We start from the raw sequence: 72,089 nt of genomic DNA on the forward strand, positions 1-72,089 counted from the left end.
AACAGAATAGGAAAGGTGTATGTGCCACATTACCCACATCCTGATGTGTGTATCACCCTAACCCCCTTACACTGCATTCTCGGGCCTATTCCAACCCATCAATCCTCACACCAGCTTGCCTTGCAGGCACACCTATCCCTCTCTGACTATGTACTTACTCACATCCCCATCTATTAATCCACCACTGACACTCACACAATGTTATGCAATGTCATGCCTATCCCTTATAGTCACGCTAAATGTCATCCTTGAGAAATGCTCTCCATCCATCCTTGTCATTATTGTCACTCATAGGTCACTTCTTTCCTCCCTTCAGGAAAAAAGGCCAGAGAAAAACAGGGAGGGGCAGAGCACCATTTATCAGTTAAATAAGGAAGGCAGGGGAGACAAAGGGGATCACAGGAATCTTAGTGTGCCTGGTTTTCAGAAATGAGGAGATGGGGCCCTGCCAGCTACCTCATGACAGAGTTAAATACTAGCCAGCTACATGGCATACAAAACACAGCCATGTTGACTTGATGTCAATAGTCACTGGAATATGCTCACATGCATAATGATGACTTCAAACACTCTTACCTTCACAGCACTCATTCATATCTTTTATTCGACCAAAGGGCTTTCATGCATTCAGCAGGAGGTAGCCCAGGTTGCCCATGACGATGATAACTCCTCAGAAGAGCTCACTCCCCTGGGCAGCTTAGAGAGATAGCTGGGGTTTCACATGGTGACTGACATTCACAAGTGAGCAAGATGGTGGAGTCAGGGACAGCAATGGAGTCTCCACATAGATGATACTGGACTCTCTAATCTCTGCTCAACAGGATGCAGACGCTGTACCTTTGGGGCGATTGACGAGCAGGATGCTTCTGGAACAGCAGCAGTGAATGTACTATGTACTGGCAGGTATTCCAGCTATACTCTGCATCATTGAGAGAGATTGGAGGAATCCATTTCAAGCATAAGTGGAATGATGTCACAGGCCTTTGTGATGATGTCATGCATGGAAAGAGTGACCAATTGCAAGGAGCATCAGGTGAGCAATGACACAAGTGGATGCAGGCTTTCACCAGTGACATCCTCATTATGAATGCCACCTTAAATCAGATGAATGATACCCAAGCTTTGGCTTTTCATTGCCTTGATTCTCCAATTCACTACTAGCAAGGAGATGTGGCTGGGCCTTGAGAAGGAGGATGGTGAAAGAGAACAGAGAAGTGAGGACGGATCCATCCCATCTCCCCCCCACCCCCACACAGTTAGTAGCCCACATGCAACCACGTGTGTCAGTGACTGAGTGTGCCCTTGCAGATGGACCAATCATAGGCATGGGCCCTCTTGGACTACAGACCCAGAGGTAATCAGCCAAGAACATTTCAGCAATCAGAGCAGGGGTCTGAGCAGACTGTCAACCCTATCTCAAGTGCTCATGTGCAAACATAAAAGTGAAGAGGAAGAGTAATGAATCTTACTTGCACAAGGGTAGGCACATGGATGTTTTAGGGACTGTTAGAATGTTAAGTTGCTGTTTTATATTTGAGCCACATAAATGTTATTCTTTTACACCATTTTCCCATTTTGCCCTGTTTTGGTTAAGGCTGACAAATGGCCTTTTCAGTTGTGTGATGACGCTGTGAGTTGACACTGAGCAATGGGGTCTGAGAAAGAGAGCACTGGTGGAACCTAGAAGAACAATAATAGGGGCCTCCCAGGAAACAATGTGTACCACTAGTGGTGCATTGCCCACATCACCTTCCATCGCCTCCCCCTCCTTCTCCTCAGCCTCCCTCCCCAGAATTCCCTAATGGGGATCTATGTGTTGTGCCTTGTTCTTCCTGCAGGTCCAAAACTCACTGCCATGTGACATTATTCAGGATGCAGCACACCAAGATCATTCTGAAAATCCTGGTTGGTGAGTACTGAAGGGCACCTCCAGACCTATCCAGACACCTGAAGCCAATGGCTTATTCAATAACACATATGATGGTCATGTCTGGCCAGAATTGACTGGGAGATGAGCCTAGCAGGAAAGACAGTGGAACAGCAATGGCAGGAGTTTCTGGGAGTAATCTGGGAGACACAGCAATAATTCATCCCTAGGAAGAAGAAGCATACTAAAGGGAGGACGAGGCAACCATGGCTGACAAGGGAAGTCAGGGACAGCATAAAAGCTAAAGAGAAAGCATACAATGCAGCGAAGAGCAGTGCGAAGCCAGGGGATTGGGAAGCCTACAAAGACCAACAGAGGACAACTAAAAAAGAAATAAGGAGGGAGAAGGTTATAAATGAGGGTAAACTAGCCAGTAATATAAAAGAAGATTGCAAGAGTTTTTTTAGATATATAAAAGGTAAGAGAGAGGCAAAAGTGGACATTGGGCCGCTGGAAAATGACGCTGGCGAAGTAGTAGTGGGGAACAAAGAAATGGCGGAGGAACTGAATAGGTACTTTGCGTCAGTCTTCACAGTGGAAGACATGAGTGACATCCCCAAAGTTCAAGAGAGTCGGGGGGCAGAGGTGAATATGGTGGCCATTACCAAGGAGAAGGTGCTAAGAAAACTGAAAGGCCTGAAGGTGGATAAATCACCTGGACCAGATGGATTACACCCCAGAGTTCTGAAGGAGATAGCTGAAGAGATAGTGGAGGCGTTAGTGGTGATCTTTCAGGAATCACTGGAGGCAGGGAGGGTCCCAGAGGACTGGAAAATCGTTAATGTAACCCCCCTGTTTAAGAAGGGAGTGAGACAAAAGACGGGAAATTACAGGCCGATTAGCCTGACCTCGGTCATTGGTAAGATTTTAGAGTCCATTATTAAGGATGAGATTTCAGAATACTTGGAAGTGCATGATAAAATCGAGCAAAGTCAGCATGGTTTCATCAAGGGGAGGTCATGCCTGACAAATCTGTTAGAATTCTTTGAGGAGGTAACGAGTAGGTTAGACAAAGGGGAGCCAATGGATATTATCTACTTGGACTTCCAGAAGGCCTTTGACAAGGTGACGCACAGGAGGCTGCTCAGTAAAATAAGAGCCCATGGTGTTAGAGGCAAGGTACTAGCATGGATAGAAGATTGGCTGTCTGGCAGGAGGCAGAGAGAGGGGATAAGGGGGTCCTTCTCAGGATGGCAGCCGGTGACTAGTGGAGTTCCACAGGGGTCAGTGTTGGGACCACAACTTTTCACTTTATACATTAATGATCTAGATGAAGGAACTGAAGGCATCCTGGCTAAGTTTGCAGATGATACAAAGATAGGTGAAGGGACAGGTAGTATTGAGGAGGCGGGGAGGCTGCAGAAGGACTTGGACAGGTTAGGAGAATGGGCAAAGAAGTGGCAGATGGAATACAACGTGGGCAAGTGTGAGGTAATGCACTTTGGTAGAAAGAATAGAGGCATAGACTATTTTCTAAATGGGGAGAGAATTCAGAAATCTGGAGTGCAAAGGGACTTGGGAGTCCTAGTCCAGGATTCTCTTAAGTTTAACTTGCAGGTTGAGTTGGTAGTTAGGAAAGCAAATGCAATGTTGGCATTTATTTCGAGAGGACTAGAATATAAAAGCAGGGATGTGCTGCTGAGGCTTTATAAGGCTCTGGTAAGACCACATTTAGAATATTGTGAGCAATTTTGGGCCCCGTATCTCAGGAAGGATGTGCTGGCCCTGGAGAGGGTCCAGAGGAGGTTCACGAGAATGATCCCTGGAATGAAAGGCTTAACATATGAGGAACGTTTGAGGACTCTGGGTCTATACTCGATGGAGTTTAGAAGGATGAGGGGGGATCTGATTGAAACTTACAGAATACTGAGAGGCCTGGATAGAGTGGATGTGGGGAAGATGTTTCCATTAGTAGGAGAGACTAGGACCCGAGGGCACAGCCTCAGAGTAAAGGGAAGACTTATTAGAACAGAGATGAGGAGAAACTTCTTTAGCCAGAGAGTGGAGAATCTATGGAATTCATTGCCACAGAAGGCTGTGGAGGCCAGGTCATTGAGTGTATTTAAGACTGAGATAGATAGGTTCTTGATTGGTAAGGGGATCAAAGGTTACGGGGAGAAGGCGGGAGAATGGGATTGAGAAACTTATCAGCCATGATTGAATGGCGGGGCAGACTTGATGGGCCGAATGGCCTAATTTCTGCTCCTATGTCCTATGTCTTCACCCCCTCTGGATAATGTTATGCCCTACATGAACCAAAAAGAATGCTATTCCCTCGGTGTCCAGCTAGTATGCAATCATCAATGAAGGACTTTCCCAGGACCTCTCTGATGCCTTCACATTAAGCCAATTGTCTCCTCAATGAAGGGAGGTCAAGGCTAATTTCTGTAGCCATGTCTCATCACAACTCACCCGAACACCAAAAAACAATCAGAAGCAAAAAGCAGTGGGATCTTGATGGAGAGCATCAGATATTCCAATCAAAGACATCTTAAAATAAAAGCCACGAGGTTACTCCACACAGTGGTCTCACCATGGCAGTTGAAGGACAGGATAGCAAAGGTGTAGCAGAAAACTGAAAATGATCACAAAAGATATCTGCCAAACCATTGATTTACTACTTACTAATTCAAGCTGAAATTCATGCACCGGATTTTCATCTTGGAGATGGGTAGCTCGAGTCAGGAAATTTTCCATCCTGGCACATCTGGCTCAGGAATAAGTGCCCTGTACAACATGATTTTTGTTCTGGTGGGGGAGGAGCGAGTGCAGTATAGAGTCAGGCCTGCCACTCCCAGACACAGGTCGGAGGTGACAACAGGGGCTGCCGAACGCTGAGGCAGGTTAGTTAGAAAGCCTGCCTCAATTTTCCGGGACTTCATCCTAGTTGTTTTGTTAAATTTGGGCCCTCTAGCCCTCTCCCCTCACCCTCCCACACACTCCCCATGCCCCATCAGGCTAACTCATGTCGAACCATGCCCCCCAACCACCCCCAATAGCCTCTCATACCCTCCATGCACCTCATGCCTCCCACCTACTCCTAATGGTCCTCATATCCTCTATGCCAACTCATAGCACTTTCATGCCCATTCACCCAGTATACACTCTGTATAGAACCAATAAGCCCTATAATAACAATTACATAGCTGGAACTGTTTAAAAAAAGCCATGCATAACTTTTATTTAAAAATGCTGTTACTACAACCCTATAAATGTGTTAATTACCCAGCAGTATCAATAACAGAAACTATATGCACTTAATGCATCTTTATCTTGTGCAAATAAACATTGAGCCACTGACAAAATAGATCTAAGCAAAAAAACACTTTAGCTATCAGACAATGTTTTCTCTTGTGTGCACCTGTTTCAACAGACTAATAGAAGTCTGGACTCTCAGGCAAGCCTGCATAATTGATTCTGTACAGAGTGTCTGCTGAGTGAATTGACATAGAAGTGCTAAGTTGGCAAGAATGGTATGAGGGGCCATTGGGGTTGGTGAGGGCATGTGTTGGCATGGAGGATGTGAGGGGCCATTGGAGGTGGGTAGGGGCATGAGTTGGCATGGGGGGACATGGATAAGATCTTTGGAAGTTATCTTTCAAAAGGTTCCCACATCCAGACTATGGCTCATGACACATCTGAGAGTCCATGAACCACAAGTCGTGGAGAAGCTGGCCTGACTTCATGAAACTAGGAGGTGCCTACACCCGCAATGAAGCCAGGCAGGTCGGGAATGTAGTGAGCCCGCACTCTTATCCCATGCCGCTGAAATTGGGGCTGCCAGGAATGGGGGTGGGAATCCCGGAATTGATCCCATCTGCCTTTTTTAAAGCTCTGTGTAGTCTCACCAACATGTTGAAAATCCAGCCCCATATCTGCGAAGGTACCATGCCCAAACCACCATCCTCAACATTTCCTGTGCAGTTCTTTAATTTAGGTTCTCACCCCAGTGATAGCGGTCTTGTCACTAAGTTAGAAATTCATGGGTTGAATCCCCTTTCCAGACATGTGAGCACATAGCCTAGACTCATACTTCAGTGTAGTGTTGTGAGAGTGCTGCTCTGTTGAGGAAGCTGTATTTCAGGAATGCTGATAAATTGAGGTTGTCCATCTGATGGATGTAAGAGATCCTTTAGCACCATTTGAAGAAGAAGTAAGGTTTCCAATGTCTTTGTCAACAATAATCCCTCAGTCAACATTCCTATATCCCACTGGTGACAACACTTCAAAGGTAAATTGGTGCCTGGGATGAACTTTGTGACCTATTTAGGATGTGAAAGGCAAGATATAAAAGGAATTTTTTTTTTCTAACAAGGGACAAGCACACAAGAACTCTGAAAAATGTCCAAGTCAAATGTGGTGCATTTATTTCATAGGATTACATAGAATTTACGGCATAAGAACTGGCCAATTTGTTCCAACCAGTCCATGCCAGCCTTTATGCTGTAATAGATTCTCCCCCCAGCTTCCCTTAGCTAACTCTATCAGCATTACCTTTTATTCCCTTTTCCTTCACTTGCTCATCCAGACAACCTCCCCTGCCCACCACCTTAAATGCATCGACACTATTTGCCTTATTCACTCCCATTGGAAGCGAGTTCCACATTTTCATCACTTTCTGGGTAAAGAAGTTTCTTCTGAATTCCCTAAATTTCATGTATTGTGTGGTGTGTAAATGTGGTTTATTTCAGATGTGTGATATGGAACATTTTCGAAGTGATTCCTTTCTAAATCACCATTCCTACACAGTAGATTGCAGTAAGCACAACCATTCGTCCACAACTGCATTGATTCAGCTGGTGATTTTCTTTACGCTCGTCTTCGTATCTTGAAAGACATTTGACATTGAAAAAAATGACTTTTACAGACAATCCTCCTTCGATGTGGTCCATGGTTGTATGAAGACCTTGGCTGCTCCGAATTCTGAGGTGTTACAGAAGAGGTCAGAACCATGCAGCTCAAGGTAACTGGCTTTCTACAGCCACCACCAGTTGCTCCTCCTCACCCATGCACTGTCCTTCATCCTGTACTATCTTCTTAACCTGCGAGGTCTGCATAGACATGCTGGTACCTGTCAGAGGTAGAGGGCCAGATTTTCAAAGTGTGATTGGGAATCTATACCCGGTTGAATTCCACATCCCTACCCTGTCCGTGCACTACGCCGTTCTCGCAATGCTATTTTTAAATTCAAATGTCCCAATTTGACATTGGGCAGGAGACCAGGGCCAGAATTTTTCCCTCATCGAGCAAGTTCGGTGGGAGCGGACAGGGACGGTCGGGAAGCCAACTGCCTCCCGCGATTGTCTCTGTTCTGTGATTTCACACGGGAGGGCCAATTAAGGCCCGCCCTGTGTGGATCGCGAGCGGCAGCACTCAGCGCTACCTATGCGGGTGGGGGGAGGAGGGAGAGCGGGCCTGGCGCGCAGTTCGCATACGCACACAAAAGAGCGCTTCAGGGAGCTGCTTCAGGGAGATTGAAGCACTTTTTTAAAAAATTAATAAAGACAATAAAAATTTAATAAAACATGTCCCCTCATGTGACTGTGACATATGAGATGGGCCATGTTTTTAATTTCAAAATAAAGTTTTTATTTAATGTGTATTAGTTTCAGCAAACCTCATCCGGCTGGTGGATGAGGTTTCCTAAAAAATGTAAAGGCCGCTTGGCCTTTTCGCCTGCCCGCTAACCGTGAGGTTGGATGGGCAGTGCAAATTTCAAGTTAATTTCTTTGTTAATGGCCTTAATGGGCCTTTCAATTATCAGCGGGTGTGCAGCCGAATCCGGAGCATGCCCGCTGAACGAGATATCATGCGAGTGCGCGATGACATCGGGATGCGCGCCCAACGTCATCGCGCATCATGTTATGCTCGGGCGTGTCAGGCGCGCGCCCACACGCCGAACGTAAAATTCTGGCCCAGGTCAGCGTCGATTTAGAGGCATCAAGCACCTCCAAGAGGTGTGACCTGTCTGCCTGGCACCAGTGGCAAAGGCAGGCGACAGTCATGTTAGGAATTGCCACTGCCTTGCTGAAGAGAGCAAGTAGCTCCTTAGAGAGTCAGCACCATCGATGGGGATGAAAGTTGCCATGCAGGCTAGATGCAGGTACTGGGCTCGAACTGCAGCAACTCACCAAGGCTCCTTCGACAGCACCTTCTAAACCCTTGACCTCTACCACCCAGAAGGACAAGGGCAGCAGATGCATGGGAACACCACCACCTGTAAGTTCCCCTCCAAGCTGCACACTATCCTGACTTGGAACTGTATCACCGTTCCTTCACTGTCGCTGGGTCAAAATCCTAGAACTCCCTTCCTAATAACATTGTGGGCGTTCCTACTCCACATGGACTGCAGGGTTCAAGAAGGCAGCTCAGCACCACCTTCTCAAAGGCAATTAGGGATGGGCAATAAACTAGCCAGCGACACCCACGTCCCGTGAGCCAATCAATAAGAACCGGTGCCAGTTGGCCCATCAAAATTCAATCCTGCACATGTTCAAAGTAACTTTCCCATGTTCCTGCAACGAATCCATAGCTGGGCACTAACATACACTAAACTGTTCGGGTTCACTGAAATAAAGATTTAAAATAGCATTCTCCATCAGACAGGCCCCTTAACAAGCTTTTAAGGAACTTTATGAGCTGTTAATTGCGGCAAGGGGTTTTCCCCATTTCCACCCACCGCCCCCACCCCCTCACCCTGCGTGCCAGCCTGTTGAAATTTACGAACTGTCCTGGAGCCCACGCCTGGTCCCAACCCCAAAGACCTTTGAAAATCCAGCCGAGGGATTGGCACAGGATGCTATTAGATGTTGTAACATTGACTGTGGCAGTTGTCTATTCTTCCATTCACGAGAGAGGAATAAAGAAAATATCAAGTTACTGCCTTAAGTAATCAACCTGAATCATTGTTTACATTTCCTGAGTCCCTGTGATACTACTCCATGCGAATGTGTATCTGTGGAACAGTCTCTTAATAAGACAACATTGCAAGACATAAAGAATATTCATATCACCAAGTTAAATGTAATATTTGAATAAATCTAGACATGAAGCGACCAACTATTTCAAGAATTAAGCTAAAGATAAAAAGCATTAATTAATTAAGACGTGGCAGTGCAAGCAGAACACAAAGGGGGAAATAACTACAAAAAGCAGAGAGACGATTAACAAATAAAAACAATTGAAATTGTTTGCACAAAAATGTCCCGAGTATGAATGACCTGGAGGCAATAATTTGTAAAGAGGATCAAAACACAGCAGGGATAATAGGTAACTGAATAACGATGTAGAAAACAGGGCTCACAATTGAATATTGCCAGATATAACATATTTAGGATGGAAAGGGAAGGAAGGAGGGGAGGTGAAGTAACTGTTCTGGTTAAAGATAACACAATGGTAGCAGAAAAAATATATAACTAACAGTAATCCATATGGATTAAGTTAAAAGAAGGGATCCATCACCATAATGGTAGAAGGAAATTGGAAGAAAAAATATAAATCCACAGGTGAGTAGCAGATGTAGAAAATCTTGAAAAACAAAGAGACAGAAAAGTAATGGGAAATCCTTAAAAATTAAACAATGGAGTTCAAGAGAAGTGTATTTCACTAAAAGTCAAAAACAAACCAACTGATTAAGGGGCACCATGGGTGAATAAAGAACGAAATGAAAATTGAATCTAAATAAATATAGGAAGCACTTTGATACTAAAAGGAAAGAGGACCTAAGGGAACATGAGCAACATAGGAGAGAAGTTAGAAAACATCAAGGAGGCAATGAGAAACTGCAAAATCAAGTTATCATGTAATATAAAGAGAAATGATTGAATTTTCAATAGACAAATACATGATAGTAGGAAAATTAAAGCAGAGATAGAGACATTAAAGGATGAGTAAGATAAATTCACAGGTAACAAGAGAGAAATTGCAGTAATATGGAATAATTTCTTTGCCTCTGCTTTTACTAAGCAAAAGATGGCAAAATATTAATTTCACTAGAAAATGAACTGAAAGGCAATATTAATACAGTTGGGATAGAAAGAGAGAAAATAATTGACAAACCAACAAAACTAAAAGAGGATAATAAAATCCCAGGTCCAGATGTTATGCATCCATGCATACTCAAGGAAACTAGGGGGCAGATAACAGAGGCAAAATTTATATATATGAAAGTTCCATAGAAGAGGGACTAGTGCCAGAGGACTGACAGACAGTTGATGTTGTTCCTCTATCCAAAAAGGACATAGAATAAAACATGGGAAATATAAACTAGTCACCTTAAGCTTGTGATAGGAAAAAATTGAAATCTATGTGTAAAGAAGTGTTAGAAGAGCCAGACACAGACAAAAAAATATGAAAAAATAGTCAGCACAGATTGCAAAAGGCTAAATCATGCTTAACTAAGCTGATAGAATTATTTGAAGAGGTAATGGAAAGAATAGACAAGGGTAATGTAACAGGTGTCATATATCAGGCTGATATATGGTTGAAAGGTTGAAAAGAGAAAGCTAAGAGGTGACTGTAGTAATTATGGTTTTGTTTTGTGTGTAATGTACCTTTAAGAATAATACTTGTAAAGAAGATCACATGAGCTGTAGTAACCAATAGGAGAGTAGCATGAACTACCTCAACATTTTGTGTGGAGATAGAGTTGGAATTGAAAGCACACGTGTAAGTTGCTGCTGAGCACATTGTAAATAAACTTAATGTTTCCACCCAAGAAGTTTCTGCAGATCAACTCTATCATCAATAGTAGCAACTCGGCCACCCTACAACAAACTGGTGATGAAGATAAAACAGGAGTGAACAGAAAGAAATCTAGTTAGAAAGAAATCGGCAGTAACAAGCTCTGTTAGAATTGAAGAAGTTATCCTCTCTCAAAATTCCGCAGTTTGGGAGAATTGATCCTTTTGAACCAGCCACAGTTGATTGGTCTCATCACATAGAATGCCTCATGTTCTTTTTTTCAAGCGAAAGAGATTATGGGGCAAAAAAAGAGGCAAGCAATCCTCTTGAGTACTTGTGGGAGCAAAACCTACAGTCTGATTCAAAGTTTGATGGCACCCAATGCCCCATATTTGAAAAATTTCAATGAATTGGTGGACCTCATGAAGAGTCATTTTCAACCAAAGCCCTCAGTCACGATGCAGAGGTTCAAGTTTAATTCTTGAAATACAGATGAGACAATTGCACATTACATGGCAAATTTAAAGCAGCTAATGGAACAGTGTGAGTTCGATGCGACTAAGCGACATGCTCAGTGATCGTTTAGTGTGTGGTATGAATGAGGACAGTATTTAGAAAAAATTATTGTCCGAAGTGAATTTGGTCATGGAAAGTGCAGTAAGAGATTCAAAATCAATACAAAGTGCGCAAAATGGTGTCGTCCTCCACATCAGGCAGGAAACCCCAGCCGAAAAGGGTGTGAAAATGCAAGATTCTGCCGAGAAGCGGGTAACAGACTCACTAGCTGAAGAATAAAGAAAAATAACTTAGCAGTGAAATTGAAGAATAATTTTAATAGAGGTGGAAACAAGCAGTCCTTTAGTGATTGGCAGTTTAAAAAAATCAAATGCTATTATTCTCACAGAAATGGACATATGACGAGGCAATGCAAGGAAAGATTCAAGCAGGCTTGTAAACAAAAGAAGAAGCCCAATGAAACCTACAATGTAGAAGAGCCTGAAACAACAAATTCAGACGCTTACTCGTTGTTTAATCTGAAAGTTGGAAAGACAGAACCAATATTTGTCACAGTGAAAGTAAATGGCAAACCTGTTAGAATGGAAGTGGACACAGGAGCTTCCACTACAGTAACTGGGGAACATACCTTCAGATATCTGAATAATGGTGAACATCAATTAAGTTTAGAAGAAACAATTGCCAAGCTCAGAACATATACGGGTGAAGACATTCAAGTAAAAGGCATAAGCAGAGTAACTGTCCATTATGGAAGCCAATCGGCAAAGCTGCCAGTGTTGAAATTGAAAGGCAGAGGACCAAGCCTTCTAGGGCGAAATTGGCTAGGAGAAGTCAACCATGACTGGTCACTGAGATTCCAAAAGGAAGCTGGGAACGTTCCTGTTTTGAAAAAGGAGTGTGTAAGGACTCAACAACCTGAAGAAATGCAGGCTGTCTTAAGTCAAAACCTGGAAGAACAACAGAAGGATCCCAAAGAGACCCTGCTTGATGACAGAGTTCAAGGCAAGGTGAGCAACCTTCATAGGGAAACAGAAAACCTGTTGAAAGACCTTTACACATTACAAGATTCCCTCAGGTCAGAGTTTGTACCTCTGGAAAAGTGTGAAGAGAAACAGAAAGAATTCAGCACTTCTCTGAACAAACTGAAGGATGAAAGCATAAAAGCAAAAAACTGCGAATGCTGGAAATCCAAAACAAAAACAAAAATACCTGGAAAAGTTCTGTTGAAGGGTCATTCGGACTCGAAACGTTGACTGTGTTCCTCTCCGCAGATGCTGCCGGACCTGTTGAGCTTTTCTAGGTATTTTTGATTTTGTTAAACTGAAGGATGAGTTGGAAAAGATACAACAATGTTCAATTTTCCGAGAGGCAGCAAACAAATACAAAAAGGAGATGGGAGAGCTGAAGAATCAGCTAAATGAAGCCAAAGAGGCTTTGGAAGCAAAAGTCACAGAATTTTCCAAGAAGCAAAGAGATAATGAAATTTTGGGAGCCTCAGCCACTGAGCTCAGACAAGTTAAGCTGGCACCTGAGAGAAGCCTGGCCAACAGTGAAGTCAAAAAGACGGCCAAGATTAAAGTCTGCACTAGAAAGAAGATACAGAAATGCTAATAGGGCTTTAATTCTGGCAGCATACAAATATACTTTCGTACATAGGCCTGGCAATCAAATCGCAAATGCCGATGCCCTTCATCATTTGCCTTTACAAGAAAATGATGAGCATGTCCCAGTTCCACAGGAACTTGTTTTACTGTTAAATTTCTTAAATTCCTCGGCGGTATGCAGTCAACAGATCAGAGACTGGAGAAGTCAGGACCCAGTCCTATCTCAAATACGAGAACAAGTGTTACAGAGTTGGTCACAGGAGCCTGTATCTGATGAAATGAAACCGTACTTCAACAGAAGACATGAAGTAACCAGCCAAGATGGCATCTTATTGTGGGCAGCGTGAATGATAGTTCCTCCAAAGGGAAGGGAACCACTTTTAACCCATCCAGGAATTTCCCGAATGAAGACCATAGCACGTAGCTATTTATGGTGGCCTGAGATGGATGGCAAAATAGAGAGTTTAATAAAGAACTGTGTGCAATGTCAGCAACTGCAAACGTTGCCAGTGACAGCTCTATTACACCCATGAGAGTCACCAGGTAGACCCTGGGTGCGGTTACACATTGACTACATTGGACCTTTTCTGGGAACAATGTTTCTGCTCATTGTCGATGCCCATCCGAACTAGTTGCACATATATGAGGTGAAGTCACCGACGTCGGCCACTACAATTGAGAAACTGTGTCAAAGTTTTGCCATTCACAGACTACCAGAAGTAGTTGTTTCTGATGACAGCACGACATTTACGAGTGCTGAGTTTCAACGGTTTATCAGCCTTAACGGTATCACTCATGTAAAATTGGCACCATACCACCCTTCCTCAAATGGACTGGCCGAAAGGGAAGTTCAAATGTTCAAGGCAGGCATGAGAAAGCTAACTGGTGATTCCTTGGCAACCAAGCTGGCACACTTTCTTTTTCATTACAGGACTACCCCTCACACAACAACAGATGCCACACCTGCAGAGTTATTGTTGAAACGCTGTCTCAGGACAAGATTGAGCTTAATAATGCGGAATTTAGAGGGGAAGGTGGAAAGGAGTCAGGGAAACCAGAAAATTAGATACGACTGGCATAGGCAAGAAGAAGTTTCCTGTGGGAGAGCCGGTATACGTGAAGAACTTTGGAGAAGGGCCAACGTGGTTACTGGGTGACATAAATGCGGTGACTGGACATCTATCTTAACACGTGGAGGTGGAAGGCCGGATCATTCGTAAACATGTGGACCATTTAAAGATACAAACAAATCACCAAGATTTGGATCCACTAGTGATCATGACCGGGTCTGCGTTTCCTGTTGAGGATATTCAACCCAGGACAAGCATGTCTGATGTTCCTGTAAGAGCTGAAGATACAGAACTGTAAGTACCCACCAAAGCACCTGATGTTCAGGCAACTCCGGAAAAGAAGGTTCCTGACAAAGAACCTGAAGCTGTGAAACTGCGATGTTCCACACGTACCAGGAAACCGCCTGAAAGACTGAACTTGTAAATTCCTTACCGAGTGTAAATATTATGTTGTCTTGAAAAAATTGTACTTGTAAATATTATATGTATAGCCGAGTTAAAGGGGGAGGAATGTAGTCATTATGTTTTGTTTAGTGAAATGTGCCTTTAAGAATAATACTTGTAAGGAAGATCACATGACCTGTAGTAACCAATAGAAGAGTAGCATGGGCTACTGCAGCAATTAGTGTAGAGATAGAGTTGGAGTTGAAAGCACACGTGTAGTTGCTGCTGAGTACATTATAAATAAACTTAATGTTTCCACCCAAGAGCTGTCTGCTAATCAACTCTATCATCAATTGTAGCAACTTGGCCGCCCTTACAACAGTAACCTAATGAAAGCCTTTAAAATTATGAAAAATCTTGATAGAGTAGACATAGAGGGCATAATTTAATGCCCTACCCTGTGGCAAGTTTGGTGGTGGGAGAATTTAATCAGGCAGGATGGTGTCAGGTGGTAACCCTGTCACTTTCCTGCCTCTACTCTGATTAAGTCCGTGGTGAGAAAACTCGGGCATGGCCTTCCTGTCCCCCCATTAATTGATGCCCACTTAACGGCCTCATTCTGCCACCGCTAGTATTCACCAGTGGGTCAGCCAGGTGCCTTTGCCAACAGGAAGGGATTCCATTCCATGAACGTGCAGGTAGTGTGTGACCACAGGATGCAGATCCTGCAAGTATCTGCAAGGTACCCTGGCAGCGTACATCCTGAAACACTCCCAGGTACCGAGGCTCTTCTGTGCTCCAGCTCAACTAGCTGGATGGCTGCTGGGTGACAAGGGCTATCCTTTGAAGAGGTGGCTGATGACGCCTCTCTGCCACCCAAGAACAGAGGCAGAGAAGCGGTACAATACGAGTCATGTCTCCACAAGAACGGTGATAGAGAGGACCATTGGTCTTCTCAAGATGCGCTTCCAAAGCCTGGACCGTTTAGGGGGAGCATGACAATACCCCTCAGAGCGAGTGTCACTGATAGTGGTTGCATGCTGCGCTCTCCACAATCTGGCATTAGCAAGGAGGGGACCCACTGGAGGAAGAGGATCTTGAAGCAGCTCCACAGGCCACAGGTGATGAGTCCAGTAGTGAGTCAGAAGATGTGCACGGTGAGGAGAACACTGAGGGCATGGAGCCAGACCTCTGTAACCTGGAGGGAGGCAGGGACACCTTTATCCAACACTCCTTCAGCCAGGCTACCAAAGATCAGCTTCAACCGCATGTCAGGGGTACCACCTCCATTCCGGATGTCTGAAAGGACACTTTCATTTGAACAAAAAGTACACTCAGTGCCTGTGCAATAAAGTTCAAAGCCACCTACGTCCAGCATTACATACTGGCGATCCCCGCACCAATGAAATAAAAAGATGAAGTATACTCAGGCCATGATGACAAAAACACAGTTTGTCTCATTCTGGCAGTTTAATAATATTTACATAAACGTCTCGGGTCTTCAACCCCAGACCAGTATACACAGGGCAGAATATTTCCCTTGGCGGGCGGGCAGGGGCAGTCTGGAAGCCGACCGCTGCCCGCAATCAGGGCCGGACCACGATCAAGGCCCAGCCAGCGTGAAACATGAGCAGCAGCGCTCAGCAGGGTGGCATGGGGGGAGGAGGGAGAGCCGGCCGAGTGCAAACTTCGCGCAGAGCTGCCTCAGGGAGATGAAGCATTGTTAAGAAAAGAAAATGAAGAAAATAAAAATGTAATAAAACATGTCCCCCCTGTCACATGAGCAGGGACATGTTATTAATTCAATTTTAAAACTTTTATTTTATCTTTATTTGCTTTTAGAGACCTCATCCCGCCCATGGATGAGGTTTCCAAAAAAATGCAAAGGTCACTTGGCCTTTTCGCTTGCCCACCAAATGTTAGGTTGAACAGCCAGCGAAAAATTTAAGTTAATTGATTACTTAATGGCATCAACTAATGGCCCGAACTATCGCAAGGCACACTCGGCCAATGTCAACATGCGTCATTTCACGCTCGAGCGTGTCGGGTGCATGCCCGTGTGCCAAGCGAAAATTGCTGCCCATAAAGTCAACATAAATGAATATAAAATCACCTGTGACCTGTCCCTTTTGTGCTCATGGTGCCTTTAACTTACGTTTGCGAGTGCTACGTCTTGGTGCTCCCTCTCGCTGCCACTGCATTGGAGACAGCCTGCTGACTCTGCTGTCTTGTTGGCCTTGATGACCTTGGCAGTCATCCTCTGACCAGTGGAGCCTGTGCTGGCCCCGCCTGGGAAGGAATGGTCAGTGCCATGGCTGGCATCTCCCCAGTCACCGCAGCTTCATCAGATGCTACGGTCATTGGCAGAGAAGCCATCATCTAGAGCACCCTGAGAGGAGCCCACAGAGATGGCAGGCAGCTCGTGTGCCAACGTGAGGTCGCTCTGGACCTCCCTGCTCACCGTTGATGGACGGGCACCTAGCTGCGATACTGGGTGCCTCATCCATCTCCCACATGGACACTGACCACCAGAGGTCAGTGCCTGTGTGAGGGGTTGCAGGGCCAAGCGCAACCCCAGGAACCCCTGTCTCTGTTCCTGGAGCTGTGTCTCCATGAGAGTCTCCACTCTCTCAATGGAGGAGGTATTGCACTCGGCCATGAGGGTCAATGCAGCCCTGATGCTCCGCATGGACTCGTCCATCATGGAGACCCTGGCACGCATCCCTCATGGATCTCTGCCAAATCCTCCTGCACATCTCACGGGACATCCAGCATCTGCTGCCTAATGGATGACTCCAGAGGCTCATCATCAGCCTTCATCCTTCATGAGCATCGTCCTGGTCCCCAGCTGTCCTCTGACTGCAAGCGCCCTGGGCACTCTCTGCCTCCACCTTCACCTCAAGCAAGTGTGAAGTGCCCTCACCAATGTGCACCGAGATACTAGATGCCAATCTAATGCCCACCGAGGTGCTGGTGCCTGCACTGGTGCCTGCTTTAGAGAGCAGGTGTGATGCAGATGCAACAGAAGCTCGGTGGTAACCCGCTGTCGAGGGTGGCTCTTCAGGATCCACAAAGCGCACACTTGCTGGTGAATCTGAAAGGGAGAACAAGGACATGTCGTTAGTTAAAGACACCACACTGTCACTGTGCATGCCAGGCACCCTGGTGAGACAATGGAGATCTGCATCAACATACCATCATCTTTCAATGATCAATGGGGACTCCAGATTTGAGGCTCCATCAATGAAGAGACTACACTGGAATGGTTGCACAAACTGAAAGTCTCACCTCTGTGCACTGCACTCTTACCTTTGTCTGGCAACCCCACCTCTCCATGCCCGGTTGGCTCTCAAGCTCCAGGGCTTCTTGTTCATATCTGGAAAGGATTAGGAGGTTAGCGGAGCCTCTGCTGGTCAGCGACCTTTCAATATTGTTGTGGGCCGTCTTCTCCTGAAACAACAAAGGAGCATTGAATAGTCCACTCTCTATCTGCAGCGACATTGCAGCCTGGCCAACCCCAGCTGATGAGGACCTGTCAGGGCACAGCTGAGTCGTGGGCTCGAGCCGCAAGGCCCTCAATCCAAGCAGCCCGGGCTCACCCCCTTGGCCAGCTCCAGCATCATTGACAGTTGGCACTCAGACTCTAGCACCCCTGAGCTCCACAGGGGGATAGCCACGTCTTAACACTTCTGCACACTGACCTATGCCAAGATGGTACTCACCCTTCCTGAGCACAGCAGGTCATTGAAGCGCTTTTGGCACAGCACCCAGGTGCACCGCACCACGTCATGGCTACTCGTCGTTGCTGCAACCTCCTCCCATGCGCTCTTTGTGAGGTGTGGAGGCCTCCTCCCCCCCACCATCCCTGGGGACAAGGGTGTCCCTCCTGGCAGCCACCTCTTCCAGGAGGACAGCGAGGCACTCATCAGAAAAGCGGGGGGGCCGAGTGCCTACCCAACCTGCCCCCCTGCCTGCCTTGTCCAGCCGCTCTCGAATCCATAGTGAAAGCACAGGAGACATCCTTCCATGGTAACCTTCCAGGGGTTCCCTGGGCTACTTTTAAACCTGCCACTGAGTCACCATTGGACTCAACGGCTTACAGGCCCCCACCCCTGCTTGGCCCTCCCCGGCCAGTGTGGAGCCACATTTCATCCTGGGCGGGCCTTAATTGGCCTGCCAGCATGAAATCGTGGTCGGGGCCCGATTGCGGGCGGCAGACTGGTTCCTGACCGCTCCCAGGCCCGCCTGCCCGATGAGCTCAAAATTCTGGCTTATGTTTCCACTTGTGGGGAAGAGCAAAGCTCAAGGCCATCACCATGTGACAGTCACCAAGAAAATAAATAGAGAATTCAGAAGTAACATCTTTACCCAGAAAGTGGTGAGAATGTGGAACTCACTATCACAGGGAGTAGTTGAGGCAAATAGTATAGATGCAGTTAAAAGGAGGCCAGATAAGCATATGAGGGAGAAAGGAATAGATGGTTATGCTGATAGAACATAATAAATAGGAGATGGAGTAGACCATACAGCCCCTTAATCTTGTTCTGCCATTCAATACAATCATGGCTGATCTTTTGTCTTAACTCCACTTTACCACCAACTCCCCATATCCCTTGAGTCCCTAGAGGCAAAAAAAATCTGCCTTGAATATATCCTCTAGGATGGAGAATCCACAATCCTCAAGTTAGAGAATTCCAAAGACTCACAGCTTCTAAGCCTCTAAGGGGAGTTGGTGGCATAGTGGTATTGTCACTGGACTAATTTCCAGAGACCCAGGGTAATTCTTTGGAGACTTGGGTTCAAATCCCACCATGGGTGGGATGATATCCAATAACAAGCAGGAATTAAAAGTCAGATGCTGATTGTTGTAATGTCCTTTAGGGCAGGAAATCTGCAGTCCTGGCCTACATGCAATGTGGCTGATTCTTAAAAATGCCCTCTGAACAAGGGCAATAAATGCTGCTGAATGAATCCCATGAATTATTTTTTTTTAAATTTCTCCTCATCATCCTAGATGATCAGATCCTGAGGCTGTGTTTTAGATTCCCTATCCAGGAGATAACTTCTCAATGTCTACCCCTTTAGTATGTCTCAATGAAATCACCTCTTATCCTTCTAAACTTCAGAGTTTACTCAGCCTCCCAACACAGGACAATCCTCTCATTCCTGGAACCTTCACCTATAGTGAACCTTCAAGTTAGATCACAAAGAATCGAGGAAGCTCGAATGGAGTATATATGGCAGCATGGACTATTTGGGCTGAATGACTTGTGTCTGTGCTGTATATTCTATAAAGCTGTATGTATGAAGAGAGGTCTTTTTATGAATGCAGTGTTAAATTTCTGAAGGTCTGACTCTTTTATGCTATGTTACCAATGGGACTTACACAATACATTCTCCCTTTCTGCCACCTCCTCAGATAATTTGTGCTTGTGATGGGCCGGAGGGGGAGTGTCCATCAATCCCAAAAAATGTCCACTCCAATCCCTGTAGCTTTCTATAAGGGCTTTAATGGCCTAATCAGTAAAGTTGTTAATTCCTCATTTGGCAATGCTCATTCTTCAACCACATTGGTCAATAAATGATTGCTCTATCCTTCGTGGTGTAATTCCAGCTGTTTAACTAGCTCATAATTTCATTTTGTGGCCGGATGTTGGGATTATTACTTATGCTGCTACTGGATGGGAATTAAAGTACCCATTTTACCTCAGGTCCAATAAACAGTAAAATGGATGTTACATCAGCAGGACCTAATAACTTTAAAAAAGCTAGGGTCATGCTCAATTAACCTACAATAGACTCTAAATCTTAAATTGGCATTCCCTTTTGCACAAATTAGTACAATCTGTTGTTTTAAGATTGTGGTTTACTGAATTTGAATTATTCCTCATACATGGCCAACTAAATGAATTATAGTTTAGTGCTAGACCTTAAAAGACATTTATAAATTTGGTCTGTATCGGAATAAAGATTGATGACTAACTTTCTCACTTTGCAAAATAATGTTCTTCGGATCGAGACTGCGCTCATTTTTAATTTAAAGCTTCACCGCAAAATCTCTGTGATTTAGCCTTTGTAAACTGTTATATAAAGATGTTTGCTCATAATTACTGATTTCTTGAAACAGAAGTTACACAGAATGTTTCAGAGTTATAAATCATTTCTCAACTTGCATTCTAATTTTTAATAGGCCATAACTATTTAATCAAAACTCATAATAAGATCCTTAACAGTATCTATAGCTGTATGTAAAGGTATGCACCTAAGGAATTCTTATCAAACCAGCCAAAACTTTATAAGATTTTTCTCTTCTGCTGTGGGATTCCATTAGTAAGATCATGTCACGATGCTGGTTCTGCCAGAACAAAATGTCAACCAAGTTACAGGAGCTCTGTCAGATTCTGATAGTAGAGGACTAGGAGGTAAAAATTGGAGCCCGTTTTGCCCATTTTATAATAAAGGACAGATTTGGGCATACATGTCCTGTGCTTCAACAGCCCTTGAAAAACACCCAACCCAATGCAGGGGTAGACCATTTTTCAACACTCACTGGTCGGTGCCTAAGAGAGCTGTTAAGGCTCCTTACATGTGTAACTAAGGGACCTAGGAGCTATTTTAGGCCTCTTTGCAGAAATTGGATTGCAAAAGGAGTCCTTCAGTCGCTGCTGCAAACCTAAGCGCCAATGTATGGTCATTTAAAAAAAAATAATAATAAACATTGCTTTGGAACCAGGAGGAGCAGGAACTCTCCTCCACATCCCTGATTTTGCGATCGCCCCACACCGCCCCCCCTTCCAATTCTCAGGGCTTACCTTAGGATCACTGCCCAGTGAGGCAAGTGGCCTGACATTTATCTAAGTAAAATGGGTGAGCTGCCTTTGTAACCATCACAGCCACCGAAATAATGTAAATGATGTCCAATGTCAGCTCACCTTGAAGCCCAGTGTGTATTGATGGCCTGCTGCTGCTTATGCATCCTAAAGAAGGATATAACCAATTTTTAGTCTCAAACGTATTGTATAGAAGGAGCCGAAGTGTCAATCACAAGGAGGGGGCAGTTTTTGTATGAAAGGGATGGAGTTATTTGAACTGTCAATGTGAGATCAGTTGAGATCCTGACTTGTTCAGGATGCGGAGGAACTGAACTATGGCTGAATGCAAAAGAGCCAATCTTTGAAGGCATTAATAGTGAAAAGCAAATATGCCCAAGAGAAGGAGTGAGGCTTGGATGCCTCAGCACATTGCTTTAAGGTGGCATGGTAGTAAAAAAGTTGAACAGATAATTGAGTTGATGTGTTGGGCTCATTCAATTTAAACCGAACCTTTGATTATAGATATCCTAGCTATGATGAATATTCAGTTGTATTTCTGTATTTGTAATGCAACTGCAGTTTTTTGTGTGAAAAATTGGAAAGGGTAATAATTTCATCTAGGGTTCTATTAAAGGATGTTACATGAAGGATACAATAAATTTTAAAAATCAGTAAAGAATTACAGCTTGCTTCTGTGTTAAGCTGGATTGATGGGTCTGAAACAGAACCGTGCAGTAACAGACACTAAGGTATGGCAAATCTCCAGCAAAGCAGTTCACGACTGTTCACCATAAATCACATATACTGTCTCATTCCAGGTGTACACAGGTGTTATAAGAAATACGTGATGAAATTTATGTTTGTAAATACAACTCCATCAAAAAACTAACTGCTTCAGGTCTTTTTAACAGAAATGCAAAAAACCAGGTTTGGTTCAGACGGTGGTTTAATCAAACTAAAAAACCTGGGGGTAAAAATTCCACCTCTGCACTCACCTGCCCATGATTTTCCATCTATTACCCTTTAAGCCAAAACCTTCAAATAATTCTTTCCTATTTAGAAATCAATGAAGTACAAATTTATTGCTTACACAAAGTACCGTTGTGGTTTTTATTGTTTCCTCTAAATCAGAAGGTTGAGTTCAAGTCCTACTTCAGAGACCTGAGCACATAGTTTAGGCTGACATTATGGTGCAGTACTGAAGAAGTACTGCATTGTCAGAAGATGCAGGCTTTCGGATGAAACATTAAACTTGAGGCTCTGTCTTCCCTCTGAGGCGGAAGTAAAGATCCCATAAAAATATTGCGAAGAAGAGCAGGGGAGTTCTTCCAATGTCCTGGTCAATATTTATACTTCATTCAATATCTAAAGACAGAACAGCTGGTCACTTATTTCAATGCTTTTTTGTGGGAATTTGTGGTGTGCAAAATTGGCTGCGGCGTATCCTATATTAAAATAGTGGCTATACTCCAAAAGTATTTTATTGGCTGTAAAGTGCTTTGGGATGCTCTGGTGTCCTGAAAGGTATTACATAAATGCAAGTCTTTGTTTCTTTTTGCTTTGCTTTTACTGTATACCATTTTGATTGGGCTACTTTTACAATCTTAAGTTTTATTGGATTGTTATTCTGATATTTCTGTTATTGTAATGCTTTAATAGCAGCTTTTTTCTAGAAGTGAAGGGAATTTTAAGGGAGCTAGGACTGTACAGTTCCCTACTTTCACAGGATAATGCTTGAAGCCAGGTCTGTCCAGCCATATCTTCCAGTAATCAGATGTGATGCTAAAAGGTGAGAGATAATGTACAGCTACCTAGTTGTTATGGGGCTAGATTATTTCATTATGCTCAGAAGATTGAGTGAAGTGGACTTTGTTTGAAAGGACACGGGAAGATTCACCCTGGTGGGGCAAGGAGAATAGACCCTGCTAAACATGGGAGGAGCTTGGGACTTTTAAACACAAAATGACATTTCTGCTGAGTACAATATCATGTATAAATGTGGCATGGAGTTTTCAGTTTGTTAAGAAGTTAATATTGAATACCTTTTCTGTAGTTTAGTGTATTAGTTACCTACTAAGAAATGTTTAGCCTAGGTTGATTTTAGTGTGTTTGTTACAGTAAAAGCCTTAAAACGTGAAGTCTTGCCATGCGATCCTTTGAGTTGGTCACTGGGAAATGCAATTTATTTTTTAAAGTTATCAGTCTCTTTGGGAATCATAACATGTGTCATTCCAGTCTACTAGCAACAAAATGGGTGTAGTGTAATGATGGTACTTTGTACTTGCATAACCTGGTCCAAATGATCATAAGAGGAAAAGCATCTGCCTATCAGGCATCTCTGTTTCTTCTAGGAACTGCAGCAGGTAAATGACATTGAAACAATTGGGAATATTAAAGATAATGGTGGACATTATCACACCAGAGGCTGTGCTGCATATGCTGGTGATGCAGTCTCTACAGTTTCTTTGCTGCTTATCTCCTGCTCAATATAGTTCTTAGTCCAGGCAAGCAAACTAATAATAAAAGATATAAGCATAAATGGAATGTTGTGGAACTTGTAAAATTGATCATGGCCATCAGTCAGGCACTCAATTGTGATGTGGCTAGCTACAGATAACTAGTAAATTGTATGATGGCAAAATCACTTTGTTGAACACCTTTTGCATATTCATACAGGCCATAGGGGGGGAAAAATGGATAAAGGGTTTGAACCATCACTCATGAATAGATTGAGAGGCAAACATGCTTTTAGTGCTTAAAAATGATAAAATCCTAATTTTAGGCTGAAGGACAAGTGGCAAAAAGTCAAATTTCAGTCATTTTCCACAAAATTATATACCAACCTTTATCAAAATACATATCCTATAGTGAACACATTAACTACATCTAAAATTATTTTTTAAATTGTATGAATTTTCATACATCCACTTATTCATTAATAGGCCAGTTAGCCTAACATTTGCCATAGGGAAAATGTTAGAAGCTATTATTAAAGATGTTATAGCAGGGCACTTGGAAAAATTCAAGGCAATCAGGCAGAGTCAGCATGGTTTTGTAAAAGGGAAATCCTGTTTAACCAATTTATTGGAGTTCTTCGAAGGAGTCACATGTGCTGTGGATAAAGGGGAACCGGTGGATGTGCTGTACTTAGATTTCCAGACAGCGTTTGATAAAGTGCCACATCAAAGGTTATTGCAGAAAATAAAAGCTCATGGTGTGGTGGATAACATATAGGCATGGATAGACAATTGGCTAGCTAACAGGAAACAGAGAAACCTTTTTCTGGTTGGCAGGATGTGACAAGTGGTGAGCCACATGGATCAGTGCCAGGGTGTCAACTTTTTACAATTTATATAAATGACTTGGATAAAGGGACAGAAGGAACGGTTGCTAAGTTTACTGACAACATGAAGATAGGTAGGAAAGTAAATTGTGAAGAGGACATAAGGAGGCTACAAAGTGACATAGGTAGGTTAAGCGAGTAGGCAAAGATCTGGCAAATGGAGTATAATGTGGGCAAATGTGAAATGGTTCATTTTGGCGGGAAGAATAAAAAAGAAGCTTATTATCTAAATGGTGAGAGATTGCAGAGTTCTGAGATTCAGAGAGATCTGAGTGTCCTAGTGCATGAATCACAAAAGGCTAGTATGCAGGTACAGCAGGTAATTAGGAAAGCTAATAGAATGTCATAATTTATTGTGAGGGGAATTGATTACAAAAGTAGGGAGGTTATGCTTCAGTTGTTCAGGGCATTGGTGAAACCACATCTGGAGTATTGTGTTCAGTACTGGTCTCCTTATTCAAAGAAAGATGTAAATGAAAGATGTTAGAAGCAGTTCAGAGAAGGTTTACTAGACTAATACCAGGAATGGGCAGGTTGTCTTATGAGGAAAGGCTGGACAGGTTAGGCTTGTATCCACTGGAATTTAGAAGAGTAAGGGACAATTTAATTGAAACCTTTAAGATCCTGAGGGATCTTGGCAGGATGGATGTGGAGAGGATGTTTCCACTTGTGGGAGAATCTAGGACTCAGGGTCACCGTTTAAAGGGGTCGCCCATTTAAGACAGAAATGAGGAGAAATTTTTTTCTCTCAGTGGGTTGTGAGTCTTTGGAACTCTCTTCCTCAAAAGGGGGTGGAAGCAGAGTCTTTGAATATTTTTAAGACAAAGCTAGATATATTCTTGACTAATGAGGATGTGAAAGGTCATCGGGGGTAGGCAGGAATGTGGGGTTGAGGTTACATTTGAATCAGCCATGATCTTATTGAATGGCAGACCAGGCTCGAGGGGCCAAGTGGCCTACTCCTGCTCTTAATTCCTTTGTTCGTATGTTCATTATAAAATGAATTTGACTTTAATTAAAGCTGAAATCATAAATATAATTAATGGGGCATGTATAAAAGATAACCTGGTGAAAAACACAATGCTGCAGTACCTCCGTGCTATTTTTTTTAGAGTTTCAAGTGCCACATAATGAACAGAATCCCTGGTAGTTTTCTTTATTTCTGCCAAAGTAAATTTAATATGATTTTTGATAGTATTTTTAGGTGCACAGATCTGCCATTTGGCTTGTGTGAATTTTTCTTCCTCTTCAGATAATACTAAAGTGCTAGACACGTAACCAGAAGACCAGATTCCTGGAATGAAATTCACACTCAGACTCCTTCTAGAGAATGTACTTGTCAAAATAGAATGGCCGTCTGCAGAGACCAGGGTTATACTCCTTCTGCATCAATTAAATGCTCTTTTTAATAGACCTAAATAGGGATAACAATCAATATGCCATCTCTACAATATACCATTCAAAACCCTTTGCTTAAGGAGTCTAATTTGAATGTTACAATTAAGGGGAGGAAAACATAAATACAATTAACTGTTCACCTTCTGTCAAATCAATGATTTTTAAATAATTGTAACTGATGAACCAAAAATTTTTATGTGGCCTGTTTCATTTTGATTTGTGACCATTCCAGGTGAAGTGTTGGAGCAGTAAAATTTAAATAAGCTTGAAAAGAAAAGTGCAGTTAGTGAATGCTTTAGTTTTAATAGCTACTGTTGGCTGTACTTGGGTACTGGAATATGAAAAATGACTTAGGTTCTGGATTCAACCATTTCAATAATTTGTACAACATGTAACTCTGAAAATTTTGGGAATGCGGCCTGTGAAATTTCAGTTGAAGTGCTAATGTCTTGCTCGGAAGATAGATGGAGTGACAAATTTGAGGAAATAATGTTACTATCACGCAGTGCTAAAAGCATCCTGCAATACATTACATCACATTTACGACAAAAATGTGCAAAGGCAAGACGACCTGGTTAAGGGAGGCTGGACTTCAGATACAGAATCTCTGCTTTTTGTCTATTAGTGATCTATACAGTTTGATTTTCAGTGTGAATAAGGTAATTGTGAACCAAATAGTTTCACAACCCCTTTGCCCTTGTGCATTTGTTAGCAGAAAGCAGGAGCCAGAAGCAGAGACATGACAATCATCTGCTATATATACTTTTTCTCTTTCCCCCCACCCCATACCAATCATTATATTACTTGTGACTTTCAGACAAAGGGTTACCAAATGTTACTTAGTTTTGCATAGTTAACATTTCGGTAATGGGCAGTCAAGATTCTCTCAGCAACTATAGAGCATTTTCTAAAGCAATTTGGCGTTGTTGTAGCAACTTGTGGTAGAGCTCTGAATAAAACAGATGTCACTGTGGCAGACTGATGCAAGAACAATCTATCACTACGTTGTTACCACTCCTCCTGTCCAAGCAAGTCATCAGAATGGCAGTTTTAGCTGCATAATCATCAGCATCAGCTATTAGCAATGTCTTCCTTCATCCTGTTATTAAAAGATGAGATGTTATGTTTGGTCTTCATGGCTACTTGGTTGAGGAGCTGATAAACTAATGAAGCATTGACCATTTACTAACTATTGTTCAGATTTTGCCTTATTAGACTGAGACATCAAAACCTTTTTTAAACAAACACATTTGTATCTTAAGGATTATTGAAATATTCTCAGGTCGACAATTAGAGATTTCATCTTCACGGGACATGGGTTTCATCCATTGGTAACTTGATGGGTTTCATTTGGAAATACAGATTAATTTAGAAAATATGTTGACAGGCTTAGATTGATATCAGATTTAAAAATATGCAGACAACTGTGATTCTGTATGGTAGTGAAAAAAAATTCTTACATAAATAGATTAAAGAAGAAAGGAACATAAAATAAGCATAAAAAGCTGAGAAAACTTACAACTTTTACTGTTTATATTCACTTTATGCTAATTATTTAATTTGTGGATCTCTAAGTATTGCAACTTATGAAACTGGGTAATCTTCTATACTATACAAAGAAGGTCATTAAAACTATTAAATGCTGCAGTACTGGAATTATATAAAACAGTACAGCAGTACTTTAGTTTCTGACAGTTATTCAAATTAAAATGCTACTGTAGATTTTTAATGTTGTTTCTGAGTAAGATTGTGAAATGGCATAAATTGCGTCACCTGTGTTTGAGATGCACATAGAAATTCAGACCAGAATTTCTATCGAGTAACCTGCATTATCATGGTCAAGACTGAGGAATAAATTATGAATGCTGCTGGACTCTTGTGTGTATTTTTACACATGTCTAAACAAGCAGATTATACTTTTGAGAATCTTTTTTTTTTAATTGTTAATTTTTCAATGACATCTGGTATTGAATTTTCCATTTTTGGCAGGAAGACAGCTCTCAAAAGTGAATGTTCAGCTTTAGTGAGATAATTACACATAATATATGTATCTAAAACAAACTCCCTGGGTAACAGTGTCAGAATTACACATGAAAATGCCTTGCAAATATTTTTGGAAAGGGCAGAAATCAGAGTGGGCGCATAGTTTGGTATATATTGGTCCATGAAAATTAGTTGTTTTAACTAAGTGTGATTTTATTAACTAGCCAAAAGCTTCAAAATCTGATAGGATTTTAGTCTGGACATCTTGGAGCTAGCACAAACTGCAATTTTTTGCATACTCTTGATCTTATATAATACTGTAGAATCTTAAAGTTGAATAGTTTTGGTACACTTGAAAGCAAAAAACATAGAAGATTTACCTGTGCTGTAAATGCTAAACAGTGAATGTGTTCTTGGTAGTGAAACCTTCTTGAATTCTCAGCATTCTTTATGAAAGAAATAGACCACTTTTCATTGTTGTTATAGATAACAGCTCTGTCTGTTATCTGTGTGAATCAGACAGTGTGTATAGTGCTAGTTTGTACAGTCACAGTCTAAAGCATGGCAATGACGAAATCAATTTGACACTTTCACAATATGGAGCTTTATCTCAAAGCACACACAGCACATTTGCTAGTCATAACCCCACATTTTAATGACTGACGCATGCGGGAAGCAATTTCAATTTTTTTCTGAAAGGGATAAATGAGTATCCAGTTAATACCAATCATGAATTCAAGCCAACTAACAAAATTGATGCTACATACCCTGTTCTTGTTTTGCATGTTCTGCAGTTTGAAATGCAATAATGAGCCAGTTTGTACACACACATCCGGATAGAACTAATCTAAGAAAGTTCATTGTGCATTTTTGACGCATCTACCATTTGAATCTGAATCTATCCAGCTTGCTGCTGTTCTGTCCATAAACTAATCAGTCTTAATGCTATTAAATTCCCTCAGATCTATTACAAATAATCACAGCTTTTATGCCTGTTTTAAGAAAAGTACTGGTTATAGAGTTATACAAGCAGAAACAGTATAAATAAAATATTCATATAAAAATAGTCTCTTACAAAATATATTCTCTTAACCTATGGTTCCTTTTTCCACATGATGGGATTTGTCTGGAGTATCAAATTTGATAATCTTTAGTTCAAATGGTTCATAATTAGTTCAAATTTCAAACTGAAAAATAATCAAGTTTTTACAGTAGTTTAAATGATCACAACCAGTTTGATTTTCCAGACAACTAGCAGCAAAACAGCAGAAGATTTACAAAAGATGCCTGCTTTTGTCAGTAAAAAGCCTGATGCTGCAGGACACAAAACATTCCTGCAAACAGCTGTTAGAAATATCCGAGCAAAACCTAATATATACAGCCAAACAAATCCAATTCTTGCTGTATCTAAAGAAATTATTCCACAAAGAAAGTAAAACTCTTTTTTTGCGGAAGTATCCCAAGTAAAGTTCTTTTTAAATAAATTAATATTAGTTTCTTTTTCTCTAAATATATTGTTAAATATTGTCGTTACTATTTACTTAATGTTGCTGGTATAGTCAGTCATTATGTCCAAGTGCCCCAGTCCACCATGGTGTTCTTAATGGCTGTGAAAAAATGTGGCAGAAAAGAAAAAGCTGATAAGTCAGTGTCTATGGGAAACTGAAAACAGTAATACTTGCTGTAGCAAATCCTGTGAGATCCAGACAGGCAAGACAAGCAGAAGCTTTTCACAAATGCAGAAACCTAAATCTGCATAATCCACACTCAAAGCAGAAATTCTCACAGGGGCATTGTCAACCCTGTCCTGTTTATAGTCCACATTTAAAGGGGTTTTTTTTTCAAGCCAAGTTACTGCTAATTTCACTATGGCTCTTTCAACCTTGTGCCATTTTCTGTACAGACCTGGACTTATTTCAATGCACTAATTGAAATAGGGTTTACGTATTTGAATTCTGTGTGGTATATTTATGGAGATGGCAACAGGTGCTTTTCTTTGTAATCCAGCTAGGCTCATCAATCTGGCAACATTATCGGACAGGGATCCTCAAGCTTTTGCATTCTATAGGAAAGCGAGACATTATTTGCAAACTCACAGCCACTAGATTGAGATCATGTGCAAATTTAGGAATATTTTCTTTGGAGGGTATGACTCTCCTCCTTATAAAAGATTCAATTTCATTTACATGTATAAACTTCTGTTCTTTCGCTGCAGGTGTTGCACTTGACATAACAGCACCAGTGGAATTTGCAGTTGCACTGCCAGACTCTGGAATACTGGTGAGTGTTGTATCCTCGTCCACAACACATCAAATCACAACTGTTATTTTGTGAGGCTGTCTTGTTACACATTCTTCCCTGTGTCCCAACACTCCCGGTGATTGGGTCCTCCTCGCAGTAGTTAGGAGATTTCTCAATGTACACCAAGTCTGTAACCATTGGTTTACGGTATGAAAGTGGCTTTTTAATCTTCAAGAAGACTGGTCGCTTGTTTCGATGCGTCCTTACTGGTTCAACTTGAACTGCTTCATTGTATTTCTCTTTCAGGATGTAGCCCAGTTCTCTGAATTTGGGAAGCATTGTCCAGCATGTTTTAGTGGTACACGATCCAGACACTCCATGACATTTGCATTCTAATTTCATATTTTCTCCGAGGATCTAGAATAAAGTAAATGCAATACATGTAACCAAATCCACAATAAAACTGTCAGCCTTTGCTGTATTACACCAAATTTTAAGAACCTTAAATGCATTCTGACACTGTTTGACTGGGCGCTGGTGAGATGAAAAAGCAGTATAGATCAATGAGGTTCAGCAAACCAGGCAGAAGAATCAGTCCATCTTCAAATTTCTGACCACAATCCAACTGAAAGTCAGAAACTGTAACAATACTAAGTCACTATCAAAAATCAGGATGACAGTAGTCGAATAGAAGTCCAATAAAAAGTTACGAATAATATAGAGCCTTCTCAGAAATGGTAGTTTTACAATTATGTTTTTTAATGCTGTTTATATCTATAGCATCACTTTGGATGTTGTCTGGCAGTGCTGGGCTTTGATTTGATGGCTTTCCCTGTTCTAGATAAACAGAAAGACTAAATCAGGCGGCCACTAACCATATGCACCAAGATGAAACTAAACACATTTTAGGGAACTGGATAATGCACTAAGAACTTTCACCATTTTTAAACATTTATTCTTTCACAAGGTGTGGGCCAGCATTTATTGCCTATCACTAATTGCCCTTGAGAAGGTGGTGGTGAGCCACCTTCTTGAACTGCCGCAGTCCATGTGGCGTAGGTATACCCAGAGTGCTGTTACGAAGGGAGTTCCAGGATTTTGACCCAGCGACAGTGAAGGGACAGTAATATAGTTCCAAGTCAGGATTGTGTGTGGCTTAGAGGGGAACTTGCAGGTGGTGGTGTTAATATACATATCTGTTGCCCATGTCTTTCAAGTCATAGAGGCTGCAGGTTTCAAAGCTGCTTGGTGTGTCACTGCAGTGCATCTTGTAGATGGTACACACTGCTGCCATTGTTCATCAGTGATGCAGGGACTGAATGTTTAAGATGGTAGATGGGGTGCCAATCGAGAGGGCTGCTTTGTCCTGGATGGTACCAAACGTTTTGAGTGTTGTTGGAGCTGTACTCATTCAGGCAAGTGGAGAGTATTCCATCACACTCCTGACTTGTACCTTGTAGATGGTGGACAGGCTTTGGGGAGTCAGGAGGTGAGTTATTCTCCACAGAATTCCCAGCCTCTGACCTGGTCTTGTAGCCACAGTATTTAAATAACTAGTCCAGTTCAGTTTTGGGGTCAATAACCCCCAGGATGTTGTAATGGGGGATTCAGCGATGGTAATGCCATTGGACGTCAAGGGGTTTGGGAGATGGTCATTGCCTGGCACTTGTGTGGTGCGAATGTTACTTGCTACTTATCAGTACAGGCCTGGGTATTGTCCAGGTCTTGCTGCATTTGGACATGGGCTGCTTCAGCATCTGAAGAGTCTCAGATTGTGCTGAATATTGTGCAATCATCAGGGAACATCCCCACTTCTGACCTTATGATGGAAGGAAGGTCATTGATGAAGCAGCTGAAGATGGTTGGGCCTAGAACACTACCCTGGGGAACACCTGCAGTGATGTCCTGGAGCTGAAATGATTGATCTCCAACAAGCATATCCATCTGCCTTTGTGATAGGTGTGACTCCAACCAATGGAAAGATTTTCCCCTGATTTTCATTGACTCCAGTTTTGCTAGGGCTCCTTGATGCCACACTCAGTCAAATGCTGCCTTGATGTCAAGTGCAGTCACTCTCACCTTACTTCTTGAGTTCAGCTTTTTTGTCCATGTTTGGACTAAGGCTGTAATGAGGTCAAGAGCTGAGCAGCCCTGGCGGAAACCAAACTGAGCTTCAATAAGCAGGCTAATGATGAATAAGTGCCACATGATGGCAATGTTGACAACCCCTTCCATCACTTTGCTGATGATTGAGAGTAGACTGAAGGGGTGGTAACTGGTTGGGTTGAATTTGCCCTGGTTTTTGTGGACAGGACATACATGGGCAATTTTCCACATTGCTGGGTAGATGCCAGTGTTGTTGCTGTACTGGACAGCTTGGCTAGGGGTACGGCAAGTTCTTGAGCACGAGTCTTCAGTACTATTGCTAGAATACTGTCTGGGCCTAAAGCCTTTGCAGTATCCAGTGCCTTCAACCATTTCTTGATATCACGTGGAGTGAATCAAATTGGCTGAAGACTGGCATCTGTGATGCTGGAGGAGGCCGAGATGGATCGTCCTGCTTTTGGATTCTGATTTTGAATGCAGCCCAGATGAGATGAAAGTATCTTTCTTCTGCACAACACCAGACCACATCTCATTATGCAATAATGGATAGTCTAACTTAAAATCTCGGTGTGGGAATTGGAAAGATTATCTTAGTGCAGGTCCAAGTGCAGGTTTAGCTGCGGTTAAGTTATATTACTGGAGTGAAATACAAGATTTTTCACTTTACATGTTATTCATGTTATATCTGATCTGAGAATGCTTAACTGTGATTCTGATTGCAAAAAGTGAATAATGTTCCCATCCTTAGTGGCTTGGTGAACACAAAATAATGTTCTCTGTATTTATGCATTTCCCCACTACAGCACTGCTGTCAAGAGGCCTATACTGTTCCTTAATTCTACTCATATACTGTCTGTTCACCCTTACTGAAATCCTATCTCTCCACAGCTGTGATTGTGTCTTTTGGAAATATTGCGACTCCAGTGACTTTTCTTCTTTTCCGTTCTTCCTGTCCTTTCCATAACTTGGAATATTTAGCTCTTGGGCATGCCCACCTTGTAGCCAGACCTCTGTAATGGCTACAACTGCATATCTTTTAAGATGATTATGTGCTTCTAACTCACTATTTTTATTTCTAATGCTACAAACATTTGTATACCAAAACATAGGGGTTTACTGTCCCTATTCTGCCCATGTGCCCTGATAGTGTACCCCTCACATGTTTTGACCTATCATACTAGGTGGCTGATGAGCTGCACATTGCTACACAGGCAATTTAATATGTTTATATTTTTCATCACTCCCACTTTATTTTTAACAGCTATTTTATTATTACTTACTACAACCTTTTCTGTTCCCAGAGTAGTTACATTATCTTTATCCTTTTTGTACCCTTATCTCGTCTTTAGTTTATCTTTTATGCTATTATATTTTCCAGCCAGAACTTCTTTAGGTGCACCCCATGCCAGCAGTATAACTCCCTCATGTCCAAGTACAGGTGTTAGTGTCCCATGAAAAGGAACCCCTCCATCACACACTAATCTTTCCGAAAGACATTGGGCGGAATCATCCCAGATTTGAACGAAGTGTGGTAACGGGCCATTTACCAGCCACGATGGCAGCTTCTCACGTCGTATCGTCCCAAACCCACCGCAATAATTATGCATTCTCAGGAAACACACCCTTTTGATGGCGTGCGGGCTTCGATTCACCTGGCGCACCGTCACCTCGCCACTTCATCACGCCGGCCGCCACATTTAAAGCACAGCCCCACGCGCACCTCTCAGTGCTTCCAGCCCAGGATTGCTGCAATAAGACATGGCCCCAAAAGGCAAGAAGACTGCAGCCCCCAGGTTTAGTGACGCATTCCTCGGGTACCTTTTGGATGCCATGGAGGCCCGCCGTGATGTCCTCTACCCCCATTCTGGCTGCAGGAGGGGCAGCAACATTACCACCCTGGCTTGGTAGGTGATGGCAGTGGTGATCAGTGCCAATGCTGCACCCAAGAGGTTGGCCGTCCAGTGCAGAAAGAGGATGAATGATCTCATCCATGCCACCAGTGTAAGGCAACCACCTCATCAGTCTAAACTCACACACTCAAGCCCATCACACATTCACTGGCATCTCACACTGCCAGCTCAAGGGACCTCACTACTCACTCTTTCATACACACTCACGCATCTCCATCTAGCCTCATCTACTCTGCCTTCTCAGCCCTCACCATCCTGAGGCCAGCTGCACAGATCAACGTACCCCCCACACAAACCCTGGGATACCCCCCTTCACCAGTACAGCCCTCGCCCTGAAGCCGTACAAAGCCTGTGAGCCCCGCTGTAGCTCTGTCTGCGAAGCTTGATGCTGATGACTGCAAGTGCTGCCCGAAGCAAGGTAGAGAAATGAACCTCGAAGTCCCGAGCAAAGTGCAGCTCGCCAGGTACACGTCAATTATATGCAGTCGTGAAACATGTCGGTGTGCAATCAGTGGACGAGCCAGCATTTGGGAATGATTCCAGCAGGTTGGCCTTATAATGATATGCAGATGTATTACAGTGTGGTTCATCATGTCTGATGGCGGGAAACACAGCCCACCATTGACAGGCAGAGCGGACAATTGCAAACTGGTTTCATGACGCTGTGAAACCGATTTTTGGGCTTCTTGCCATGTCACCCACTCACACCGCCCGATGCCAGCAAGCACAGATGATTCCGCCCATTGTTTGTCCCTGATCAATTTACCCCTCTGCCAATTTGCTCAGGTAATAATCCGGAGATTACCACCCTTGAGGTCTCGCTTTTAATCTTGCGCCTAGTTTCTTTTCTCAGCTTTGTAAAATTTATTCTCAGGATATTGGCATTTATTGCCCATTCCTAGCTACCACACTTGCTAAAGCAAGTTCATGTGAGACTGGAGTCACATAAAGGCCAGACTTGGTAAGAAGAGCAGGTTTCATTCCCTAAAGAATATTAGGTTTTTACGGCTTCGTGGTCATGTTTACTGGTCCCAGTTTTCTATTTTCAGAACGTTTTTTTAATTGAAATCAAATGTTCAAACTCCCATGGTAGGATTTGAACTCACATTCCCAAGATTATTAGTCTAGACCTTTGGATTGCAAGTCCACAAACATAATCCTCTTACTCTCTCAGCGTGACCTCATCCCTGTTGTTTCCTATGCGCTGCTTCCAACATGGATTACAACAACTGGTTATTCCTCCTCCATTTCTAAATTCCCTTTGAGCCACTTAGAGATGTCCCTTTCCCTGGTAGGGACAACCTTTTGACTCCAAAGCAAGAGAGCTTTGACTTGAGTCAAATAGGCCCTTAGAACAACCATTATTGGGCTCTATTAGAGCTTTTTTATTTTGCTTTATTTTTCATTTTATACAGACCAAAGTAGTTTCCCATCTTATCAGCAAGTCATTGAGCAGAAACTGAACTGGACCAGCACATAAATACTGTAGCTGCAAGAGCAGGTCACAGGCTGGGCATTCTGCAGTGAGTAACTCACCCCCTGACCCTTTCCATCACCTACATGGCACTAATCAGGAGTATGATGGAATGGTCTCCACTTGCAAGAGTGGGATAGTAGCAACTATCCCTCATTTCCAATTCCCTTGTGGGGGTAGGGGGGTCCATGGCCTTCATTTGGCAACTCTATGCAACAGCTTTGATTCTCAATGGAATCTGGTGAATTTTGCCTTCCACTGCTATGTCACTACAAGGAAGCACTCCCAAATAATACACTTTGGCATGATGCCTCTTAATGCCTTGCATAAAGCATTATTGAAAATGACTATAATAAATTATGACAATGTCTTTTCTTCTTCGGGACCTGCATTTGGACCTCAGATCATAGTTAAAACACATTGTTGGGATGGAGTAGAGAGAACATCACTCTGCAACTAGCCCATGGTATACCTGACTAAGGGATTGTGGATTCTGACACTTGGAGTAATTTTCCAAATGTGCTCCAGCAGCAGAAATTTCACCTACCACCAGAACATGGTGGAAAACCACAGTGGCATCGCTAGTGACAGTTACTTAAAAATTATCTCTTAAATATTAAAGGTGTTCAAATCCTCAGCATCACCTTAAAATATTCCCCAGGTCGACCAGCATCTATAAAGGGTTGGACTCAGTAGTAGGAAACTCAAGTTTCAATTCCTTTTATACTCAAGTTCCCCATAAAGATCAAACAGCATATTTTTCAGTTACTACACTTGGACATGTTGAATTACCTGAGCAAAACATGGAGGAATATATGACTGAGAGCACCATACTTAGAATTTTCCATCCAGTTAAGTTAATGGATGGAAGATCGATCAGGCTGTGTTAAGGGTGAGTGATCCTTCTCACCCAATATTCCTCTCTGTCCTGTGCCTGAGTGATCCAATACATCCAGTCTAAGTAACAGTGAAATCAATCCCAAGTATCATTAATCTCAGATGGCTTACTTGCCAGAGCAACAGAAAACTGCTGGAGCAATCCTTCTCTGCATCACTGAAGAAAGAATAAGTAGTAGTTTCAATGCATTCATGCATTGTTTCACATCTTGGTCTACTCATCATGACTAAGGATAAATGCATAACAACATGAGAAATGGCAGCAGGAGTGGCCCATACAGCACCTCAGATCTGCTCCACCATTTAATAAAATCATGTTGATTCTCCATCTCAACTCCAGTTCCTGTTGCATCCTGATATTATCAATTTGACGAGTAGGTGACAAAAATAAACCATTCCATTGTCTAAATGTTACTCTTCAAAAGTTTGATCAAAAGTGTTTTATATTATCAATTGTAGATTATTTGTCAATAAATTAACATTATGTCTTTACAACTACTAATCCTTGAGCATCAATATCATTGCAGGTCAAGTGCTCAAATTCCAAAGGTCATTACATCTACGACACCTTCCACTTGAAAGAAAAGATACAATATACAATGACACAACATTCAGGAACTTTTCAGTGTACGTATAAGATAAATTGTTAAAATTCATATAAGCACACTCGCTGTGCCTCGTGCTTTACAGGAAAAGAGTAACTAAAGTGAGCATTGGTCCTTTAGAGGCTGAGGCTGGGGAATTAATAATGGGAAATGAGGAAATGGCTGAGTTTTTGCACAGTTATTTTGTATCCACCTTCACAGTAGAAGACATAAAAAGCATCCCAAGGATAGTAGAAAATCAAAAGGCAAAAGGGAGGGAGAATCTTAAAACAATCACTATCTCCAGCGGAGCATGGAGGCTGGGTCATTGAATATATTCAAGGCTGAGTTAGACAAATTTTTGGTTGACAAGGAAGTCAAGGGTTATTGGGGGAGGGGGGGCGGCAGGAAAGTGGAGTTAAGGACACAATTAGACCTGCCATGATCTTATTGAATGGCGGAGCAGGCTCTAGAGGCCGAATGGCTTACTCCTGCTCTTATTTCTTATGTTCTTATTTTTCTGTCATGATTAACCTATCATTTGTCGAGATTTTCCATCATTTACTCCTGTGATTATCATTTACTACAGTTTTCTATTATTTAGTGTTCTATCAGTTATTGCACTTTTACTGTTCTTCACTGTGCCTTTACTATAGTTTTTGCCTTTTATTAGCATTTACCCCATTTTTACAATCATTCACTCTGCCTTTATTGCCTTTTATTGTTTTACTACCATTTATTGCATTTTAACTATGTTGTAATTACTAAGAAAATGGATTCTCCATTGTAGGAATGGGGTTTTCAAAATCAGTTAGGGAAGCATCATTTACTTGAAGGACACATTGTCTTGAGTAAAGCATGAGCACAGTATCCACTTTAGATAACTGGCTTCCCCAGCTTAATTCTTGAGAGAACAAAGGATTAATGAAGGATCACAGCTTTAACTTTCCTTTAGTTCCCTCTCACCCGAACCCATCCTAAGCACCAGTGTATGTTTCAACTTCACAGCTCGTTCCTGTCACATCTTGCCATCATCGATTATTTCATATACCTATACCTTTATCCCCTCTCTGTTTGCCACTCCAAACTATACCTTACAATCTCTCACACCACCCCCCCACCCCCACAAGATTCTATACCTTTACCTGCTTCCACCTCCATCCTACTACATGTCCCCACTACCATAGGTCCATCTGAATCACTTGCCCCTTTTCCTGACCCCTCTTGTCATCTATTGTTACAGTGTCCACACTAATATGGTGAAAGGGCGGAGACGAACTTGAAACCAATTGCTGGGTCACAACCAAAAGTGCAGCACCACCATTTTTTCAACAGCACCTCACATGGCCTCTCCCATTAATTTATTTTCCCAGTATTCGGCAGCCAACAAACCACTTTCCCAATGCATCAATATTCCACCACCATCATCCCGGTACTCCCACTGCCCCAAAGCCCTTCTACCATTGGTGCCACAGATTGCACTTCTAACATATTACCCCCATACCCCAGAGCCCTCCACCACCACTCCAGTATCCAAGGACCACCCCACCTCCCACAACAATGCTCCCACACCTCTCCACTCTCCCTATACCTTACCTCCTGCTCTGAATCCCCTTAGGAAGCCCTCCTAAAACTGCTAAAATTATATCACCTAAAACTATATCACCTGTCCCAACCACATGCCTCCTACCTATGCACAACTTGCAGCATCTTCCCTACCATCTTCCCCTGGGTCCCTGAGGATTTTTCAAAGTAAGGCATCAAATTCATTATATAACTAAATAAATATATAATAATGATCAATCAATTTCAAACCTGATTAAAAATAGGACATAATTATATCAAATAAACACAAAAGCACTGCTAATGTTCCTGTAGTACACTGTGATGAATTGCCGTTTAATATACCAATCACTAGAAAGCTGTGACCCTGACAATATATTGTATGTTATACAGCAAAAGGAAGAATGTCCTCTGCCTCACCGTGAACAATAGCATGAGTGATCCACTAGCATTTGGAAAAAGGTTTTGTGTCTGTCAAACTTAAGATGCCATATTTCAACTTATCGAATGTGTAAATTAAAGAGAAAGAGAAAGTAATTTCATGCTGGTCTTTCCTAACCAAAAACCAGAAATCAATAACCACACCCCAATCTGCAAAACTCCCCCAGGAGTAGAGCCAAGAGGAACAGGAAGTTGCTCACCCCCACCTCTCCACTGCATTAAGACTAATATTGAACTGAAAACAAAATCCTTTTCAGTTTGTCATCTGGGACAGAATGGTACCCTCGAACTCTCAACAGACAAAAAATTATCCATGGTACAGCACAATAAAGGTGGATCAATTTCCTATCTCTTCTGCCCCTTCCAGATGCTGCTGTCTACATTCTGGCTCAATAATTCAGGGTCCTCGATATTTTTTAATTACAATGGGATGACAAAAATCCATGGATACAACTAAAGCAGCTGCAGTTTCTCAACAAGAACAACAACACCCTGATCCATACATTCAGTCACTCCCAACATTGCTCCCCTTCCCACAGCACCTTCCCATGCAGACACAGGGGATGTTTCACCTACTTTTTCACCTGCTCCCTTCCTACCATTCAGGGCCCCAAACACTGCTTCCATGTGAAACAGCCATTTACTTGTACCTCTTTCAATTTAGTATTCTGTATTCACTGCTCAAGATGTGGTCTCCCCTTACATTTGGGAGTCCAAAAACAGATTGGGTGACCCTTTTGTGGAACACCATCAGTTAGGCAGCAAGTGTGACCCTTAGCTTCCAATCGCCAGCCATTTTAATTCACCACCCAACTCTCAGTCTGTCCTTGACCCCTACACTGCACTAATGAAGCTCAGCAGAAGCTTGAGGAAGAGCACCTCATCTTTCTATTAGACACTTTACAGCCTTACCAATTCAACATTGACTTCAACCATTTTAAATTATAACTACTGCTCACATTTTTTCAGATGGCAGCTGTTGGTAATGATTCCCTATTGTTATTTACACCTTCCCTAGACTGAGCTTTTGTTTTTTTACTTGTCCCGTTCCCATCTCCTTTTGCTTTGCACCATTATCCCTTTTGTCATTTAATTTCTCCTGCCTCCACCCTATCACAGACCTCCTCTTTTGTTCTTTCCTTCCCCACCCCACCGTTACACTGTTCCTCTGCCCCTGTACTTGCTTAAATCCTGTCACATCCCTAACCTTTTCCAGTTCTGATGAAAGGTCATCGACCTAAAACTTTAATGTGGTTTCTCTCTCCACAGATGGTGCCTGACCAGAATTTTCTTTTTTTATTTCAGATTACCAGCATCTACTGTGTTTTGATTTTACATATATATATACATATATATATATAGCACCTTTCGTGGAGGAAAAATAAGGCACTCCACTGAAGGAAAAAATTGAACACAGAGCCAAAGGAAAGATTAGAAGGAATAACAAAAGCTCAGTCAAAGAGAAATCTTAAAGGAGGAGAGCTGGGGGTTTAGAGAGAGAATTCCAGACCGTGGAATCTAGGTAACTGAAGACATGGCTACCAATAGTGGGGCAAAGAGAGGGGGCACAAAAAACAAGCGACAGTCAGAGGGATGGAGAATTCAGGAATATTATAGTGTTGGACAAGCTTACTAGATAGGGAGGTTTGAGGCTATGGAAGGATTTAAGCACAACAATTAACATTTTTAATTTGAGGCACTGGGAAGCATTGTAGATCAACAAGGACAGGGTGATAGGTGAGGGGGACTTGGTCCAACCTAAGACATAGGCAGCAGAACTTTGGACAAGCTGAAGTTTACAAAGAGTGGAGGTTGGGAGGCCAGCCAGTCTGGATGTTTCAGTGGGTGATAAACGATTGTAGGGATGGATGCAGGCAATATTATGGAGGTGGAAGTAGGTGATCATTGAGAAAGAGAGGAATTGGGGTCAGAACAATACTTCAGGGTCCAATTAGACACCAAAGTAGTGAACAGTTTAGTTTAGCCTGAGACCGTGGGCATGGACAGGGTGAGAATCTGTGTCAAGAGTTGAGTCTTCCCAATGTTTAACTGGAGAAAACTGAGAGTCATCCAAAAGTGGATGATGGACAGGCAGCCTGATGGTCCCAAGGAGGTGGAGGGACAGGGTCCAAAAATATAGGGGTGGAAGCATAGCTGGATGTCTTCAACTTATTTGTGGAAGCCAACACATGTCTGTGGATGTTGCCAAGGGTAAGTGTGTAAAAAGAAGAGGGTTTGGGGGACTCACAAGGTGAAAGTGCAGAGGTCGGAAGTGAAGTCATTGCTAGAGATGCTTTGGCAGCCATTGGGTAGGTAAGAGGAATCAAGAAAGATTGGACTGACCAAGCAGAACAACAGAGGAGCAGTGTTGAAGGAGGATGTTGCAATGTACCTTGCTGACAATTCTAAATGGGTTGAGGCTGATGCAGAAGGGCAATTAATTATGGTCATGGTTACATATCATTCATAACTTTAATTAGGACTATTTCAGTATTGTGGAGGAGTGGAAGCCTGATGGAAAGGATTCAAAGGAGTTGCAGGAGCAGTGAAAATACATCTATGAGGCAGCAACATGTTTAAGGATATTAAGCAGGGAAGGGAGATTGATGATGGGCCAATATCTTGTCAGGACAAAGGTTGAGCATTTTCTTAGGGGAAAGAAAGTTAAGTGAAGATTTGATAAAGATGTTCAAAACCTTGAGGGGACTAAACAGAGTAGATAGAGAGAAACTGCTGCCTTTAGCAGAAGACTGAGAACACCGAGTTAAGGCGATTGGCAAAAGAGCCAACAGCGGCATAAGAATTCTATGCATGGTTAGAATTTGGAATGCACTGCCTGAGAATATGCTGGAGACAGATTCAATTGCAGTTTCAAAAGGAAATCGGATAAACACATGAAGGGACACAATTCATAGGGCTATGGGAAAGGGCGGGGGAGTGGGGCTAACTGAGTTGCTCTTGCAGAGAGCTGGCATAGACAAGATGGACCGAATGGCCTCCTTCTATGTTGTCACTATGTAACTGTTGATCTAGTGACATATTTAGCAGATAGTTTGATAGTCCCCAAGTAGAAGAAACTATCAAAAATGTCAGCAAGTGTGGGAGCTAGGAAGGGAAGTTGGTTTGTCAGTGTAGAGCCAGTGGCACAGAAAGAGCCCATTCAGCCTATCATGTCTGGGCCAGCTGAAAAAACTAGCCATCCATTCAAATCCCACCTTCCAGCCTCTGGTCCATAGCCTTGCAGGTTACAGCACTTCTGGTGCTGATCCTGGTGCCTTTTAAGTGAATTGAGGAATTATGCATCAACCACCAACCTGAGCAGCGAATTCCAGATACCTATCACCCCCTGGATGAAAAAGTTTTTCTTCATGTCCTATCTAATCCTTCTACCAATCACCTTAAATCTGTGCCTCTAGTAATTACCTCTCCACTAGGGGAAACAAGTCTTTCCTGTCTACCCTATCTAGGCTGCTCATAATTTTGTACACCTCAATCGTCACCTCTCAGCCTCCTCTGTTCTAAGGAAAACAATCCCAGCGTACCGAACCTTTCCTCATAGCTGCAATTTTCAAGGCCTGGCAACATTCTTTATGTCTCCTCTGTACTCTCTCCAGAGCAATATGTCCTTCCTGTAATGTGGTGACCAGAACTGTACGCAAAATTCCAGCTGTGGCCTAACCAGTCTTTTACAAAGTTCCAGCATTATATCCCTGCTTTTATATTCTGTACCTCATCCAATACAGGAAAACATTCCATATACCTTCTTTACCACCCTATCCACCTGTCTTGCCACCTTCAGGGATCTGTGGACATGCACTCCAAGGTCTTACACTTCCTCTACCCCTCTCTATATCCTCCCTTTTATTGTGCATTCCCTTGCTTTGTTTGCATTTTCAAAATGCATAACCTCACACTTCTTCAGATTGAATTCTATTTGCGATATTTCCACTCACTCAACCAAACTATTGATATCATTCTGGACTCTGCAGCTGTCCTTCCCTATCAAATACGTGGCTAATTTTTGTGTCATCTGCAAATTTCCCAATCATGTCTCCCATATTTAAGTCTAAATCATTAATATATACAACAAACAGCAAGAGCCCCAACACTGAGCCCTGTGGAAGACCACTGGAAACCGTGTTCCATTTGCAAAAACACCCATCAACCATTACCCTTTGTTTCCTGTCACTGAGTCAATTTTGGATCCAACTCGCCACCTTCCCCTGTATCCCATAGGTTTTCACTTTTCTGACCAGCCTGCCATGTGGGACCTTGTCAAATGCCTTACTGAAATCCATGCAGACAACATCCACTGTACTACCCTCATCAATCTTCCTTGTTACTTGCTCAAAAAATTCAATTAAGTTAGTAAGACATGACTTTCCCTTAACAAAAGCATGCTGACTATCCCTGGTTAATCCATGTCTTTCTAAGTGACAGTTTATCCTGGTTCTCAGAATTGATTCTAATAATTTGCCAACCGCTGAAGTGAGGATGACCAGCTGGCCCGTCCCTCGCACTGTTTTTCAACAAAGTTTGCAGATCTCCAATCCTCTGGTAGTGTTCCTGCATCTAGTGAGGATTGAAAAATGATCCTCAGGCCATCTACTAGTTCGTCCCTGGCTTCCTGGTTTCATTGGAATTACAGACCTGAGCCTTCTAACCTTTAGGCATTATCACTAGGAAACAATCTGGGCAAATATTGCCTCAGACCTGAAATAGGAACACAAATTTCTATAAACAATCCATTTCTCATAGCCATTCAGGAAAAATCATCCAGGTTCAAAAAGATCTTATATAGTCCTCCTTGGGCTCACCACTGAAAAGGGGTTTACATCTCACTGAAGCTACCTCTTGCCTATATTTACACTCTTCCCAGTTTAGTTTTTGGTTAATTCTCAACTAGCTACAACATGTAGCACAAAAAGGACACCACTGAAATAAGCCTGGTATCTCAAAAAGCTTCAGGTCATCATGGTTCTGCAGCTGTTTCACAAATTCCACATCACTCAATATAACATATTCCACTGATTTCTAATCTACTGCTACCTCTAAGACACAAAGGTATGCCCCAAGCTCCTTACAACTATGTCTCCAAAGTCTAAAAGTCTCTGACAGACAGATCTCCTCCTTCTGTTTAATATCCATCTTCACATCAACCAAGAACACAAAAACCAGAATGGCCAGAGGCTGCCACATAATGACAGAGGAATGGATAAGTTATTAAAGCTGTTCCTCAATAATCAAAAGCAGCAGAATCCAAGGGTAGTAAACGAAAATCATACATGTAACACCATGAGCATCATACAATCCCGGTAATTTCTGTAAAATGAGTCCTGGAGTGGTAAATGCTATAGAGACACCCTTGTTAAGGACCTTTGAAAAGCACAAGGACCAGAGCCAGTGCCAATCTCATGTTGTGCATTGTATTGTATAGTGTAATGTCCAGAAAATGTGACATATATGCAGTGGCTAAATTATTAAAAGCTGTGATGGATTATGCTCAGATTCACCTGTCCCCAGCAAACCAAGATAAAGTGCTTGTGCAACGCCTTGCAATCTAGGCAAATAACATATGACTGGAACTGAGAAAGCACAAAAACATCTGGGGACTCATCCACAAGCTTACCTCAAGATCTTGAGCTCCATCATATATGCAGATACGCAGGTAAGTAGGAACTTTTGGAGGATTATACAGATTTAATTCTATTGGGTTTTTTTTATACAAGGCAGTGTCTTATAATATCGAATGAAACTGGGACGTGATATATTACGTATCAGAGAAATAGACAGCATGAGAAAGAGTGCAATACCTCCCTATTGCAGCAGCACACCAATTTGGTTTCTCATGTCAGCTGTCTTTGCGGCCTCTGGGAGGAAAATTGGGAAATATGTTTGCCAAATTAGGCATGGAATATTTTGCTGTAAATAGAGTTAGGCTGGAATCTTGTGCTCTCGCTGCTGGCAGGCTTGGAGCCAGGAAGGGCATTTACTTAGGTGCAATAGTGGCGCCATCTTCCCACCTATGCCAGAGTTAAGTTCTGGGTGGGAAGGCCCATGGCTGACCTTCCTGCCCTGTCGCCAATTGAGGCCCTTTAGGGCCTGGACACCAGGAAGGTGGGGTGCCTGCTGACAGCCATCCCCCTGCCTTTGTGCCCTTGTTGTCGACCTCCCTGCACCACTCTAGGGCAGCCAGCATGGCTTTGTTAAGGGGAGGTGATGTCTGACCAATTTGATGGAATTTGTCAAAGAGGTGACTAGGTGTGTAGATGAGGGCAATGCATTTGATGTAGTCTACTTGGACTTCAGCAAGGCTTTTGATAAGGTCCTACATGGGAGACTGATACCGAAGGTAAGAGCCCATGGGATCCAAGGCAATTTGGCAAATTGGATCCAGAGTTGGCTGAGTGGCAGGAAGCAGAGGGTGATGGTCGAGGGGTGTTTTTGTGACTGGATGCCTGTGTCCAGTGGGGTTCCACAGGGATCAGTGTTGGGTTCCTTGCTGTTTGTGGTATATGTAAACAGTATAGACTTGAATGTAGGAGGGTTGATCAGTAAGTTCGCGGATGACACGAAAATTGGAGGGGCGGTAAATAGTGAGCAGGATAGCTTTAGATTAAAGGAGGACATAGACGGGCTGGTCAGATGGGCTGATCAATGGCAAATGGAATTTAATCCGGATAAGTGTGAGGTGATGCACTTGGGCAGGACAAACAAGGCACAGGAGTAAACGATGAATGGTAGGACCCTGGGAAGTACCGAGGATCAGAGTGACCTTAGTGTGCATGTCCACCAGTCCCTTAAGGTAGCGGGACAGGTAGATAAGGTGGTTAAGAAGGCATATGGGATACTTGCCTTTATTAGCTGAGGCATAGAATGTAAGAGCAGGGAGGTTATGCTGGAACTGTATAAAACGCAGGTTAGGCCACAGCTAGAGTATTGCATGCAGTTCTGGAATCCACATTATAGGAAGGATATGATTGCACTAGAAAGAGTGCAGAGGAGATTTACCAGGATGTTGCCTGGGCTGGAGCGTTTTAGTAATGAGGAGAGATTGGATAGACTGGGGTTATTTTCCCTCAAGCAGAGGAGATTGAGGGGGGACATGATTGAGGTGTATAAAATTATGAGGGGCATAGATAGAGCAGACAGGAAGGAACTTTTCCCCTTGGTGGAGGGATCAATAACCAGGGGGCATAGGTTTAAGGTAATGGGTAGGAGGTTTAGAGGGGATGTGAGGAAGAATTTTTTCACCCAGAGGGTGGTGGGAATCTGGAACTCACTGCCTGAAAGGATGGTAGAGGCAGAAATCCTCATAACATTAAGAGGTATTTGGATGTGCACTTGTGATGTCATGGCACACAAGGCTATGGACCTAGTGCTGGAAAATGGAATTAGAATAGTTATGTACTTGTTTGACCAGCACTGACTCGATGGGCCGAAGGGCCTTTTTCTGTGCTGTCGACCTCTATGACTCTACGACTATGACTCTCTCTGCCATATTACTTACCTGTGGCCTGGTCAGTCCGTGATCCTGGGACTCCGCTGCCTATCTTTCCGGTAGCAACCAAGGCCTCGCCAGTGGCGCTGCTGAGCACAAGAACTGCCAACCTCTGATTGGCCAGCAGCTCTCTGTAGGCAAGGCTTCCACTACCGGGGTCTTGATTCCAGGGGGAGATCCACCACTGGCCTTTCCACTGCCTGATTGGCATGTGCTTCGGCAGGCCTCCCCAAAAAGAGGCAGCGCGGGTCTGTCCCAGCTCTCCAGCCAGCAGGTGTGACCCCGGGTACCTCAACAAGATTCTGCCCTTGGAATAAACTTAAATTAATTGAAGTTTTTATTTTCGATAATGTGCAGCATTACAATGGATGCTGCATACTGTGATTGCTTTTGATTATTTTCATATTATTAAATGTCCAGCTATTTGCAAAGATAAATGATAAATGAGGGACATCACTCCATTCACTTCATGGTCTTGGAGGGAGTGAAGTGTAGATTTACTAAAATTATATCTAGACTCTAAGGGTCAGCAATGAGGAGAGATTTAACTAACTAGCATTGTATTCCCTTAAATTGAAGAGGCTAAGAGATGATCTGATCAAAGTTTTCAAGCTGCAAAGGGAAACAAATAGGGTAGATAAGGAGAAATTACTTCCGCTGATTGCTAAGTCTAGGACTAGAGGTCATAATCTAAAGATTAGAGCCAGACCTTTCAGGGGTGAAATTATGAAGCACTTCTTAATGCAAAGGGTGGTTGAGGTTTGGAACTCTCTTCCGCAATGGCAACTGATGCTAGAACAATTGTTAATCTTCAAACTATGATTTGTATTAAGGGATATCTGGTTAAGGTGGGTATACGGAGTCAGGCCATGGATTAGCCATGATCTCATTTAGCAGTGGAATAGGCTTAGGTGGCTAAATGACCTCTTCCCCTTCCTATGTTCCTATTCACCTTTCCATTGAAACTTATCCCCTCACCATTACAGCATCTAATCAGCTCTTGAATGATTCCAGAGATTTTGCTTTTGTTCCAGGTATACATCACCCTTTGCTTGAACAGGTGCTTCCTGACATCAACTCTGAATCTGCCTCCAATGTCCCAAAGCCTGCAGTCTTAGTTTAATTTGAAATAATGCCCTGAGTTAACTATTTCTGGTGTACTTAGCATGTTTTTATATCTCGATAAAGTTGCCTTTCATTTACTTTCTTTCAAGGCGAAAGAGTTTGTTTTTTTTCTAATCTTTCCTCATTCCTCAGTCTTCTGACAAGAGAAATCTGCCTCACTGGCCCTACCATGTACTGCCTTCAGGCTTATGATTCAGTGATCCAAGCTGAATGCAGTACTCAAGGTGCAACCTTACTAGGGCATCATACAGTTCAATGTGACATCCTCAGAATTACACTCTGCTGATTTGAAGCTATCGCTCAGCTTTCTGACTGCTTTGTTGATTGCCGCAAATTGAGTCCACTATCACTCCCAATCTTCCAGCCTCTCTTTAAGCTAGTCCAACACTAATCATTCAAATGTGAATGCCCTCCATTTTTTCTTCGGCCATGAAACACCTTGCACTTATGCTTATTTAATTACATCTGTCATTGTTCTGTTGAATTGCTAATTTTATCTAAATCCTTCTGCTTCATCAGCCTCAACCAACCCTGTTCCCTCTAGTTTAGTGTCATCTGTGGAATTAACTATCTAGCATTGCATTTCTATATCGAGGTTGTTCATGTAGAATGGAAATAGTGATGGCCATGCAATGATTCCTAAGATATTCCACTCAGTACATCTCCTCAATCCATATTGCTCCACTAACTATACCTGCTGCCTCCTCCCTTTCAACAGTTCCCTGGTTTTACCTTATGCTTGTGTAAAGGATTTTCATCCTGAGCTAGATTGAATGGTTTCTGGGTCTTGAGCTACATCACATGTTTTCCAATGTACACTTGAGCTGTCCCTTCGTCAAAAATGTCAAGAAGGCATGGGAAATGAAAATATCATGCCGTTGTGTTACGTCATTTTGAATATGATAATGTGATATTGGTAAAGTAGTTGTGGAAGAAAATCACATGGTTAAAGACAGGTGATAACTTAGAACCCCAGGGCATTCACACTTCTATCATGATGCTTTAAAGGGGGAATGACGACGTTGAAAAATACATGGAGGAAAGTTTTGTCTTTTTTTTAACTATAGATAATGGGAACATTATCAGGTTCTTAATGATAATGTTGTTCCTTAAGTGCTAAGAGCCTTAAGATATGTCTAAGTAATGATTTATGGTATATTTAATCAGAAAATAAATGATGTAATGATTGAGAAAATGGAATGATAAAAGCACAATTTGTCCCAAAGGATCTTATATATTAGGCACATTTGTTAATGCTCAATAGACAAAATGCAAATGTCTTAAATTTTGGTGAGAAGTTTGTTTTCAAATAATAATTATATTGTTTGGATTTTTTTCATTTGTATGTTATATATTCAATATGTTCACATTCCAATTCATCATTGTGCTACTTTGGTTGGATGCCATTATGATGAAAATGAGTAGCATTGTAACTCCTCTCACTCCTGAAAATAAAAGGATTGCTAAATTCCTTTCTATGATGGTGGTACCCTTTTATAGCCACATAAAAGCTACCATTTTCCTTTCTCTGATTTTATAATCTAATAACTGCCTTTCTTGTAGCCTATCCAAAATATACTTGGTTCAAAACATGGACAAATTATTTGTAATCTGTGAGTCACTATATCAGTTAAAGTGGAAGGGCATTTTCAAAAGCTTGAATACAAAAGTCTACAAGCTCAACTTAAAATAATATATGCACCATTAGTTTGAGTGACTCGGTTAGTGATTTATATGTGCTCCAGATTGATTGCGCACAAGGCAAAAAAGAACTTTAAAAGCAACTGGTGCCAGTGAAAAGCAGGCAATGCAACCACATTGCATTACACTGCTGTGCATTCTCAGCTTGGTAGTCAGCCTAATGCCATCTTGAAAAATGATGTTAATGTGTAAGCTACACTGAAGAAACAACAGCCATTGCATATCCAATCAAAGCACCTAAATCTTATATTGAGACAAATTCACATTTTCAACAATCAAAAAATATCTTAGGCTTTAGTATCTTAAAATACAAAATGATTGAGAAAAATGCATATTAACTGAGCACCCTTTTAGTTACTTTATTTGGCAATGTAAATTTAAACTATTAAAAGTACCTCTATGTGTGAGGTCATGATATTTTCCTTTTAAACCTATTGCCACCTTGTACTTTCTACACAGTGACACAAAAATATAATACTCCATGTTTTTAAAAAATCCAAAGCAACTTCAAGATTACCTGTAATGGATTTAGCAATAAATCACATCCAACATTTTCTTTTCCCCATATGTTTGGTTGTAATTAATTATGCAATGGGGCTCCTCAAAACTCAAAGAACAAATGTGATCTAGAATTCCAGTCTGAAGTAAAAAAAACTTTTGAAATGGTCCTACATGGATCATTTTAGTGAAAATTGTTTACCTTGGTTAATAGAGTTGTGCTTATGTTATGTCATTCTGTTAGCAGTGCTTGGGAGGTACCTAGATATTAATACCTAATTATTTTACTTATTTTCTATTTCTTCAAATATAATTGAAAAATCAAAAAATTAAATATATATCTTTTGTTACGGTCCTTCCATTTAAGACAAATGGCTAACGTTCTTACCTTGCGCCCTGCCTCATTGTTGTGCAGGTTCATAAGCGTCCTTGCATTTTGTTTGATTTCTCGTGCATCTACAAACACTTTGGAGAATCCAATTCCATATCTGATGTCTGCAGAACAGCCTCCCCATTTCCATCCTTCCTCCTGATTGTAGTGGCCCTGTTTTTCTTTGTCACAGCCACAGTCACTCAGGTTTCCCTGGGTGCATGCAGCAGTAATGGCATGAGCTACTCCAGCAGCAATAATAGCATAAGTGAAGGCTGCTTCTCTGCTTCCTGTAATCAAGATATTGGGACACAGATATTAGTTTGCTTAATAGACCATAATTGCACCTCAAGTTTTACTTTTTAAAAAAACATTTTAGGTGTTTGATAGAAGTGTGTCTTAATTTAAACCTCAACAAATATATCAACTTTACATCCCATAAATTCATTTGTTTCAGGCCAAATCCGAAGTGACGGAAAGAATACTGTGCCTGACTTAGAAGCAATTTTTCATTTATCAAATAACAGAATTAAACATGAGGGTCATATTAAAAGTACTAAATAGTTACAAGAAACTCAGGTCAATGCCAAAACTGTGCTTTCTGAACATTATACCAAACTATAAGTACAAACTATCACACGGAAGACTACCTGGGCCAAATGATTATCCTCAAGAGTTTTGCAGAGGAAAATAGCTAATTACATTAAGTGTGACTTATTTTTAAGGGTTCTTTTTTGATAGCTTTGCAAAGTTGCTTTTCACACATCCATCAGCAGGGTACTAACATTTTGCTTCAGCCTCAATTAAAAAGCATCTAGTTGTTACGTGACTTAACAAAACAAATGCATCTTACATTCCCACATTTGTGAAACTATTGCAGTTGTGCTTCCTATGTACACAGTGGTTGCGTTTACATCCTTTACATCTGGATAAAATTGAAAGGTGGCAACTTTTGACATTAAGGAAGTCAGGGACAAAAGTGAGTCATACAGCCATGCTCAGAGGGAGCTGGATAGTTGTAAACTTGAAAGGATTCTCCCCATATCTATAATCACTGCAGTAAATATTCCATGGTGGCGTGTGTTTGGATTATTGAAGTCTGCTTCTGCATTATGTTACTGGCTCTTCCTCTTCCTCAATTTTGTGCATTCTGAATTAAATGTGCCTCTAGACTATCACCTTTAGGGACCTGCAGTTCTACAGTTTGCTTCCATGTCCTTTGAATGTGTGACAAAGAGATTGGATACATTTACACGAATGCATAAAATGGAGCAAACAGTATTTAACCCTTACAGAAACAGAATAAGCTATCTAAAAACCCAATCGACAGAGTTAAAAAGCAAGATGACCATAGAGACTGGTTCATAGTGAGCACCTGATTTAGGACACAGGTCATTCGCTCTGTGGAGTGGGTTCAGAGCATTGCTTTATTTATGACAAAAGTTACACCTTGAGTTCTTTGAAGTCAAACTTGATAAAATGTTCACTGCATTACGCGTCTAAAAGTCAATAATCACCAGGAGTTTCAAAGGTTAGTCAAGTATTCTGTTGCTTTGGCGGACCCTCAAGTTTGACAATGATTTTAATAAACTGCCCACGCTGCAAAGACTGATAGCATGTGTGTGCTGTAGCTAAGAGACGAGTCAGTGTTAGTGAATAACTGCCATAGGTAGGAGAGTAGTACAGTGCTGCTGTTCGGATGAATTTAGTTAAAGAGATTGGAGAAGTCGCTATCTCTGGACCATCAAAGCAACTAACCGCAATAGCGAAAACATTCTCCCTGTGGAGGGTAACATGAAAGAAACTGTTTGATTGTTTCGTTTTAGAGAGACCCCAAAATGTACACATCATAAAAGATTTGAGTTACTTTCAAAAACACAACTTGAAGACACGTTTAGGTTTATTCTTAAATAAAGCGAATGATTGAAATGGTCTGCCAATCCTTCTGATGAGCTATGTGTACAGATATTGACCATTACGGCGAGGATCCACAAACAGTGAATGCCTGATTGCGGCTTGTTCAAAATTGTAACCAACATGAAAAACATTTCACTCAAAATTCCACTTGTCTATTTCGACAACTGACAGATTGGTTCCGGATTGGAGCTCATTTTGATTGGGTGATTCTAAGAATACGATGTGAAATTGATTTGAAATTGACTAAACGTTGGAACATAACACTAGCTTTTATGCAGTGGCCTTATATTTATATCGTATATCGTGACAGATTGGAATGGACAGCAGAGTTTGCATTTTCGAACATACCAACTCTGAGCTCCTTGCCAAAGACGGTTCTTTCGCCGAGTGCGGAGCAGTTCCACCGACCGTATCGGAACTGGAATTGACACTCGTTGATTCCCATCTGAGCCCCTTCTCCGATGACGATGATGGCATCTGGGCGACTCTGACAGATCGCCCGCTGACGAGGTGCCAGTCCTGGTATCTTACTGCAGATAATGTTCGCTCCCAGCGCCACCACCGAGGAGAATCCGCTGTAGCAAACATGGAGAGAGAGGGAGAGAGAGCAAACACGATAACTAATTATTAACCCTAAACACGTAAATCGCTGCATAAATACAATTGAGTCATTTTCGAGTCATATATGAATGTTTCCTGATAAGGTTGCGCAGTATCTTGTTTTAATGATCTCATCATTTTCATAGGTTCAGACATATCCAATGAGACATTTAAGCCAACTTCGTCCAATCCTTTTGATAAACCCGACCTTGATCGACCTCAACTATTGAGCAGGAGTGGCCGGGCTTTTCAAAGCCCCCCTTCTATCTGTAGAGTTTTATTTTTAACGCCAGGATTTAACCAGATCAGGTAAAAGGTAAACAAAACCTGAACACCTGTGAGTGAGGGTCACCACGAATTGGAGGAGCTTGCAACCTCCATTCATTTTAGGAATGTGTACACATTTTAGGAGTTGGAGGCTCCAGAAACAGGCGCACAATATTACAGGGATTATGGAAGGTATCCATGGAAATCAAATCACAAATGTAACCCTTTCCACTGTAGTATGAAATAGTAAATTGATTCTGCCACACCGGCAAATGATCTACCTCACCGAATAATCTCACATCAATCAAAACATGCAACCTGCTTAAAATTTATCGGTGTCCATGTTATCCATTCAGCTGCATTCTCATATGAACCCGTTAAAATTAACGTGTTCACCTATCAACGTGGTAGTTGATATACAACGAAACTGGCTAACTTATTAAATTGAGTGATAACCTCGGGCTAATGCTAGACCAATAACGCCAATACTTCTGTTGGAGCGGTTCTGACATTTTGTTTCATGCATTCACTTCTCCTGTTAAAGCACCCTGGGCTCCTCCGGCTCTTCATTTCGCGTTTACCCGACCTATACATTTACACTTTTGAGAGAGCTGTTGTACTGAAAGATGAGCTGAACTGATGCGTCGGAGCGAAGAGGAAATCAGACAGGGGTTAATTCTACATCGTAGCACTATCCCCCATCTGTACAGAGTGGCCGATCTATAGGACGGGCTATAGGGCGCGATTGTGCGAGGCAGAGTTGTCCCATTGTGTTAATTGTTAGTTCCGAGTCTTCATCACAAACTATGTATGACTGAAGCAGCACCAGAAAGGGAGAGACCAGTGCCAAAAAGGAACCGCGTTTCCTGCTCCACTTTCCACATTAAACTCCTTATTCTTTTTTTAAAACAGCATAAACAGGGCGGCGAACTCTTACCAGCCATTGCAACTCCATTGTGTTACACCTTCATCCATACGAAAAAATCTTTCTGACTTACAGACCCTGATGATGAACTTTGGGTCGAAGTTGGGGTTAACAGGCTCCGTGGTATATGGTGAACCGAACACTTTGGAGTCCACATTGGTTAACATAAAATGCTTTAAAAAAAAATCATTTTGTCCTGCGGCTCCACGCCATATTATAGAACAGTTTTCATCCCTTAAAGGTAAGCGCTTGATGTAAGGTTTGATTTGCGCACTTTTTTTTTTCATTATTCGCTCATGATAGAATTAAAGTTTTCTCAACAGCGTTTGTCAGGCAGACGCAACTCTTGAGAGTTTGCAGGATCTAACCGCCCCGGCAATCTTTGTTATCATAGACACAAAACATAATCGTACCGTCAAAGTTTGCAATGGAAAACATTGGCACGTCCAGACACGGCAATCTTTCCCCGAGAGCCACTTACCCTATTTTAAGATACACGATTCCCACACAGAGGAAAATGTGAAAGAGCCAGCGCCTGGTTTTTCGGTTCATGTTGTAGAGTTTTGTGTGTGGCGGGTGCAATTCTTTTCGTGCGTGTCTTACTTGTTGATCAGAGTCCCAGGCAGAGACAGTCCAAGGTATTTTAGAGACAAACTGACCCTTGTGATCTCAGCTACTGTGCACCCAAAGTAAAACCAGCGTGTATTGTAAATCCCAGCGGAGAATCGATATCCTACACTTTTTTTTTTACAGATTATCCATCATCTGTATGCGTGTCACACGTATCGAGATTGCAATGGGAGGCTGGGATTGACATCGCACAGGCATTCACCACAATGAGACGCTGGATCTCCCCCCAGGTTCTATATATCTATCTAATCTATTTGGGCGTGTTCGTTGGGAAAACGCACCAGACCCACAAAATACCTTTTGAGTGCACACACTCACCTTTCTTCCGGGGGGAGGGTGTGGGGGGGAGAGGGAGGAGGGAGTGGGGAGAGGGTGGGGGGGGTTGCTAACGAAGAACGTGCAGAATTCTGTGTGCATGATCTAACAACTTTCCATTTTAAAAAAAACGTCAATGAGTGCAAACTTCATTCAACTGGATGGGGACGAGCTCATGTCGCCGGAGCTGGATATGATTGGGGACATTAATGTTCACACTCTTTGTTTTGACCGTTTCACTACTCCAAGCTGATCTGTGTACTGATAAAGATAATTTCACCACCAATTCTCTCTCTCTCTCTCTGTGTGTGTGTGTGCAGCAAGAGTGGAATTGCAAGTTCTTGTAAAGCACTGCCCGTGTCGCAGTTTTATCGATACTTAATAAGTTTTTCAACTAAACACCAATTGAGCACTTGGCACATTGGATTGTGAGGTGTCTGCCACAAGGAGATAGAGATCCTGTCAATGAGCTTTATGGAGCGAAGGGTTTCTCATGCTGTGTGTGATAGAAAGGGAACTGAGGCACTTTTGTGATCGAACCGCCCTGGCGCGCCCTCTCACTGACTTACTAGTTCGGTCCTTTTCCATTTGTTAAGTTTTTAAAGTATTCGGGCTCCCCCTCCCCCCACGCCCCCCCCGCCCGGCTCACATTTTGAGTTTAGATGAGTAACTTTCCCCTCTACATTTCAGTCACCAAACGACCCTAACTCTTCCAAACCGTCGTTAGGCTGAACAGGGTGATTGCTCATTCAGCACACTCCGGTAAACTGTACGTGAAGCTGTCATTGGCGCACACTTGAGATGGTGTCAGACGCAAACGTTCAAAGAGTTCAGATTGCTGGGCAGTGATTCAACTAAATGGGAGGTGTTTAATAATCCTGATAAATTAGTGAGAAAAAAAAATCTCCACACTTGGTCTATGTTATAATTGGGAAAACCGACAATCAAACTGTAAATGGTGAAAAAATGATTACGAGAAATGTTTGCAAAAAAAAAGTGTAAACGCTTATTGTAGTTAAGTCTAATGACTTCAAGTCAATAAAAGAGGGATAACAAAACGTTAAACATGTTTAAGTGTGCACCATATAAACACACAGTTTCAATTCCTTCCTTGCCACACTTCACTGTTAGTCACAGGCTGATAAATTTATATTTCAGACAATGGTTTCATGGCCTAAATGGGATAGCTGCAGATCATTTCTGAGAGGCATTGCCCCCCATAGTTCAGAGCGACTGGCGTTTGTTTTAGGTGGGCATTTTTGTATCTGTTTATGTTGCTAATTAAGAATTCAAAGGTCTTTTTTTTAAATCACAGACAAAATTTCGTATCCCAAATGATACAACACTGTGATAAAATGGGGTCACAGTTGCTTGAACTGATTTTCGTTGGCTATAAGAATACTCCTTTAAACTCCTTTCAGTTAAAAACTTACCATGATGTTATAAATTGAATAGGTCATGAGTGGAATATGTTAAATATCTCCACTAGCTAGGCAACCATAAACCACGAATGACTAAGCGACTTTAGGATGAGTGAGTTCACTCGTTCTGCTTCTGTTTTACCATTGCCATGGTGCCCATCATATATCTCCATTTGCCTCTGCCAATTATGTTTAAGGAACATAGCTGGAAGGAAGAGTGTGCCAATTTATATACACCTCCCTTTGAACTTGTTGGTTAATTCTGCCTGTGCCAATCAATGATGGTGCCCAGTTTGGTCATTGCTACTGGTTGCCCGATGCAGGCTGCCTTTTACCAGGGTTCCTTGTTATCAATGTCATTGATAACTCTCTCTCTGAGCCTTCAGGAGTTAATTCCACTTGACTTTATGACAGTGAAAAATTCAAGACTACTTTAAACCTGGTGCATCACTAATGAACTTCTGGTCAAGCTTGTCATTTATTAACCAAAAACAATACTAATCATATTTTGTAATTAACTTTCCAATATCTTCTGCTACAATTTAAAGAAGCATTAATTCAAGCAGCAAGATCAGCTTAGAAAACTAGTACAACCAGTTGAGTGCAGAATTTGATACTAGTATACAATGTAACACAGTTAGATAGCTGTATGGGATTAGTGGTTGAGGTGAGTAGGCTAAGCTTTTATAGCCTAGAATCGAGCAGTGTTGCATAATACAATGTGTAGTTAATGCAGAATAAGTAAAATATAGAAAGGGATAAAGTAGGATTTGTAAGGAGCCACTTTAAAAAATATATAATAAATGCAAAACACCGGAGTATTACTTTAGGGTTCTAGTTATAGCTGGCCTGAGACATGTTTCTGTAAAGTATCTAAGCTCCTGCCTTCATGGGCCCCACGGTGCCCACAATGTAGACCCATGGGACCACATATAAATGATCCTATTGATTTGCTTATATCTTAAGTTGCTAATACCAACAGATCTTCATCTACTGATATAGGATTTATCCACCAATTAAGCAGCTGCAACACTAAAAAGAAAGTAATTGTCTCCAAATCTACAGGACTACAAAATTCAATCAAGTCAGCAAATAAATAAATGCACAAATAGGAATGAGTTACCACTAATTCCAGAATCCAATTAACAGAGCTTAGGGGCTGCATTTGTTCCCCTTGCCTACAGGTTGGACATCCCTGTTTCAAAAGTGAAGCACCTTGGAAGAAACAAAATTAAACTGCTGGCTGAGAATCTTGCTCTTTTGCCAAAAGACACCTTTTCATGTTCATAGCACAGATCTGAGCTCCCTGAGTAACTGTATTTTTAATGTTGGGAGAGTTCAGGTTGGAGATTTTGGTTCCTCACGACATTAAGATGATTTAATACGGTACTTATAAAGGATCAGGACCATTTCGGCACTTTGTAACCTTGGATTCACACCACATTCAAGTTATACTCCACTCTGCGTCAAGTCTAATTGATACCAGTGCATCCTGGAGTCACTTTAGGACCTGACTCCAAATTATGCTGCCAAATTTGCATCACATGTACCTTCAGCCACTTTGCACCAATCAAAATTGTTAGTAGAATGACAATTTGATACTTCAGTCAAGGGTGTGTATAGTACAGGAGAGACAGTTCAGCACAGTTTCAGGTTAGTAACGGATAAGTTTGTCTTATATTATGTGGATGTCTAGACAAAATTGTAAAGTTATATTAATATAGTATTTATAATAAACAAAGCATAGGGTTAGCACAGTGGAAGAGGTGTACTGTTAGCATAGTATGAAAGTGTACAGTACAGTGGAGGAAATGTAAGGTTTGCAGCAGAAGCCATGGCAGTTTAGCATAGGATTAGTGTACAGTGCCCTCCTAAGGATTAATTTGAAAAGCCACATAAATAGCAGGATGCATTTTAGGGAAATTGATTTAAATGTTTATAGAAAAATTAGAAGTTAGTTGTCTCCAAATATTACCACAATTCCATTTATACCAATAAATCAGATTTAACTTTGAATATGTTAATTCAGGATAGAATAAGATATATATTAATAGGGATATAGGCACCAATCAATACAGAAAATGAAATAAATTAATCATTTAGAAAGGCCTTAGATCAAGTAGCTTTTTGAGTAATTAATTAGTACACTTTGGGATTATGTATGGTGGTGAATCATGCAAGAATGGGTTAGCGGTTTGATTAATAAAACTAGAGGAGGAAAATAACATGTAAAATGAGCAGGTAAAGTGGCTTTAAGCTTAACATATTGACTTTTGCCATTTAATGGAGTCCAGATAATAATGCTAGTTCTTATCTAGCTATTGTTTCCCATCAGCTCCCATTTGTTGCACATCTCTGTCCAATACAACGGAAGCAGGAACCCCAGGCCACTTTCTCCACCCAAGCTAATTTCAACCCAACCACTAATTTAGCACATATGCATCTTCTTGAGGTCTCACAACCAGAGCTTTATCAATCCTTTTTGCAAAACTAAATAAACTACATCCTGTGCATAGCCCTGGTCCACTAACTGAGCTAGTTTCCTCAAGGATTTCATTTGATATTGCTCAGGTCAAGTACACTGGGGCATTTTACTACATTTCAAAGAGCTATTTAAATGCAAGTTGTTGAAGAGTTCGGGTAGATTTACAATGTGTTCTATTTAGATTTACACTGTCAATATTCTGTATTCTATAAGTTAATGTTGTTATGGTTACGTTACATGCTTTTTGAGCATTTTCCTGGCTACCAGTGTTTGAATAACTAGTTTTTAATTCCGTCATAACATGTCATCCCTTTTTTACTGAATATTAAGGATAGGTATGATTCAGTCTTCAAGTTGGTTAAACACAATTTGCCTTTAAAAAAATCTGTGCTGGCTTTTTAAAATTAATCACACTTATCCAAGTGGCTGTTAATTTTGTCTCAGAATATCATTTCTAAAAGCTTGTCCACCATCAAGGTTAAACTAACTGGCTAGTAGTTTATTTTTACTAACTTTTTGAACAAATATGTAACATTTTCAATTCTCCAGCCCTCTGGCACCAACCCCCATATCTAAGGAGGGTTGGAAGATTATGACCAGTCCCTCCACAATTTCCATCCTTAATTCCCTCAGTATCCTAGGATGCATCTCATCTGGACCTGGTGACTTATCAACTTTAAGTACAGCCAGTCTTTCTATTACCTCCTCTTTATCAATTTTTAGCCCATCTAGTGTCTCAACTACTTTCACTTTCACCATGACATTGGCGCCATCTTTTCCTTTGGTAAAGAGAGATGCAAGGTATTCATTTAGTACTTCAGAAGACAGGCAAGACTGTCCCAGAAAAAAAAATCACTGACATCAAAGTCATCAAAATAAGTGAATTTAATTTAAATGTATAACATACTATTTTACACCATATATAGGCATTCTTCTTACATTAATTTGGAAAAGCCACATTTTTTATATTCAGAAATGACAAATGCTGCACGCCATTAGAGAGAAAAAAAATTATAGTATGTCAAAAGTAATGGCAAAATTGTACAAGTGAGCAAACTGTAAATGTCAACATGGTTTCTGCAGAATTGTAATTTGGAAAAATGAACCATATGAGGAGCTGGAGTCAATTAAGCTATGCAACAGAAATGGAATGAAACATAAGCTAATTGTTTTATAACATGTGCATGTATATCAAAAAATTGTGTATCTCCTGATGTATTCCCTTGGGGATTTAATGCTATGAGGATTCTACGCATTCTGCACTCTTTTAACATTCTGGCTTCAGCGCCTAAGAAATAAGAACAATATATGTTGTACTCTATATGTTGTATTAACTCCTATTCAAAACTGGAGCAAACACCAAGTGAAGCATTTGAGTAATATTCGATGGAGGGCAGCAGGCATGAAGTGACCAATGCTGCATATAGACCTTAATTGAACAGTACTAAATGTAATAGTATATAAAATATTTATATTGCTTTGGAGCTCTGCAATTTCCAATGGGAGCACCAGTTAAGATAGCTTATTCAAATTTTCCTTTTCTCCATGGGCCAGGCATCAATAGAAGTGCACCCTAGTTAAAAAAATCTATCAGAGAGTTTAACCCTTGAAGGGTGTTGAGCCTCCGGAGAGGGTGCAAGGAAAGCAACAAGGATCATACTTAAACTTAGATCTCTTTAGGGTTAGCTTAGAGAAGTGCATTTATTCACTTTGCTAAGATACAGGTTTAGAGGGCTATACGATTGAAGGTTTTAAAACCATAAAAGAATTGGATATAGTGCATTCAGATGAGAAATGGATAATGACAGTAGGACAAGTAAGTAAGCTTGTAAAATACCAGGGCAAAGAGTCAAGTTCAGTGGGAAGAAACACTTTTTGACAATGATTTTGCCCCCAGAAGGGATTATCAGTGGATATGACTGGGCTAATTCCTGAAGGAGGAAGACATTGCAACATTTTGGTTAGGGGGAAAATGGGTTAGTTAACCTTGTTTACTTTTATATTATTGTTAACCATAGAATTCTGGAATTTGTTTAATTGATTAACATCATCCTGTGGACAGGGTGGACATTGATGGGTATTTCACATCCTTTTTCTGTATGTTTTCAAATGATGCACCTATGATGTGAAACCTGTATAATAATATAATCCATAATTAAATGAAGGTGCAGAAATAGCTTTAAATTTCATGTATAAATTACAACCTGATTTCATGGCTGATATACTAACAAGTTCAATTTTAAACCTAATGCTTTTCATTAAAAGGAATGTATATTACATTTGGGAGAATAACACAGAAGGAAACTATGAGAAACATAAAGAGGATGGTTTCTATCACTGGGGAAAGGGAAGGGTCGGGGTAGCATGATGAAAATAGCAAAACAACATTTCCCACCAATGTCCAGGCCAGAACCATTTTAGGATTGTCATGGTTTATAGGCGGTTTTACTTTAAACTACCTTCATATTTGTAACACCTCCCCACTGACTAATGAAAAGTCATCACCAAAGTGATGATTTTTCAACAACGCTATCAAAATATAATATTGTAAATCATCTAACTTACTACATACAAATAATATTTTCTCCCTTGATGTCACATTCCACCATTATACAATCCAAGTAACACTATTACATGGGTGAACTTGTTACCACCAATCTCATCTGACAATTAAGATTTAAAGTCCATATAAAGGGGAATTTGCTTTACTGCTAGTGGCTTTGCCTTCCATAACGCATTGCAGAAAATCACTCTTCCAACTTTGCACAGTTTGTACAATTTCCAATATCCTGGCTTAAAAGATGGCACAGTTGGTTCAGTCTGTGTAACTTTGTGGAAAAATACACTTAATTGCTGACAATTCCCGTGATTTTCAAATTCCATTAGGTATAAGTTATGAATTGAAACAAAATGCTCTGTCACAACTCCTTTTCTCAATTGGCTTCAATATGCCCTTTTGTTCTTCTTTAGGTTCAGACATTACATTGTCAACAGGATGTTTACTTTTAAACAGCCTATGAACCACTTTGTTCAGGTATTAACTCCAGATCTCCATTGTCTTTCATGGCTTTGGTCTTTTTATTGTCCAGGTCGGTAAAGAAAGTCTCAGCCAGCCAAACAATTGAATTGTTCTCCTCCTATTTAAATGCAGGATTACAGTTCTCTTTTGTGCTTTAAAAATGTCCTTAAGGTCATGCTGATGATCAGTCAGAAAATCCTGATACTCTTATCTAACCCATTCACAGAATTTTTTAAATTCTTTTTCCCCACACTGCATGAATTTTGCTCAATTTATCCCTCACAAGAGCAACAGCTTCATCATTCTCAAGTTTTAATTTACATTCCAGAACTTGAATTCCTTCTTGTAATTTCACAATATCAGTATTAGTTACAGCCAAGTCATTTTGTTTTAAAGCACTGTCTTCCTTTGTTTCTCTATCAGCCTGGAGTGCTGCTGCTGTGTTATGCTTTGATACCTGTGCCTTAGGGTCAGACCGCTTCAAATTGTTTCCAGCTATTTGTAATTCTTTGGTCTGAGATTTCAATGTTCTCTTAACTTCAGCTGTCTGTAACTTCAATCTTATAAACTTCACATTTGTAACAATTAGGAGAGAAGTCAAAACAATTAGGGAGGCAGAGGGGAATTATGAAATTAAATGATCAAGGAGTATAAAACAAAATAGTAAAAAATTTGCAGGGACATAGGACAGAATTTTACAGCCCTTCCCACCAGGGGTATTTTCCGGTCCCGTCAAAATCAATAGACTCCTGAACAGCTCGCTACATTTTCCAGCCCCACCCCCGCTGCAACGGGGCTATAAAGTTCTGCCCATAAATAAAAAAAAAGGCCATGATGGGAATAGGACCATTAAGGGGTAGACAGGATAAATATCACAGGTAATGATAGAGAAATGGCAGAAATATTAAATAATTGTTTCATTATGGTACTTACCAGGAAGATAGAACAGATAGGCATGATATTGAATGATGAGATGAGTAATGAGATAAGTGCATTTAAAATCAAAAGGGAATGTATTGAATAAACTAATCAAACTCAAAGAAGATAAAACCCCTGGTCCAGATGGATCGCATCTACGTACTTTAAAGAATCTAGGGAAGAGATAACAGAGGCATTACTACTCATATTTAATAATCCATTACAGAAAGGTGTAGTGCCAGAGGATTGGTTAATAGCTAACATAATTCCAATATTTAAGAAGGAAAACAGAACATGATTAGGGAATTATAAACCAGTCAGCTTAACATCAATGGTAGAAAAAACAATAGAATCCTTACTAAAGGAGAGAATAGAAGAATATTCAGGCACAGGGTGCAGGAAGGTGGGATTAGAAAGGGCACCTGGGTGTCCTCGGGCTGGCATGGACAAGATGGGCCGAATGGCCTCCTTCTGTGCTGTAACTTTTCTATGGTTCTATAATAATGAATAGTTAGAGTTCAAAAGGGAAAATCCTTCTTGACCAACCTTATTTAATTTTTGAGGAGGTAACAGAGAGGGTAGACAATCATAATGCAGTGGTTGCAATTCATCCGCATTTTCAAAAGACCTTCAATAAAGTGCTCCCTAACAGCCTAATGAATAAGGTCAGAGATTGTGGATTCAAGGGACAAGTGGCAAAATGGATTGCTACTTGGCCTTAAGACAAAAAACAGAGGGCAGGATTTTCCTACCCCACCTGCCACCAGGATCGCCCAGTCCCACCGAAAGTCAATGGACTTTAGGCTGGGCCACCGAATCTCTCACAGCAGATCCCGCCATGACGGGGCTGGAAAATCCAGCCAGAGAGTGGGAGTAAAGGGTAATTATTCAGAGTTGCAGAAGGTGGGAAGTGATGTTCCACAAGATTCAGTGATAGGCCCACTGCTGTTCATAATTTGCATTCATGATTTGGACTTTGGAATCAAAAATTAAATTTCTAAATTTGCAGATTACATCAAATTGGAGAGGATAGTCAATGCTGAGGAGGAATGCAACAAATCACAGGAGGACATTAATAAACTTGCAGAATAGGCAAATAATTGGAAAATGAGGTTCAACACAGATAAACATGAGGTAGTACATTTTGGTAGGAAGAATAGGGAGGTCAGTTTGGAAGGTGCAAGTGTAGGTGGGATAGAGGAACAAAGGGATTTCAGAATACAAATACATCAATCACCAAAAGTTGCGCCACTGATTAACAAGGCCATAAAAAACAAATCAAGCACTGAGTTTTATTTCTAGAGGGATAGAATTAAAAAATAGGGAAGTTAAGCTAAACGTGTATTGAATCTTGGTTAGACCCAATAGAGTACTACATACTGTACTGATCACTATATTATAAAAAGAATAGAGAGAAACTGGAGAGGTTGCAGAGAAAATTTACAAAGACAGTAGGCATGGGTATACATATCAGAAAAGGATTGACAAGGCTGGGTCTCTTCTTTCTTGCAAAAAGACTGAAAGGTGACCTAACAGAGGTCTTTAAAATTATTAAGTGTCTTGATAAAGTGGATGCAGAGAGGATGTTTCCTCTTGTGGGGAAGAGCATAACTAGAGACCATTAATATAGGACTGTCACTAAGAAACCTAGGGAATTCAGAAGAAACTTTTTTACCTTAAAAGTGGTAAGAATCTGGAACTCACTACCACAGGGAGTGGTTGAAGGAAATAGTATAGATGCATTTAAGGGGAAACTGGACAAGCATTTGAGGGAGAAGGAAGTAAAGGGTTACAATGTTAGTTTTAGATGAGAAAAGATAGGAGGAGGCTCGCGTGGAGCATGAACACTGGCATGGACTGATTGAACCAAATGGCCTATTTCTGTGCAGTATGTCCTATGTAATCCTATGTATTTGCAGGGAGCCAGAAGGGTCTCCAAACACACTCTGAGTCAAACCAAGCACAAAGGAAGGTGGTTGTGGTTGTTGGAGGTCAGTCATCTCAGCTCCTGGACAACACCACAGGAGTTCCTCAGGGTAGTGTCCTCGGCCCAACCATCTTCAGCTGCTTCAATGACCTTCTTTCTATCAAAAAGGTCAGAAGTGAGGATGTTCGCTGATGATTGCACAATGTTCAGCACCATTTGCCACTTCTCAGATACTGAAACAGTCCATGTCCAAATGCAGCAAGACCTGGACAATATCTAGGCTTGGGCAGACAAGTGGCAAGTAACATTTGCGCCACACAAGTGTCAGGCAATAACCATCCCCAACAAGAGAGAATCCAACCATCGCCCCTTGATGTTCAATGGCATTATCATCACTGAATCCCCCACTATCAACATCCTGGCGGTTACCGTTGACCAGAAACTGCACTGGACTAGCCATATAAATACTGTGGCTACAAGAACAGGTCAGAATCTAGGAATCATGCAACAAGTAACCCACCTGTCCACCATCTACAAGGCACAAGTCAGGAGTGTGATGGAATACTCCCCACTTGCCTGGGTGAGTGCAGATCCCACAACACTCAAGAAACTTGTCACCATCCAGCACAAAGCAGCCCGTTTGATTGGTACCACATCCACAAACATTCACTTCCTCCACCACCGACGCACAGTAGCACCAGTGTTTACCATCTACAAGATACACTGCAGGAATTCACCAAGGGTCCTTCGACAGCGCCTTCCAAACCCACAACCACTACCACCTAGAAGGACAAGGGCAACAGATAGATGGGAACACCACCACCTGGAAATTCCCCTCCAAGTCACTCACCATCCTGACTTGGAAACAGATCGCCGCTCCTTCACTGTCGCTGGATCAAAATCCTGGAACTCCCTTCCTAACAGCATTGAGGGTGTACCTGCACCACATGGGCTACAACGGTTCAAGAATGCAGCTCACCACCACCTTCTCAAGGGCAACTAGGGATGGGTAATAAATGCTGGCCCAGCCAGCAAAGCCCATATCCCATGAATGAATTAAATAAAAGCCAGTGGGACCAGATAGCCATGATTGTCCATGCCAGGAGTCAACCCCGAGTACCTGGATGCCATGCCACAAGAAATTCAGTTGACCTCAGATGCATGTTCAAGCTCAATTAATGTATCTTCAAATGTCATATCCTACCAACTGCACCACCAGCCTGCGACACTGCTCAATTCAACATACCCCTGTCATTCACCTACCAACAATCTCTATCATTAGGACTCATGCCTGATGTTCATATATTTCATCAGAACCTCACACACTTAGGACTGCTGTAGGCCTCACACCCACATCTACCAGCATGCACACACTCTGTCCAGGCTGTTCCACAGTGATTAAGCACTTCCTGCAGTGAGCTACAGATAAAAATAATGGACTCCTCTTATACGTTCATCATCTTAACCACCCCATATGGATGAAAATTGTTCCCATCCCCTGTCTGAGATTGTTACTCTCAAATTACAGTCTTAATGCTGGCCTCCTCCTGCAAGGCACCTCCTATAAAGTGAAAAACAGATGCACGCACAATGACATATTGGCCACCCCTGTCTAATGCTCTCCACAAAATGTGTCCCTTTAAAATGGCTGTGATGGTGAATCAGCAAGGAGCTGTGTCACCGCTCCAAACTACTCCACATGGCTAACGAGAGCCTGGGGAGGAAAGCCATTAAATTAGCAGCAGATTCATGGGGGTGGGTGATAGTCTCACCTTGTTGCCAACCGTCAATCTGAGGAAAATACAACTATATTATTTGCTGCACTTCTAATGATCTTGTTCATTTTAATAATGTTCTATGCACAATACACCTTGTTGAAATTTAAACCAAAGTTCATAAATATTTGTCATCCTTTACATTAATCATACACAAGACAATTTAAATGTTTTGTAAATTATTTTAATTATTAATAGTATTACACATAACTCTTATTGGTTGATTGCACTACATTTCTAGCATTATGTCCATTTCAGAATCATTATTAAGACAAAGAAACCAGTGACTTGTTAAAATTCCCCTCTCCATTCAAACATGACACCATGTATTTTTTTATTTAACCTTTGACACCATTTTCCTTTCAAGTATTTATTGAACTCTTAGCTCTCATTGAACTATTCCAGTGTTCCTCAGGTCTCTCTCCTCCTCTGCTGCCGTGTTAACTTTAGTTTTGAATACCTGCATGTTACTTCAGACTGATTCACAAAATTCCTCTGCTGTAATTCATTACCAACAGTACCCCACCCTTCAAAGGCATGGCAAGGTAAAATCTGACATTATAATCTAATTTTGTGCTTCTGCCATTAGGATGCTATCTTCTACATTTGTAGAGATTTAAATATATATTAAACTATGGTATACACCCTTAACACTCAAATAAGTCACCTGGTTATGTATGTCATAAAAAAAATCTCAACTTGACTCAGTTAGTACAACTCTTGCTCCTGACTTGCAAAGTTGAGGGTTCAAGACCCACCCCAGGACATGAATGCATAATCTAGGTTGGCAATACAATACGGTACTGAGGCAGTATTGTTGGAGATGCTGTCCTTTGGATGACAGGTTGAACTGTGACACTGCTGTAGTGCCCTAGCCAAAATTGCTCCCTCAACCAATACCATTAAGATAGAATCACAGAATTGTTACAGTGCAGAAGGAGGCCATTTGGCCCATTGTGTATGCACTGACTCTCCAATTTCACCGAGTGCCATTCTCCTGCTTCTCCCCACCACCCTGCAGATTGTTTCTTTTCAAATGATCACCTAATTCCCTCTTGAATGCTTCAGTTGAACCTGCCTTCACCACACTCTCAGGTAGTGCAGTCCAGGCCCTAACCACTCACTGTATGAGAAAGTTTTTTCTCATATCACTTCTGCTTCTTTTTCCAATTACTTTAAATCTGTGCCCCCTTGTTGTCTATCCCTTCATGAGTTGGGACAGTTATTCCCTATCTACTCAGTCCAGAACCCTCACGATTTTGAATACCTCTATCAAATATCCTCCCAGCCTTATTTCCTCCAAGGAAAAGAGTCCCAACTTCTACAAACTTACTTCATAACTGAAGTCTCTCATCCCGGGAACCATTCTCTTAACCTCTTCTGCACTCTCTCCAATGCCTTCACATCCTTCCTAAAATACGGCACCCAGAACTGCACGCAATACTCCAGCTGAGGTCCAACTAGAGTCTTCTACAAGTTCAACATAACCTCCTCGCTCTTGAACTCTATGTCCCTATTAATAAAGTTTGGATACTCCATGCTTTATCAACTGCTCTCTCAACCTGTCCTGCCACATTAATGCCTAATGCACTTAAACACCCAGGTCCCTTTAGAGTTGTATCCTTTATTTTTTCCTGTCTCCCCATGTTCTTCCTACCAAAATGTATCACCTCACATTTCTCTGCATTGAACTTCATTAGCCACGTATCTGCCCACTCCACCAGCTTGTCCACGTCCTTTTGAAGTTCTACACTGTCCTCCTCACAGTTTACAGTGCTTCCAATTTTTACGTCATTCACAAATTTTGAAATTGTTCCCTGTGCACCAAGATCTAGATCATTAATATACATCAGGAAAAGCAAGGGTCCCAATACTGACTCCTGGGGAGCTCAACTACAAACCTTCCTTCAGCCCAAAAAACACTCAGCCAATTTTGTATCCATGTTGCTACTGTCCCTTTTATTCCATGAGCTATAACTTTTCTCACAAGTCTGCTATGCAGCACTGTATCAAACATCTTTTGGAAGTCCATCAATAGCATTGCCCTCATCAGCCCTCTCAGTTGCCTCTTCAAAAAACTCCAGCAAGTTAGTTAAACGTGATTTTATCTTAAGAAATCCACGCTGGCTTTCCTTAATTAACCCGCTTTGTCCAATGTGACTATTAATTCTGTCCTGAATCATAGGCGGAATTTTCTGTGCCTGCTGGCGTCAGGCGTCATGGCGGGTGTAAATGGACAATATGTTGGGAAGGCCAAAAATTGGTTTCATGACATCGTGAAACCAGTTTGCAATTGTCCGCTCTGCCCATCAATGGGGGGGCCACATTTCCTGCCGCTGCACGTCGGGAACTTCATTTTAATACATCTGCATATAATTATAAGCCCAGCTCACTGGAATCATCCCCCCCACATCAAATTTACCACCCACTTTGGGGAGAAAACACGCAGGTGCAGAACACATCTTGATAAGTGAAGTTGGGACTTACCGTTAGGGCCTTGCTCACATCGCAGACAACCAAGGAGCAGAAGATGCTGGACCCCGACAGCAACGGGACCCTGGAGGAACATGACCACATGCTGGGTGAATTCTCATGGACATGGCTCCACCAGCTGCTTAGTTCCAGCTCTTCAATGGAGGAGGTGTCCTCTTGGCTAGAGGTGAGGACCTGGATGGAGCTGAGGGATTGGCTGGGTGAAAGTGTCGGTTGCTTGGCAGAGCTGCCTGTGAACCAAAGTAGAGGTAATTGTTGCTATCCACAGAGTCAAAAGCAGGAGATAGAGCACTCATATTTGCGTTGAGAGAGGGACGATGTGGTGCAGCATCTTCATGTAGGCGTTCGCCGCCAACCTCACCACTGCTGCAGGTATGGTCCATGTCCTCACCAGTCAGCGCGATGGCACACTCCTCAGAGTGAGTGAGGGGCCTAATGTGGGCTACTCCACCCCCAGTCTGGGATCTCTCCCTGCTAATGTGAGCAGGTTTCTCCTGCATGAAAATAGATGGAGAGAGTGTGAGCAGGACACAAGGCACTGCATGGAATGTTTGTTTGGTGAGCGGAGCCATGGACGGGATGAGGACACAAGCTTGAGAGGAGCAGCACATTTCCTCCCTTTGGAAGCCATGACTTTGCAGCAGCTTCCTATCCCTTGAAGAGTGCTTGCTCTTTACGGGGGCAGCCTTTAAATATGGCACCCAGTTTACTGGAGGACTGATGACGGTGGGGCAGGTGAATGAGAGAATGCCCCAGCGTATTTCCTGGGAATGTACAATTAATGAAGCGGGATTGGGACGATACGGCGTGAAAAGCCACCATTGCGGCCGGTGGGTAAAACGTTCTTTTTCCCGCCGCTACCGCACTTAGTACAAATCTGGGACGATTCCGCCCATAGTTTCTAGAAGTTACCCCACCACCTTAGATTAACTTATCGTTGCCATTCATGGGGTCTTGATGTGTGCTGCGGCATTTGCCAACATCATACCATAAGTCATTGTATATAAAACACTTTAGAACATCTGAGAGACACTATAGGATGTGATTCAAAAGCATTTTCTTCTTTCTTAAGATCTTTGTCATAAAGAACATGTACAAGTACAGGTAAGAAGGATCCATAATGGTTGTCCTCATCCTTTATATTGTCTTGGGATTTCCAGGGCCTCTTCAGCAAAGGAAAATTGCTTGAGTCTACAATAGGCACAGGCTAAGAGTAAGTATGGGAGCGTAAGTATGGGAGGACCACTGCTAGCACTCATCTCTCTTTTTCCTTCAGTTTGTCTGTAAGGTCATCCAGACTCAGGGGTATCAAAAGTGTGGCACTGGATCTTGGTTCCGGAGACCCCACTCAGAGATCAGAAGGTCTGAATGGACCAGGCAACAAAGGAGGCCTGCAAAGGTAGTTACTAGTTTTCTCTTCCAGCCTCCAGTTGGAGTTTCAGGCATGATGGCCTCCTGACAGGTTTCTTGACAGCTGCATTGCTAGGTGCAAGTCCCTGCGAGAGTGTTGGCCTGTACCAGCTCATGGCCATTCAAATAGCCTAGCCCATCAAATACAGGTGTAGTTAAATCAGGACAGACACACAGTGCACTTTAACATATATCTGTCTGGTGTCTGGGCACAGTGGGGATGGAAATTCACTCTGTATGTAAAATATACAGATCAGAAGAGCAGGAAATCCTATTTCCTAATTCTAAAAGGTAAATAAGGCATGCATTTTAGTCAACTCTAACATTCTTCTCTTTGCAGTATATTTATACACTTTTCTGAAGTATCTTCTCCATTTTACTCTCTTTCTCTGACACATGGACCATATCTTCAGACCAGAATGTACACAAACACAATAACCCATTTGGCAAATGAACGATTCTCTCCATAAAAAATAATTATTTTAAAAAAATATTGCTCCAGAATGTACATTGACTGGTAAAGTGATTATACAGTTAATACACAAAATCCTTACTTTATTTGATCAGCTGTGGGTGGACTTCACATTGTGTTCACAAGTCCTGAAACCAGTATAATGCTTCACTAATTAATGAATATCTAGAAACAGATCCTGACCACAGGGGCTGGAAATGAATAAGGAAAATTAGCACTGGATGAAAGGTAAATGACAGATCACAATATGTCCTGGCAGTTTTATTATGGAAGCGCCTTTTTGTTTACAAATCAAAACCCCTATAATTTTCCCAAAAGGCATAATCTAGTGACAGTATCAAATACCCATCAAAACTATGAACATGTTTTTATGAGCTAGACAAGGAAACTCAATGATACAAATTCAGAGACTAGGCTTATGTTAACCAATATTTGACAGACATGGCATTGCATAGTTCTACAGTGGTCCAGGTCAAATGTTCATTTCATGTTTTGAATTGCTTTGTCTCCAAGTTCCAAACAGTCAAAATGGATACTTTTGTACTTTATAGATTAATGATCCTTACAATAAAGAGGTAACTGATACTTAGGAGAGTGTTACTAGAGAATAACACATCAAAGGGTTTGGATGATATGATAAACCATGAAAGCTGATTCCTGAGCAATGGATCAGAATCACAGCATTGAGAGACATGGGAGGCTGCAGCTTGAAAGATGAAGGTTACCGCAATCCTGGAAGAGGATCAGTGGATGTTGAAAAGACATGATTATCAACTATGCAGGAGGCGAAAGTAAATTGAAGTCAGCCTTTTTTTGTAACGCTGCTGCTGCTTCCCACTTTTGGGGTTTTGTAATAGTTTAAGGCGTTGGGAAGGTAATGCACTGCAGACCTAAATTTTGGATCTAGCAATTTGTATAGAAAACCAATACATCACTGGTGAAACTAAATTTAGTGAAATATGTAGTTTTGTGTGAAGAGACTTAACTAGTGTGTTGAGAGGGTGTTGATTACAGAACAGTGTCTTTTAAAGAAGTCTTCTTATTCTTCAGTAGGTTAACAGCAAGTCTTTATTACCTATTTGTAACTATATATATACATATAGTGAAGGGTACAGGCAAGGAAGGAGCTGTCTCCATGTCTAGGTCTTTACACGTCTCTGCTCAACACCATACTGACGCTAGATGTGAGTCATGTGCCTTCTTACATCACTGTGTGGGCGGTACTGTACTCAGTCACACATTAACCCTGTATGTGCCAGACCCTTATACTATACCTCCCCCAAGTCTTTATCCAATGTACATAAAGTTATACTAGCTTACTTCATGTCTTACATTATTATAAGTCTCATGCATTTACATTGTTCTAACCACATTATTGCTATTAC

General features: G+C 41.7%; 1 protein-coding gene across 3 annotated transcripts; it reads right to left on the reverse strand.

The window, feature by feature from the left end:
* Positions 1 to 6,298: 6,298 nt before the first annotated feature.
* Positions 6,299 to 54,809, reverse strand: LOC144681664 (protein Wnt-7a). 3 transcript variants are annotated; one of them, XM_078543466.1, is made up of 6 exons: positions 54,321 to 54,809; positions 52,396 to 52,622; positions 50,149 to 50,420; positions 29,906 to 30,377; positions 29,261 to 29,326; positions 6,299 to 6,998 (listed from the first exon to the last, which is right to left on the reverse strand). In XM_078543466.1, the coding sequence occupies exons 1-5, from the start codon at positions 54,389 to 54,391 to the stop codon at positions 29,286 to 29,288; spliced, it is 1,083 nt and encodes a 360-aa protein (XP_078399592.1). In that variant the 5' UTR covers positions 54,392 to 54,809; the 3' UTR covers positions 6,299 to 6,998; positions 29,261 to 29,285. The 3 variants fall into 3 exon arrangements, with proteins under 3 accessions (XP_078399592.1, XP_078399591.1, XP_078399594.1); XM_078543465.1 differs by lacking the exon at positions 6,299 to 6,998 and having other exon boundaries at positions 27,308 to 29,326; XM_078543468.1 differs by lacking the exons at positions 6,299 to 6,998; positions 29,261 to 29,326 and having other exon boundaries at positions 29,667 to 30,377; positions 54,321 to 54,807.
* Between the last annotated feature and the right edge of the window lie 17,280 nt (positions 54,810 to 72,089).

This window comes from Cetorhinus maximus, chromosome 6 (assembly GCF_964194155.1).
Source record: "Cetorhinus maximus chromosome 6, sCetMax3.hap1.1, whole genome shotgun sequence".
NCBI classification, from domain to species: Eukaryota; Metazoa; Chordata; class Chondrichthyes; order Lamniformes; family Cetorhinidae; genus Cetorhinus; species Cetorhinus maximus.

What these genes read in the sequence shown, in the direction of transcription:
- LOC144681664 (XM_078543466.1), bottom strand. Translation starts at nt 54,391, where the DNA reads ATGAACCGAAAAACCAGGCGCTGGCTCTTTCACATTTTCCTCTGTGTG. An exon ending in ATCGTGTATCTTAAAATAGG is followed by an intron (nt 52,623 to 54,320) that starts GTAAGTGGCTCT and finishes TGTTTGCTACAG; the next exon opens with CGGATTCTCCTCGGTGGTGG. An exon ending in TGGCAAGGAGCTCAGAGTTG is followed by an intron (nt 50,421 to 52,395) that starts GTATGTTCGAAA and finishes TCTTGATTACAG; the next exon opens with GAAGCAGAGAAGCAGCCTTC.